General features: G+C 44.3%; 1 protein-coding gene across 2 annotated transcripts; it reads left to right on the forward strand.

Moving 5' to 3' along the window:
- Positions 1 to 19,042: 19,042 nt before the first annotated feature.
- LOC147451843 (O-fucosyltransferase family protein) lies at positions 19,043 to 59,655 on the forward strand. Of its 2 annotated transcripts, none has more exons than XM_086517713.1 (11): positions 19,043 to 19,370; positions 19,446 to 19,496; positions 55,815 to 55,905; positions 55,973 to 56,049; positions 56,162 to 56,250; positions 56,355 to 56,474; positions 56,673 to 56,789; positions 56,869 to 57,012; positions 57,093 to 57,216; positions 58,566 to 58,757; positions 58,835 to 59,655. In XM_086517713.1, the coding sequence occupies exons 1-11, from the start codon at positions 19,107 to 19,109 to the stop codon at positions 59,192 to 59,194; spliced, it is 1,629 nt and encodes a 542-aa protein (XP_086373839.1). In that variant the 5' UTR covers positions 19,043 to 19,106; the 3' UTR covers positions 59,195 to 59,655. The 2 variants fall into 2 exon arrangements, with proteins under 2 accessions (XP_086373839.1, XP_086373840.1); XM_086517714.1 differs by having other exon boundaries at positions 19,153 to 19,251.
- Positions 59,656 to 64,415: the final 4,760 nt, after the last annotated feature.

Genomic DNA, 64,415 nt, shown 5'->3' on the forward strand with positions numbered 1-64,415 from the left:
CTCCGATTCTTTCACCGAATCGCTGCTACCTGGGTCTGAGGACTCTGAGTCTGCAGTCTCCGACTCCGAACTATCACTGCCACTTCCCTGAGACTTACGATGAGGTTTCTTTCGCTCTTTTTTCTTTGATTTATTTGGGGAGTCCGTATCCTCCAAAGCTTCTCCTGCTACAACAACCCTTGCAATTACATTATCCAGTGGAGTAGTCACCTTATCCAATGTTCCCATAGCAGTTCTGAGATCCGTATTGAGTCCTCACAGAAAATAATCATTCAACACCTCGGCTACTGGCGGTTGTGCCTAAGGTACCCGCTGCAAAAGCATCCGGAATTTTGCAGCATAATCCTCCACTGGCAACGACTTTTGATGCAGCGTCCGAAGCTTTTCCAAATGTTGAGGGACCATATTTTTCATTCTGAATCGTTGCAAGAACGCTCTGGACCCTTCGTCATATGTCTGAAAGTGATCATCAGGTATTCTGACAACCATTTGGCAGCTTTCGCTGAAAGTGTAGATTCAAACACTGATTGTTGATGAAGAGGAATCACCGCCCCAGGATGATTCAATCCATACACTTTATTAAATTGTCGCAAATGTGCATCAGGGTCTTCCTTTGAAGGACCTCGAAAACAGCTATACTTAATCTGAGGTTGTGCCATCATCCCTTGCTCAACTATACCCCCTCCTGGAAAAAGCTGACAAACGCTAGGAGGTGGGGACAATGGCGGTGAAACCCCAGGACTGCTTACCGGAGACGGTGGTGGAGCAACATGAGTGGGTGAGGGTGAACGCACGGCAGGAGGACATGACTGACTACATGGAGTACGCCGCGCACGTCAAATACGCCTACCACGCACCAGACTTGGCGATGGAGACACGTGTTACTTAGCCTGCGGTGTAGAGAAAACAAATTCATCTGAACCGCCTCTCCTCCACCGTCTCCCCACAATTGGAACCACAGGGTCAGGAGGACCCTTCGACCTAGTGCGCATGCATGTTCACCGCTGGTCGCCCATCGCGCATCATGGTCGCCAGATGTAATGCCTATTGCCCGCAGAGGAGCAATAAGCATTATGGGAATGAATACTCTCACACTGCCTTACATTATATGAACATCAAAACACATGAAGTCGGAATAGAAGACAAGTTACAGAAACAGAACACCGTCTTCTTCATTGATATGCAACCAAACACAGAGTACAAGAGGGAAAATATATTGATAACCTGAATATTAGAGATATCCCCAAAGACTGATATGCCCCCCCATATACAATCGCTGCTCCAGCACAGATCGAGAACGGTGCAAAACCCCGTCCTGTCCCATGATATTCTATGAAGAACTGTCCCAAAGCTGCATGACTCCTAGTCCGCAATGTCCAGACATCTGCAAGACCGTGAGACCACAATGTGCGGCTTATGCCGTAACATTGGACCCCTCTCCATCTAGCCAATCACATGCAACATGCAGTCAAGTACATGGGTAGTCTTTTGACAAGTGTCCTCCTTACCCCTTAGAGAGAGAGAGAGAGCTTGAAAATATCTAGATATTTTTTTGGATGGAACTAGAATCTCATTGGACCCCTCTTTAGCCCAACCAATAGCATTCAAGCACACCATGTGGTTAAGCTTAGGGAGAGTTTGACATGTCCCATGTGCCCTTTGAGAAAAAGAGTGCCCTTTGGGCGAGTGGAAGGTTAGGTCAAAGATTCCCCTAACTTTGGGACTTTCATGCATAGGAAGCTTCCCAAGCACCTTCCTCATTAAGTTTGTAGGGTCTCTTTTTGTCTCAAGCACCTTACCCCCCATGCATGGGAAGCTTCTCAAGCACCTTCCTCATTAAGTATGACAAGTACCTCAAGTACCTTAGTCATCAAGCATGACAAGCACCTTAGGTGGAGTTCCTACCTCAAGCTCAGCCCTAGCTTGTTGTCTAAGGTCAAAGGCAAGTTTAGGTTGGGTTCCCACCTCAACCTCAGCCCTAGCTTGCCTAAGGTCAAAGACAAGTTTAGGTCGGGTTCCCTCAGCCCTAGCTTGCCTAAGGTCAAAGGCAAGTTTAGGTCGGGTTCCTACCTCAAGCTCAGTCCCTAGCTTGCCTAAGGTCAAAGGCCTTTTAACATAACCATTGGAGGTCTTTAATGAAGCCAACCCTAAGGTCTTTTAAGCTCCATTAGTTAACCTTGCTCTTTGACAGACCATCTCTTATTTGAGCCCCTTTACCATTGGCCCCGTGTTGAGATAGATCCGTAAGCACGTGTCTATATTCTAACCCTTGTTCCCGTTCATTATCCCACATTAAATGATCAGTTTAATATGAGAAAATCATTTGGGTTGGCTAGATATTAGATTTAATGACATCCTTGCTTCTCATCAAAACTAAATAATAGAAAAGTGATGTAGCTTTCTCGTGTTCATCCATCAACAGATGCAAGTGAGGATTCTATCCTTTCTTAGGATTTTTTTGGCTTAGTTGTTGTTCACCTTTGACATATCAGATTTTCATCACTCTATGGAATAGATAGCACATAATTTCTTTTATACTTGTATTAGAATGAGGCCTCATTCCTACAACAATGTACAAAAATAATTCTAAGATTGAGTTGTTTTGGTGCCACCTTTGGTCACTTGTCTAAAGCTAGCTGTCTTTTGAACTGCTATATTCATTTATGTTTATTTATTAGAAAACATCTACTCACACATCCTACACACAAGGCTTTCCTAGTTTTCAGGGAAATCCGGGATGTTGACTTTAGAGATTTGGTTTAAATTATTGGGCTAAGTTGGACCCACTTTCTATAATTCTTGTTTAGGTTGGTTTGTGTTAGGTTGTCCTTCTTAGACGATAATTCTAGATACCTGCTCACGGCTATCATAGTCTTTTTGACCTTGCCGATTTAAGGGTTGTAGGTTTATCCAACAATACTAGCCCTTATGTTATTATGAACTTTCATGATCACACGCATTATAAAATGATTGCCCACATGAGCGTCATTCAGGATCTGGAGAAGCATGCAAGAATTTTAGAGCAAATTAGTCTTTACTTAAAAGACCATCCCCTGAAAAAAGCCCTTACCCCTAGAACTGGACCCTTTTTGGTTCAAAAAGCCAAAAGCTTTGTAACTTCCTACCCCAAGTAGTTTCTTTCTAACACATCATTTTGTTTGGTACAAGCCCTTGCTCTTTCTCAAGGCCTGAAATTAACTTCGGAACCACTTTCTGTAGCAACTTTCCTCGTCCTGAAATGTATTAGCATCTTGGAGGCTTTATAACTTATTTATGAATTGGCTCTAGCTTTGAATAAAAAATCCTCTATCTTGCACATGATTTCTTTCAATGATTGGGTCAAGATCTTGGCAACTTAAGATAAGGACATCAAGGATGGTATAGCTATGATTTCCCAATACATTGCACAATTGCCTATACTCTTGTTACAATACAACCAAGACATGGCTCAGCTCTCTTCTTCTAGGGCTAAACTATTTAACTTTCTTAAGAAATTATGCGGCCTTAACCCAATTTTTATTAGTACCCCTACTACACCCACTATCCCTCAATCTGGCCCGGGGGATTCACTATGTTTTTCCGTACGATACAACGTGAGTGTACAAGAGGGGGGTTTTTTAATTTTGTACATAAGCGTATACAGTAGGGGTAGCCCCTCATTATTTCATACTCATATTGTATACATAAGGGAGGGGCGGGGGGCCAGGGGGGAGCTACATAGGGAGTACAGACAACTACCTGGGCCACCTTAAATACAATGGTTGTTTTGACGGAGAGAGAGAGAGAGAGAGAGAGAGAGAGAGAGAGAGCATCAGGTAAGTTGTGCTATGTGACTCCGAGTGTTAAGAAAAAGTGTGCCTCAGCTTAGTCTTGAGCCATTTGAAAATTCAAAACCGTCGGTCAAAGGGAGGGGGAGAAGGAGAAAATCGGTTTGAAAAATCAAGAAGATAGAGTTAAATAACTTCAAATTGCAAATAATGCTGGCTATTTTGGAAACTTTACCCTTGGAACCTACCTTGAAGTACTTTGTGTGTTGCGAAATTATTTTTTTGAAACTTCAAAACACTACCTACCAATGGACCAGGAGTCCCAACGATAGTTTTTGACACCCTTCTGCCCTTCAAACAGTTGTCAACCTTGCGTAGGAAGGGTTGACTCATGAAGAACCCTGCACTTGCAGGGATCAAATTGAAGTTTCCCTTCGATTGCGAAGGAAGAAAATTTGTCAAATTTGTCACTAGAAGGATTGGTCATCCAATTTCCCTTCAAAAACCGATTCAAAGTTCATAAGAGCTAGAAATTAGTGATGGTTTATAGCTTTATGATAAGTTTGAGCTTGTAAACCACTTACAATTTTGGGTGATAGTGTTGTATTAACTCAATAACGAATGTACATTAAGTCTTAAGCCGCATGTGTGACATCATAGGTTCTCTTTCAAAGACTCCAAGAGCCAAAGCTTCTCCTCTTTGTGTTCTGGAGCAAATATGCCCCTTACTTTGTTTGCAAAATGAAAATCCCAAGTTGAAATGTAGCACAACGAGGATGAAGAGAGTGAAGAAGATGGTACTATGGGGGGAAGGACAAGGAAGTGGATAGATTGAGAAGGTGTCATAAGCTCCTTGCTTCACAGCCTTAGATAGAACAAGTCAGATTACTATAGGATAAGCACTATCCATGGTAGGCCAACAAGACACTTGCTAGTGTGCGAGAAGCTTTGCACAAGAATAGTAAGGAATCTTTGGTTGGAATGTGGCTCACTAGGGTCCAATCAGTTTGTTAAATAGTCATGGTAGACTTGTTTTCATCTCTACTCCAAAGAAGTTGTAGTTTGTTAATGATTTGTTTAAGAAGTTGTAGTTTGTTAATGATTTGTTTTTTCATCGCTAAGCCCAAAGAAAAGTCTTTTAATCTTGAAGATATGCCTTTTCTTCCCTACTAGGGGGTCTTTCCACACTCAATTGGATGTAATCTATCCACAGTCCTCGTCCTCTTTAGCTAGGTCTTTTTGTTTAAGCAAAATCCTCAAGGCTCACACTCATGCACCTAGTCAATATCGACCTCAGGACCTTAATCACAAGGTTATATGTCACGTGCTTCTAAATTGTCATGTTACTAGATGTCATATGCTTTTATAGCTACACCATCTTTCTGAAGAACCCCTCAAAATCTTTCGTGCATAGCATATTGTTTCCATGCATTTTTGTGTATGCATAAATATATTGTCCCATTATTGGGCATATGCATTAGACACTCTTTTTGCTTCCACCTATGCACCTTTAGTGGACTACAACAGGCAACAAACCAATGTCATGATAACCAACAAGTCGTGTAGTGGGGTCACTACTGAGCGACTAGGAAGCATGGGGACTGCCCAATGTTGGTGCAACCAAAGTTGGTCCGAGCTAGGAAGTGGTCTATGCCAAGCAAAGGTTGTAGGCAGTAGGGAGCTGACATGTGTCCCTTATTCCCTTTGTGTGAAGGGCTTGCAAGAAAGTGTGTGTGTGTGTGTGTGTTTCTCTCTCATCCCTTACTAAAAGGGCTCGCCCACTCCTATGGAGGAGCTTGCAATGACTTTTTGCACACTACAAAGCATCCAATATTCCCTAGGGTTGGACCATTGGACATAAACTTTGAATTTTGGAACCTTAGCATTTTGGAACCTTAGCATTTTGGAAGTCTTAATGGGCTGAACCCTAAGGTCTTTGGATCCCATTGTTGCACATTGCTCTTTTGCAGATGGCCCCCCCTTTGGATCCCTATTTTCCCTCCTTTGGATCCCTGTTGTGGCCGGTCTGCCAGCTTAACCAATATTCTAGCTTTTTCTCCCCTAGTACTTCCCCATATTAAATGATCAGTTTAACATGAGACAAGCCCTTCTTTCTTGGGTTTCCTGTCACTCTTCAACAACACGATTAGGAATCGACACGTCCAAGAGGACTTGGGTTACGTGCGACTGCAACAAGCAAAAAAAAATCTTGTGGTTCTTTCCTTGAGTGATACAGAACATTGCCAAAGCTCTGATACCAATGTAAGGTGCAGTGGATGTGAATGTTGAACTTTGCTGAAGATGAGTGCTCCAAACTATGCTCAAGGGTTCCTTTTATTTACGAAAGGGAGAGCCTTCCGCTCCTTTAGTGAGAGAGTGAAAATGATCACAAACAAAGTGGCAAACACTGTGAATGAAGGTGCTGAGACTGTGAGATAGAGAGGAAGAATACGACACCAGAATGTTGTCAAACCCTCCTTCGAAGGCCCTACTCTGTATGGCGAGAGCGGTCTACTATTGATTGCACAAATCTCTACAATGCAATGGACTTGCCGACGATGTCGACAATGATGAGAATGACGACGGGCTGAAATTTGAAAACGCTAAGGGCTGAAATTTGCAAATATTTATCTGCTGACTTTTGACTCTATGTTGATGACGACGATGCACTAAAAACGCAGATGCTGAAATCTGCATTTTTTGGGCTGAATCTGCAAACTTCAGCTGATCTAACCGTGCAGCGAGGATCTACTGCGGGAAGGTGAGCTCTGCGAGGTTCAAGACTTGTTCTGTGGTGTCTATAGGCTGAAAACTGAAAACACTAATGCAGATGGGGAATATGTTGTGGTGAATCTGCAAAACGCTAGGTTGGCATGCTGATCCAAAAACGATAGGCTGATTTGGGGTCCTGTTGCAAAAACTCTAGGTGATCTGTTGAGTGCTACTGTCGCCAGGTTGATCTGCAAGTTGCAAAACACTGGGCTGATCTGCACTTGAGAAAAATGCAGGTTCTATTGACTGAAAACTCTAGGTTGACTGCCGGGGGGGATCTTGCCGAGAACGTGCACTATTGAACACAAGCTTCCTGCTACCTCTTCTGCCACAAAGTGCTAGCGCTAGGTTTTCTTATATACTTGCTTGTCAAATTGCCCTACCCGGTTTCCCAACAAAAGTCACTTAATAATAATAAGTGAAAATTGGCAAAATAGGAAAAATAGGTCTATGCACTGTAAAAAAATGCTCCTGATGGATTCTAAGTGTAATCTTATGATCGTGCTATGTGCAACCAGAGGATATGCATCTGCTCTAAGTGATAGGACATGCACGGTCTGCGAACAGACTCACAAAAGTGCCAGAACACTTCCTAAGCTAGGCTAACTGAACTGAACTAAACTGAAACCATGTCATGAAGTAGCTTGTCCACGTACACATAGGGTTAGATGTGCACGTGACATTTGTATCAGTGCTCTCTAGCACGCAATTGCTATTGTCAAGATCACAAGCCTTGTTGACCATCCTATGCTATAAACACCCCGTATGCTACCACCACCGTCGCTCTAGCACCTTCCACAACAATCACCCATTCATCCTTGACTCTCGCTCTTGATGAGCCACTGCCACCAACCTTATCTTGTCACCTGCACCAGTCGACGAGAAATCCTTTGTGGTGGCTTGGGGCCAGCTTGTGTGTGTGTGTGTGTGTGTGTGTGTGTGTGTGTGTGTGTGTGTGTGAGAGAGAGAGAGAGAGAGAGAGAGAGAGAGAGAGAGAGAGAGATGTAGTTCATCATATGAGAAGCATCGTCTCCCTTTCCCCGATCTTCTCTTCTCACATGCAAGATGCCTTTGATTGCACAAAGCATGTGTGCAAAAACTAGGTTTGTCACACAACATCAATTGCTACTACATTGAAAAGCTACCTCCTTCCTTGCTTTGCGCAATCATAGGGTGGTAATGCTTCAGCTTTCCCTCACTTGGCACACCCCCCCCCCCACTATTCACATGCCAGATTTTTGTTTGTATGTAATGTACCATCTAGCGAGCTTTTCGGCTATGGCTTAACACATCTTAAGGCTTCAATCCTTTTTCATCTTTCTTGTAGGTTTAAAAAGATTCTCAATCAAAATTAATTACCTACCAACTTTCTTTAATTATAAAATACACTTCCATCTTTTTTTTTTAATAAAGGTAGATGAAGTTTAAGTGTTAATTGATCCAAAAGAAATGGCATCGTTAGCACCATATTTGGGCAACAACGAGACCTCATCCATTTGGGCCTTACGCTAGGTGTTAGCAAGGAAATGGCATGCAAGGATTTTTGGCGGTGTGATGTGCAGGGACACCCGTTTCACAATTGGAAATGCATGATTGGTGAAGGCAAAGGAAAGTAGCGAACAATACAATAGTGTGTAACTAGCCTAAGACATGTGTCATGCATGAGGTGGAAACATGGCGTGTAGAAGGCATCTACACCAATCACCACCTAAGAATTTGCCTCGGGCAAGGTTATTCAAGGTCTACCCCTCGATGCAAAGAGGGAGATAGCGAATATGAGTTGGAGCTCCAGTGCAGCATATTAATCGCCAAGTTTGGTAGACATAGATCGAAGGGGTAGCTCTGATTGGCAAAGGCCTTGTTTGTTTGAACGTGTCTGACAGAGGCCTAGGGCCATTGGCACACTAGGGCAGGTGCCCCACTGAGCTTTTTACATGTGGCCACCCAAGTCGTTGCCCCTTACTTTCAATGAATCAAAGTTAGCCAAATTGTAAGGCTCCCAGGTTTTGTGTTCGCTACTAGAGCTCAAGCCATGTTTGCCCATTCCTACCATGCCTTTTGTAGATGGCCTTCATGAGTGAAAAGGTCAAAGGGTTGAGGCCTCCCCTCTGACACTCACGATACCTACCTAACTAACACCCCCATGCCAAAGGGGATTGATGGCTTGGATTCTTATAGACTCTTCAATCACTCGATTCTCTAGGGAGGGAAACCTCGAGCCAAAGGGGATCTACGGCTGAGAATCCTTGTTGAACTTCAACAGTTTGATTTTTGAGGGAGGGACAACCCCAGCCAAAGAGGATCTACGGCTTGGTATCCTCATTAAACTTCAAGCGTTCAATCTTGAGGGAGGAAAGGAATGCCATGCTATGAAGGCTCGACCTCACAGTCAAGAGTTTATAAACCAAATGCCCTACCATTACACTAACACACAATTGATCTCGAGGGGAAAATGCAAGTATGTACAATAAAAATTTGGATCCTCTTACTGCCATAATTCACACATGGTTTGCACAAAGCTCACTCAATTCACAGCACTTGCAAAGCTCACAATGCATTTACATCTAGTTTACAACATATTTCTTTCACTGATGCCCTTGCGCATTGCCTACAATGGGCGGTCGCCAAACCCTGTTGTCGACCTGAGGCATGATGGTTGCAGCGGCACCTCGCTAGGTTGGGAGGCCCGTTTGGAGGCCCTCTATCTAGAGGTCTTGCTTTGGGTTGGCTCTTTGAGTAGTATTTTTTGTCGGCGTTGCTGCCTGTGTGGTAAGGGGTCGGCATGTGGATTGGAGAGTCGGGACAAGGTTTGCTCTAGGAGGTGGGCATCCGATATTCCTTCCCTCTCTAGGGGCACTTGGTGATGCAGATATGGCAAAAAAAACTTGTTGGGGGAGACCTTCTCTCACACCTCCCTTTTTGGGAGGAAACAAAGGTCAGAGATGGTGGAGGCCAGTCGACAAGGACCATGTCTGTGTGACAGGGGCCTGCTCATTGGTGGCACCGGACGGCGGTGTATGGTGTTGCATGGTAGATTGGTTGGTTGTGGCGGTTCTGTTCTCGTTCAATAGAGTCTCAGAGTCCTTTTTTTATGGTGGTTGGCTCTTTAGGAGAGCCTCTGGGATCTATGATTTGTGGCTTGAGGATCTGCTCGAGTTATGGTGCTTCATCAGCGAGTGTGGCAAGGGGGATCTATACAATGTTTTGGCTCTTCATGGTGGGATTGGCTGGCAATAGCGTGGTGGTGTTATGATGCGGTTGGTCATCATCTCTCTGGTGTGGTGGTCGCATAGTTCACTTGAGTTATTTGTTTCTGTACAACATATTTTGAAGCTATTCATGGGCATGTTGTTGACATGTGATAGGGGCGGTGGCATGATGGCACCCTTGAATTGGCTTCTGATGATGGGGACGTGGGCCCCACCCTTTTGGATTTATGGTATGTAGTATTGTTGGGCTGTGTATCGGGGTTGGCCTCCCCTTTTCCGGCCTGTTTCGATTTGGTTTGGGGTTATCATCCTGTGGGACATTTTGTATCTTGGGTTGGATTGGTTCTAATTTTATCTTGGGTGAATATTATGTAGTCTTAGGGATTGTGGTTGCTCCTTGGCAGGTTATGTGCAAGGAGGGTGAATATTATGTAGTCTTAGGGATTGTGGTTGCTCCTTGGCACGGTATGTGCAGGGAGCTGTAATTGTTTTTTTTTTTGTGTTTATTGCATTCACTCACACAATGTGAGTTTGGAAAATAAATAAATGTATATATATATAAAAGACACTTCCATCTTTAAAAATAAAAAAGGTAGACGAAGTTTAGGTGCTAATTGGTCCAAAAGAAATGGCATCATTCGCCCCATATTTGGGCAGCAACGAGACCTCGTTCAAATCACGATCATTTGGGCCTTAAGTTGGCTGTTAGCAAGGAAATGGCATGCAAGGATGTTTGGCGGTGTGATGTGCAAGGACACCCATTTCACAACTAGAAATGCATGATAGGTGAAGGAAAAGGAAAGTAGCAAGCAATGCAATAGTGTGTAACTAGCCTAAGGCCTGTGTCACACATGAGGTGGAAATGTGGTAGAAGGCATCTGAACCAATCACGCCTTGAGAATTTGCCCTTGGCCAAGGGTATTGGAGGGCTACCCCTTTATGCAAAGAGGGAGATAGCAAATGTGAGCCAAAGCTCGAGTGCAACATATTCACCACCAAGTATGATAGACATAGATCCAAGAGGCAGCATTGATTGGCAAAGATCAGCATATGCCTTGTTCATTTGAAGGTGTCTAACAGAGGCCTAGGGCTTGTGTCACATTGGGGCACGTGCCACACTGAGCTTTTTGCTTGTGGCCACCCAAGTCATTGTCCCTAACTTTCAACGAGTCAATTTAGCCAACTTGTAAGGCTCTCAGATTTTGCATTTTTCACTACTAGAGCTCAATCCCTATTATGCCCATTCCTGCCATGCCTTTTGTAGATGGCCTTTGTGGGTGAAAAGGTCAAGGGGTCGAGTCCGCCCCTCTGACACGCGCGACACCTAACTAACTAACACCCCCACTCCAAAGGGGATTGACAACTTGGAATCCTCATTAGCAAGGGAAACCACGAGCCAAAGGGGATCTATGGCTCATTATCCTTGTTGAACTTCCACTCTTTTAATGTTGAGGGAGGGACATCCCCGACCAAAGCGGATCTACGGTTTGGTATCCTCATTAAACTTCAATTGTTCAATCTTGAAGAAGGAAAAGAATGCCATGCTATGAAGGCTCGACCTCACGGTCAAGAGTTTATAAACCAAATGCCCTACCATTACACTAACACAAATTGATCTCGAGGGAGAAATGCAAGTACGTACAATAAAATTTTGGATCCCCTTACTGCCATAATTCACACATGGTTTGCATAAAGCTCGCTCAATTCACAACACTTGCAAAGTTCATAACGCGTTTACAACATATTTCACACATTGATTGTGAGGGGTAGTACACAAAATTTAGTTGCTCGCAAAGTTTACATGCACTTCACAATTTTACCGATGGCCAAGATTTCACCGAAAATGCACGTTTCATTATGGCCCATTGATCCCCTCTCGTAAGATCCATGTCAATTAGTTTTGAGGCTAAATACTTCTCTATTTTGTGTATGTGCACATATGGGGGGCCATGCCGCTATCTAGCACAAGGTGTCCTTGAGGCGATCAATGGCCCTAGATTAGTGGGTGATTTGGACATTCCAATCCTCCCAAAGGGGGAAAAATGGCACCCGTGGTTCAGCCCAATGTGAATGCGCAAAGTGTGCGTGCACAATGTAGGATGGGGAAGAGGAGAGATGACACAAGGAGTGGGTGGAGTGACCTCTGTGCAGAAGTAAGCGAGAGTTCTCCTTATTTCTTGTATATGTACAATCAATAAAGATAAAGTGTGGGATGTTGGATTCAATGTTCGACCTGGGGTAAGACACACCGCCTTTACCCCAACAACCTCCCACTTAAAGGCAAATATGTGATATGTGTGGGATGTCGGATTCAATGTTCGACCTAGGGTAAGACACATCGCCTTTACCCCAACAACCTCCCACTTAAAGGCAAATATGTGATAAGTGTGTGCTATTAGCTAAACTACTATTACATACAAGAAAATAGGTGAGACACTCTCTCAACCTATGACCATTGGCTTGCTCACTCGATCTATATGCAATCATATCGACTCTACTAGAGCCTACATGCAAATCACACAGACAACTTTGTATGGTATGCATGGCTCCTTAATGCATCATGCTAGTGTTAGTCATCATGTGAATGACAATCCCTGGTGCAAATGCTCCCAATTATAGCTGCTAGGTCAGGACTCCACACTAGTAGATCGTACATGAGACGCTAGAACATTGACAAAATCTGTGGAAACCTAGTTGTACTAGACTCCTCAGTGCTATGTGCATGCATTGCATCATCAGGACTACTCATCATGTATGGGTGTGTCATCATCAACACTAGGATGGCTACATCCCTCTCATCCATAAACAAAACTATGTGTCCTAGCATCAACTCATCAACCTCTAGCATGAGCATATCAAAGAGTTGTATGTCCATATGTCTCTAGGGAGCAGACCTGCTCTACCTCTATTTGCATAGACTTTGATGACACCTATTATGTCTCATTGGAGCAGCCTTGCTCTACCTTTACCTTTGCAAAGTCCACTGACATGTCCTACATAGCTACATGCTCATTCTCATGAGCATGGTGGAGCTCACTAGCAAAGGAGACATGTTTGGTCTCTTGCTCAATGCATGCCTACAACAAAATCAAGACTCTGTCATCTCATACCTCACATACATGCATAGGATATACCATGCCACTCCATGCTCCCTTGGCAATTAGTAATGATCAGTAATGCATTTGGAACAACTGCTCTCTAAGGAGTATCTGACACCTACAATCTGTTAACTGGCTCACTGAGATCAAACGTTGTCTCAATAGAGGAGCTTATTGCACATGTCATAGCATATATCATGCGCCTCTAGGTAATGAAACCAAATATATTGCACCTACAATGTCAAACACCGAACCATCAACCAAGTGCACACGACCAAAGCTCCCACTAGAGAAAGTGATAAACCTCTCACAATGTGGTGTGATGTGGAATATTGCACCCTCATCTAGCAACCAACGTGAAGAAGTGCCACCTCTCAAAGAAACGTAAGTAAGAGGAACACTACAGGTAAATGTCACATCATCAGCATGGGCATATGAAGCCACCTCTCTAGCATGCATCAAAATCACATCTACATCTTGCATGCATCATTACCGCTACCTCATACATCAAAAGCAACAATGCCTAATGCGCCTTGTGTGACCACAATGCCAACAATACAAGTATCATCATGAAGGAGAACTTCGTCTCTCATGAGTCATGTTTGTAGACTCTGAAACGTCACACATATCTACTAGATGGATGCCAAGAAACTAAAGCTACGGTGAGAAATCCTGGCAAAAATTTGACAGAGTCTCCCTTGTAAACTAAGCAACATCTAACTATGCCAAATATCCAACAAAGTGGGAAGATCACTCGACCACCACATCAATTTGATGCTCACATATGCATAATGTAGCTCTATCAAAGCAATGCACAATAAGTAGCAATGTCCAAGTAGAATCTGCGCACAAATAATTCAAGGATAAACAATTCCCAAAAGAGCATAAAGCGCATAACCATATGCATTAGTAAAGAGTAAACACGATGCTCAATACACATCCCACCAAAATTGTATGCACAATCTGACAACTACAAGTAACCTATAACCTCTGACTACATGTAAGCCATAGCCACTATGAGCATACATAAATCTCACTCTTGCAAGAGTGGATATAAAAACACCAATCTATGTCCGAAACTGGCAAACCTATCAAAGTGAGAGTCAAAACTTGATCACTATCAATGTAGGAGTAAATCTCTACCATCAAAGCATTAGAGAGTAAGCCATAGATATGTAGAAAGCATGGTGGGAATCTAGGGGAAACAGACAGAGTTCCCCTTGAAGGTTAAGCAAAATCTTAAAAAATCTCATAAAAAACACATAGACCATAAACGCACACTCAGTGTCTCAATAGCAAATCCACATATGGTATACATAAACCGCAAAAATCCTTGCAATCTAGCTCACTCATAAATGAGTAGTTCTATGAAGAATTGTGCATGGCTAGAATCCTTGTAAACCTGTGAATCTACCATTTGTGAGCTGTTCTTCTTGCTTCTACAAGGCCTCCATGTGTGTGTGTTGCAAAGAGCAATGCTCCACACACACCCAACGATGCTATATCCAAGCTCTCTCTCTCTCTCTCTCCCCCCCCCCCCCCCCCCCCGATCCAAAAGGCTTGTGTGGTGGTAATGTGAATGCCTGCATATGCAAACAAAAACCTCTGCTCTGTCTTTCTAGCTCTCCTTCTTTGTAGCGCTACTGTTCTAAACTCAACATTGTTTGCTTTTCATTTATTTTTTTACTGTTGCGTTAGTGAAGGTTTCAAAGCTAAAAAATCGTGTTATTGAAGGCTCCTCCCCAACACTGCAGAATGAGTCCATGTCGCCCTACTTTCCAGTGCTACAATAGCATTGTCAAAATATATCAATGCTATTTTCCCCCTTCTCTCTCTCTCTCTCTCTCTCTCTCTCTCTCTCTCTCTCTCTCTCTCTCTCTCTCTCTCTCCCCCCCCCCCCCCCCAAGCTCTCTCGACTCACTGCACTCTTTCCAAGCTTAAGTTTCCCGAGCTTTCCAAGCTTTCTCGATTCACCTGCAGTAGTCGATTCTCTATAGATCCTGAACCTTGTGAGCTCCCAAGCCTTTTCGAGCTTTGTGAGACCTTAGGCTCCTACTAAGCCCATTGCACACAAAATAGAAATTAGGGCAATCGCCGTGCTGGGTTGCACTCCAAGAGCTCCACGTTGTCTTCGATCCGCTCTAGATCTACACGCTCCACACTCTTTCCGCTCCACTCCAGATCTACCAAGTTTTGCTGCCATCACTCGCATGCAAAGTGTCGCATTGAAGCTCCCCACTCTGCCAAATCAAGCAAGACATCTCCTTTCGAGGTGTCGGGATTCGCTCCTGGTATGGACTCTCTCATCACGCAAGAGTGCCTAGATGTTTTGTTCATTGTTCAACAAGCGTCCTTCCGCAGGAAATTGTAGTCTCTCCTCTTTCAGGATGTGATATGCTTTCGGGCATTCGATGGTTTTGTGAGCATAACCCTCTCATTGATTGGGCGGAAAATACGTTCACTTTCAATGCCAAAAGTGACTCTCCCATTGTCGTTCGTGGAGAGCAAGTTGTTCATTCTTCATCTGTCATTTCTAATGTGCAGGTGAAGATTGAAAGGAATCAGGAGAAGGAGACTCTCTCAGTCTTGTCTTCTCCAAAGCATGACACACATGATTTGCATGATATAGATGTGATTACTCACAAGCATGATGATTTGTAGGATAAAGATGTAATTGTTCACAAGGATAATGGTTTAGTTAATACTTTGTCTAGTGAAGCTAACTTCATTACAGATTCGATCAATCATGAAGAACCGATCTTGGCTCTAGAGTCAAGGTCCCGATAACCCCCACAGGAAGTATTGTGTATGCGCATGATTAGTCAGTACGCATTGTTCGAGTGTTTCATTCGTGGTGCTTTCCTGTATTTTAGTCACCGTCCTTATGTGATGCCTTTTCACAGGCATGCCATATTGCACGATGAACATGATTCACTCATGAATGAGCACGGATGTATGTAGATTACTCATGAAAAGATGAAATGTTTGTACCCAAGGAATTCACATTCCATGTCTCTTCCTTGGCATGACACAGTATTCGAAAGAGCACAAGAAGGATTGAGCATCACACATTGGCATTTCCATTGTGATTTTCCACAATTGATTGATTTAGATCAAAAAGCCAAGATTCGATTCCATTGTTTGCGTGTGTTTGATGAACGGTTTGGCACTCCGTCTATATGTTCATCTAATTGCATACACAGTTTTTTAAGAAGACTAATTTTTCCACTCACTTTACATGGAATGGCTATGTTCATGTTTTTGTGTTGGAAGTGGTTTCAGGAATTTTCATCCTCGAAGATTCTTGAAGAAGGTAGACGCATGACTATAGACGAAGTTGAAGCATTGAAGGAGCCGCATATGTCTTTGTGTCGCTTTCAGCGCGGCCCAAAGAAGTAAGCGTTGCAGACCTTTATGAAGTTCAAGTATCGCATGACCCATGCATCAGAGTGGGTCGGCGTAGAGTCCTTTCCAAGATTCCAGACCCTGTTGGCGATCTCCCTCGATGCTATACAGTTCGGTACCAATACCTCACTTTGAAAAGGAGGGGATGTCACGTTCACATCTAGCCGTACGTGTACGTGGACAAGCTACTTCATGACAAGGGTTCAATTAGCCTAGCTTAGCAAGTGTTATGGTACTTTTGTGAGTCTATTCACAGACCGTGCATGTCTAGGCACTTAGAGTAGATGCATATCCTCTAGTTGCACACAACATGATCATCAGATTACAATCAGAACCCATCAGGAGCATTTTTACAGTGCATAGACCTATTTTCTCTATTTTAGCCATTTTTCACTTATTATTATTAAGTGACTTTTGTTGGGAAACTGGGTAGAGCAATTTGACAAGCAAGTATATAAGAAAACCTAGCGCTAGCACTTTTTGGCAGAAGAGGCAGCAGGAACCTTGTGTTCAACAGTGCACCTTCTTGGCAAGACCCCCTTGGCAGTCAACCTGGCGTTTTCATTCAATAGAACCAGCATTTTTCTCAAGTGCAGATCATCCGAGCGTTTTGTAACTTGCAGATCAACCTAGCGACAACAACACTCAATAGATCACCTAGCATTTTTGCAGCAGGACCCAAAACCAGCCTAGCATTTTTGGATCAGCATGACAACCTAGCGTTTTGCAGATTCATCGCGACAGATTCCCCACTTGCATTAGCGTTTTCAATTTTCAACATATAGACACTGCATAACAAGTCCCGAACCTCGCAAAGCTCACCTTCTTGCAACAGATCCTCGTCGCACGGTTAGATCAGCCGAAGTTTGCAAATTCAGCCCGAAAAACGCAGATTTCAGCATCTGCGTTTTCAGCGCATCGTCGTCGCATTGTCTTCATCACCGTCGTCACCGACATAGAGTCAAAATTCAGCAGATAAAGATTTGCAGATTTCAATCCTTAGCATTTTCATATTTCAGCCCGTCTCGTCATCGTCCTCATTGTCATCGACATCGTCGGCAAGTTCATTTCATTGTAGAGATTTGTGCAATCAATAGTAGACCGCTCTCGCCATAGAGAGTGGGGCCTTCGGAGGAGGGTTGACAACATTCTGGTGTCGTATTCTTCCTCTCTATCTCTCAGTCTCAGCACCTTCAATCATAGTGTTTGCCACTTTGTTTTGTGATCATTTGCACTCTCTCACTAAAGGAACGGAAGGCTCTCCCTTCCGTAAATAAAAGGAACCCTTAAGCATAGTTCGGAGCACTCATCTTGAGTAAAGTTCAACATTCACATCGGCTGCACCTTACAATAGTAGCAACAAAGCCGCCTTCATCAATGGAAAGAAGGCATGGGAGCATCCTTTGAGAGGTGAAGTTAATTTTTATGTAACAACCATCACCTAAGACCATGCTTTGGAGGGGTGTCCATTTGCAAATGGGGATGTTTAGTATTTGAGTCTATGGAGTACCCAAGCCACGTTGGGTAGTGTTGCAACGGTCACCCATCTGTCTAAAGTCAGGCATGTTGGCATGGACTCTAGGTGGCGACTTGCTATTCGATAAGCAAAAGGTTGAGCACCTAAGAGCATGGACAATGAAAAATCTCTGCTCACGATGAAACTAATAGGCTATACCCCTCTTGTTGAATGTAGATAGGCTAAGAGGGCTCCCCCATAGGCCTGCTAACGACGCCTTTGGGGGCCCTTTTGAAGCATTATAGTAGCCCATAGCATTTTCTCAAAAGTTGAAGCGCAGTTGCGAGGTTGTTGCAAAAGATTCGGAAGATGGGCTTGCAATTTCGCTAGGGGGTACTCAAAGTACCCACCAATCTGAGAAACGCCTTTTCACAGGCCGTGGAAGGCTACGTTTTGAATCTTCCACCATTTCTTTCCAAAAATTAGAAACGTAGACTGCATGGTGTAGGTAAGGCTTCCGTTCGGCATGGGGTATGGGGCTCTCATGCAAAATACATAGGGGCCTCCACGTGCTGCATGGCCCTCCAATGTAGAGGGCCTATGGGGGAGCCCTCCGGCTAGTTAAACATCAACGGGCAGGCACTCACATTCATTTTGGGGTGGGCGGGCCTCAACACTAAAGGGCACGGAGCGTTAATGAGGGGCAAGCGGTTGGATCAACGGGTTGGAAGAAGCGCACGGATCTCGAGATGAATGAAAGATGAAAAAAATAGGCGCTCGTCGCAGGCATCCGAACTCGAACCCTCGCTACCGTCGTGAGAGCCCAATGCACTAACCGCTACGCCCACGACGCGTTCATTGACATATGGGCAACCCATGAAATGATAAATAAACTTGGACAGGCTCCCTACTTGTCCAAGTTTACTTTTTCGTGTTCTACTTTACTCTGGCCATCTTACGACTGCACGCGTCCCGATCTTCGTGCCCTAGTTTCGTTGCCGTAGATCCCACCGCTTGGGCTTTATTAAATTGCATGTGCCCTTTAGTGCTGAGGATGGGCGGGTGAGCTTTACACACCTATCAGCCCAAATCTCAGTAGAAAGGATTTCAGCAAATGCTGCGTAGCCTATTGGTTGTGCCTGATTTATGATGCTGTCACGACGTGAGCTCCATCCCTGCCCATCGTTGGGCTGTCCCTCATCTTGGACGCTCCTCTTTTTGTGCAGGTCGCCACCTGGAATCCACGCTTGGGCAGGCGGTGTGTAACCGCCCTAAACACGTTTGCTTAATATTCACTTTGTAAAAGACGCCCGCCCACCCCAAAAAGAGGGTGCGTGCCTGCCCAATGGTGTGTAACCAGCCTTACCAGTAGAGTAGCGAAGCAGAGGAGTGTGCGTTGATGGCGGAGATGAGACATCCCGGCAGACAGCAGCAGCAGCATTTGCAACAGGAGGCCCCGCTTGTCGAGAAGCGCGAGCGCGCCGCTTTCTCACCTCTGCATTCCTCCCCCTCCTCGTCTGCTCCGAGTACTCCTCTTTTATCAGGTAACTCGGAGGACCGCCTTCCATCGCATAAATCCCTCTTCCGTCGAGCCATTTTCGCCTCCCTTGCCATCACGATTCTCCTCGGAGCCTTCTTTCTACCTTCTCTCTGGGATCTTATCGTAAGAGTTTCACTGTCTCTAGGCATTTTTACCAGGATCAATTTATGACCTTCTTCTGCTTTGTTTTATGCGCAGAACCCTCCATTCCTGTGTCAGAAAGATGGAATTGCTCTGCGTTGCCCACTGGTATGTTTGCTGTTTTTTCATCCCACATTTACATCACGTGTTTCTGTTATGAATGAATGGAAGTAAAGGTGGGCAAGCTAGCAACACCGAACTTCATCAACCTTCTTTTCATTCATATGAGACACAACCTTGTCTCTATGAGGAAAGTCGCCACCGTTGCTTGAAGTCGTGTCTTTTGGAGCTCGGTTCAAGCTTGCGTGATATGGTAGATGTTTTGCACACTAACAAAGATGAGATTCTTGATATTGCTGGTGATTGCTTTGATGCACTATTTATTGCCAAGCCGACAATCCATGCTATTTCACAAGTTAGAGAGAAGATTTGGTCTCATATTCAACCGAGCTCAAGCTTTTGGTCTTTAGGGTTTTAGGCTCCACGGTTTGTGCTCCGTAAGTTCTTCAAGTTGGTTGGTTCAGTTTCTCTTGTCTACTCGGCCAGTTCTCTTCCAGGTGGTCATGCCACATTATCACTTTGTGACATTTTCCCTTCTTGAAAGAATTGTAATCGCCCTTGATTACACTTGCAAAAATAGCCAAAGGGACATAAATTTTTAAAGTAGATAATGACTCTTATGTATTTATGCACTAGACTCCACCAATCGAGCACTTCTACAAAGACATCAGTCACTGATCAATCACATTTTTGTCGACGGTCTCAAAGACAAATCTTGATTCTTGTAACCATTTAGGAGTCTCATCCAGAGCAATCACATCCAGAGCACACTGACCTTTTCACGGATGTCTTGATCTACTAAATCTTGCTACAATCAAATTCATATGCTTTCACATTTCAATCAAGCAAATCATGGCCATGACGATTGTTATGTCTCGCTTACAAGAGAGGAGATCTAGCTTAGACGCTATCGGGATGGGCGTTCAGAGTCCGAGCGAACAGTGTGAACTCGGTCAGTGTGACCGGCTATTATTATAAAATGGAGGCAAAGGAGTTATCGACTCTCACTGGTGCCAGTGGTTAGCCCGTGAGGTTAGGAGTGCGTGAGGTCACCTCGATGAGGCGAGATTGGGTGGTATGGGACACTCGGTCTAATAGGTGCATGCCTAGTCCTTGGACGCTGTCCCAGCACGAGAGAGCCGTCGGATGGTGGCTATGGTCAGGTGGTTTGTCCGACGTGTATCTGTAAGCGGTGTGTATAGCCGGGAGATCCACTCCGGGTATATTTGTTTCATGGTATCAGAGTCGGCTTGGCTACTTAATGGATCGTGTGCACACCTATAGATTGGTTCAAGTCTGATAATCTTTGTTTCATGCAATTCTTGATGAAATGGTTGCTTAACTAATTGTATTTCTTCTTATGAGTGTATTCTAGTGAAAGTTAATGTGTTTTTGACTGATTTTTGATAAAATTCAGCAATCTAAAGACTAACAAGGGGGAATGCTGATAATTAGAGAGTTATTTGTTAATTTGTTGATTTACAATTAAATTCAGCACACATAACCTTTTGTGTTCTCTGTATTCTTCCTCTGTGGAAAGTGTAGAGAGAAGAAGAAAGAGAAAGAGTTGGTTCACCTTCCCTATCGCCTCCAGTGTGGAGGAGAGAGAGAGAGAGAGAGAGAGAGAGAGAGAGAGAGAGAGAGAGAGAGAGAGAGAGAGAGAGAGAGAGAGAGAGAGAGAGAGTTACCTCTCTGTGTGCGCTTGTTTGAGTCTGCATAGGACGATAGGGGGGAGAGAGAGAGAGAACTTTGGCTTCCAGCGTGGGTTCTTTTTTTTCCAACGTGGCACTCAACTGACAGCCCGTCGTGTGTTTGACACGCACGAGCATAAGCAATTTTTTTCCCCCAAGTTGACATCCGTGCGCTCTCTCCCTACCTCCACGAGATATCGGTACGGCAGAGCAGTGCTTAATTTTTTTAGACTTGCGTTGGAGTTTTTACGCTACCACTTATTTTATTAAGTGGCCTTTTATTAAACATGGCCAAGTGACTTTTAAGTGTGGGCACTTTAATTTTTTTAAGGGATCAGTATGAAACTTGCATGTTATTAAAACACTTGCAGGTTATTAAAAAGACTTATAGAGACTCAAAAGTTTGTAGAGAAATTAATTTCTTAGCTTCCTACTCCTCTCTCTCACCTGCTCGCGTTCCCGCGCTTCGGCCATTATTTGCTCGCCTCTGGACGCTCACACAGACACATAGAGCTTCTTAGAGTTCAACTTTTCGCAACCGAAAAGTGCAAAAAAAGCCTATTTTTGCATGAAATTTCCAGGTTTTCACCGAATTTCGCTATGGATTTCTTCGCATCGGATGCGTAGCGTGATGACGCGCGAAGTAATATTCAAAATTCAAATTTCGTTCACGCATGCTCTTTACACATAGATTACATGCACTTCCAAAGCTTCGACCAAGGAACGTTCATACGAACATTTGCGTGACCTCTCTTGAAGGGGTTGTACAGGGGTTTAACGCACGGTTTACCGCTCTGGAAAATACAGCTCAGTTGACGATTGCGCGTATTTTCGAGGGCGAAACCAAACTCCGGCAGTTGCGGACGCAGGTTGCTGCTTTTGGGTGTTTACAGGGTGGTCCTACTACCACGATTCTGTGCAAAATCACTAATTTCTCAGGAGAAGAGAAAGAATGTACGGAATTGGCTGTAAATAATTGGCTTCGTCACTGGACCACGTAGTTTGATCTCCATGGGGAGCATGACGAACGGAGGCTTCAAACGATTCCTCTTTATCTGCGCAGTAAGGCGCTTACCTGGTGGCACGACATGATAGGGGGGTTGATTTTTGTGTGAAGTTCAAGAAAGACTTTGCCAAAATGGATGCTTTGAAAGCGTATGCAAAATTGCAGAGTCTTTTGATGAAGACTCTATCTTTTGATAAGTACACGATAGCTTTCAAGGAAGCGCTCACCTTCTGCAAGGTGGACTCTATTCATGCTGTGCACATGAACTTGCTTGGATTACATGAGTATTATTGTTGGACCTTAATTAAAGACAAAGCCCTGACCGACATCGAGGATGCAGTGGCAAAGGCCAAGACGTTCCTTTAATAAATGGAGCGAATTATGAGAAAAAAAGCAGCTCATACCATCAATCCGTCGAGGGCACTTCGAGGAAGTGACCTCGATTCCAACAAAGGTCCAAATCCCCGTTGAGGCCTTCTCAGGAGTAGAAGAAAGCAAAAAATGCTTCAGTTGCTGCTGATGCAGTGAAGAAGGGGGACTTGCTTCGGATATGGCGAGACATGTCACCAAATCAAAGATTGCCCCAAGAAGAAGACCAAGAAACCGTAGGGTCGTCCTTCGGCTCAAATTCACGAGATCTTAGGTAACTTTGATGTTATTCAATTTGAAATCCATCACTTAGTGCACAACATGCTCTAATTTACTTTTAGCACCAAAGTGTTTGATAAGAACGATCTTCTCCATTTCCCCGGAAAGATCAATGGACCATACTCTTTGATTATAGAAGATTACACAATTTTGTGGATGCAAAATTGGTGCAGAAATTGCGCCTGCAAACGCGGGACAATGACCACGAGTATCGCGTGAAGATGGCTCGTGGCGAGGATATGGATGTATGGAATCTAATTGTTCCAAATTTGTTGCTCGAGCTAGTTGATTACAAAGAGAACCTAGATTTCCACATCATGCGCTTAGACAAAGTAGATGTTATTTTAGAAATTTCATGGTTTTATGATAAACAAGACACGTTGTATATAGACTATGGACATCACTCTCTTGTTATTGTTAAACAGGACATGCCTCATGTATTTGTGTCGCTTTGTAAAAATGATGGTTTTGCAATATCAATTGTTACTGATTTAGAAATGTATAAGGATACAAAGTCTTTTGATGTTGACTTTTATTAATGTGTACCATCTGCTTGGTTTGATCCATTAGTGCTTGGTATCTGCTTGGTTTGATTCATTAGTGCTTGGTACTTCTATCAGTGAATTTCGTAAAAATGTTTTATGTTCTGTTGAACTTCGGAATTCCGATGAATCCAACCCGATGCGAGAAATTATGACTGATTTCAAGGATGTTTTTCCCGACGATCTACCTACTTGCTTGTCGCCTTCGAGAGGAGTAGATCATGCCATTGAGTTGATGGCTATTGAGTTGGTGGGTGGTAGTCAACCCTTCTCAAAGCAACCCTATTGGTTTAATAAAATCGAGGAGGATGCCGCTGAAAGATTATCTCGACAGGGGTTTTGTTCGACCAAGTAAATCCCCATGGGGAGCGCTAGTGTTACTTTCTCAAACGAAGGATAACACCGTGTGCTTTTGCGTGGATTTCAAGGGGTTGAATAAGCTCACTGTCAAGAATAAGTATCAGCTCCTGCGTATGGACGATTTGATAGATCGGCTCCTTGGGACATTGTATTTTACGAAGATAGACCTGTGATATCATCAGATACGGATCAAACTGGAAGATGTTCCCCAGGTTTCCATACGCGTTGTGGTCACTATGAATTTTTGGTCTTGCCTTTAGGTTTGACCAACGCTCCAGCTACGTTTCAGCAAATGATGAATGATCTGCTGAGACCGTTTCTATGCAACTTCATTGTTGTATTTCTTGATGACATCTTGATTTACAGCCGAAGTTTGTCTGCGCATTTGGCGCATATACGCGTTGTTCTTGAGGCACTGAGAATTGAGAAGCTTTATGCTAAGGCTTCTAAGTGTGAATTCTTCAAGAAAGAGCTTCTGTATTTGGGTCATATTATTACTCGCGATGGAATTCGCGCGACCATGAAAAGTTGGTTAAAGTGCGAAATTGGTCTATTTTGAAGAATGTGCGCCAAATAAAGTCCTTTTTAGGCTTTACAGGATTCTTTTGCAAATTTATCAAGGACTACTCTAAAGTTGTTGCGTCGCTTACGGAACTTCTAAAAGGAGGGGTGAAAGGACCGAAGACTTCGGGTCCTCATCGTAAAGGTAATCTCCCTATTGTCTGGAGTGAGTATCTCGATGAGAGCTTTCGGACACTAAAGCACTTGGTGACTACTGCGCCAATATTTTATATCGTGGATCCTAGCAAGCCATTTGTAGTTGAAATGGATGCTAGTGATTATGCAATTTGTGCGGTGTTATACTAGGATGGACGTCGTGTTTGTGTTTGAAAGTAAGAAACTTTCTGATGTTGAGATGCGTTATCAAACGTATGAGAAGGAGCTTTACGCCTAGTCCGCGCCTTGAGAAAGTGACGACACTACTTGTATGGCTCTACGTTTGTTGCATGGACATATCATCACTCCTTGCGCTATGTCTGTGATCAGGGTGATCTCAGAGGCCGGACGATGGGTTGAACTTATGCAAGAGTTTGACTTTGAGATCCGTTAGAGAAAAGGATCCAGCAATCGAGTTGTCGATGCACTCAGCGGGATTCTTGAAGTTAATGCCTTGTCTATGGCTGAAATCTCTCTCTCTCTCTCTCTCTCTCTCTCTCTCTCTCTCTCTCTCTCTCTCTCTCCAAGGGCTATGTCATTCCGATAGCTATTTTGGTAAGATATGGAACGAGGTCGAAGTGGGGCACGACTTGTGTACAGGCTTTGGCGGTCCGGAGACCCAAGTGAGTCATGCTGGAGAGACGAGACAACGACAATATCCCATTAGAGGTGGATTATTGTTCAGAAATGGAAAGGTCTGCGTGCCGGAAATTGATGAGGTTTGATAAAGGATTTTGTTCAAACTTCAAATGCCACGATGTTCCTAGCGTTGAGCACCCAGGCATGCAGAGAACTCTGGCTTTGGTGAAGCGATATTTCTATTGGCCAAGGATGCGCTCTTACATAGAGAGCTATGTGAAGAGATGCACTTAGTGTCAGATTAATAAGGCAGAGAGCCTTAAGAAAGCTGGCCTGCTACATCCATTGGCAACCCAACCATGGACTTCATTGTTGGTTTGCCAAATACTAGTCGGGGCAATGACTCCATTTAGGTTGTGGTCGATATACTCACAAAAATGGCAAAATTTATACCAACGAAGTCGACAGTAAAAAGCCATGAGTTGGCAGTTTTATTTGTTGATCAGCTTTACAAGCTGTATGGTTTGCGAGAGGATATTGTGAATGATCGAGATACTAAGTTCATTGGGCGATTTTGATGAGTTGTGTTTGCTTATCTTCAAACGAAGTTGAGTATGTCGTCTTCTCACCATCTTGAGTCCGACGGACAAACTGAGAGGATGAATCAAACGTTAGAGGACATGTTGAGAGCTTATGTCTCTCATAGACAGTCTGATCGGAAAAAGTATCTTAAACAAGTGGAGTTTGCCTATAATAGTAGCAAGCATTCTGCTGCTCAATTTAGCCCATTCATGCCGATGTATGGATTTGAGCCTAAATCCCTGATTGCTATTGGCTTAGAGAAAGTCAAGGAACTTCAAGCTCTTGATTTCTTGAATGAAATGCAAGAAATGCTCGAGTTGGCTAAGGATAGTATAAGAACGGCTCGTGATCGAGTCACTACTTATGCTAATCAAGAGAGATCTCCAAGGAATTTAGAGGTGGGACAATGGGTCTATCTGAAGATACCCAAGGATTCCAAGACTATGCGAACGAGAAAGCATTCTAAGCTTTTAGCTAGATATTGTGGTCCGTTCTTGATCACAAAGAAAATTGGTCAAGTTGCTTATAAACTGGCTCTTCCTTCGGATGTTAGTGTACATCCAGTGTTTCATGTCAACCGCCTTAAAGAAAAAATAGGCGAAGCCGACGTTGTTGTGCCTATCGAGGAAAATGTATGACAAGATATGCAAAATGAATATATTCCTCGAGAACCAGAGGCTGCTTTAGATCATCATACCCGTCATTCGCGCCAAAAAGCTTACAAATGAGTACTTAATTAAATGGAAGGGTCAATTTGAAAGGTTTGCTACTCGAGAGTCAGTTAGAGCTTTGAAAGCTCAGTATCCCCACTTCATTGATGAGGACATCAATGGTTCTTAAGGGGGGAAGTATGCTTACAGGAGAGGGGATCTAGCCTAGACGCCGTCGGGATTGGCGTCCAATGTCCAAGCTGATGAAGTGTGAACCTGGCCATTGTGGCCGGCCATTATTATAAATGGGAGGCAAAGGCCTCATTTGTAGTTATTGACTCTCACTGGCAGAGTGCTAGTGGTTAGCCCATGAGGCTAGGAGCGCGCGAGGTCACCTCGAAGAGGTGAGGCCAGGGTGGTATGGGACGCTCGGTCTTACAGTTGCATGCTTGCATCCTCGGACGCTAGCCCCAACACGAGAGAGCTGTCGGATGGTGGCTATGGTCGGGTGGTTCTTCCGACGCGTGTCTGTAGGCGGTCTGTGTAGCTGGGAGATCCACTCTGCGTAATCGTTTCAACCATCCCCACAAGACAGTACATCCACATGGCATGCAATTTACAAATCACACACTTAGTTCACGCTGAACATTTGTGTTTCAATCATTCAATCTAGCTATCTCATTCCGTCCAGAACTCTTGATCCACCTAGATCATCTCATCCTTCCGAAACTCTTGATGCACTTGCAACAGTGTCCAGTCATCTCATCCAGATAGACATCTTGATGCACTAGATTTTCATTCACTGAGCATCACATCTAGATCTCACCGATCTCTGAGAGATGTCGAGATGCACCAAGTTCAAATCACATTTATTCTTCATTGACTTAGCCGTCACATCCAGATCTCATTGATCTCTAACTGATGCCTAGATTCACTAAGTTCAAATCATTCATCAAACAAAGTGTTGCAGACATTTCATCTTTCTTTACATGTCTCTAACAATACACATATGAAAGAGCATATATTTCAGCCAAGGCCTCATTTGTAGTTATCGACCCTCATTGGTAGAGTGCCAGTGGCTAGCCCGTGAGGCTAGGAGTGCGCGAGGTCACCTCGAGGAGGTGAGGCCGAGTGGTATGGGACGCTCGGTCTTAAAGGTGCCCGGTTACGTCCTCAGACGCTGGCCCCAACACGAGGAACTGCCGGATGTGGTATGGGACGCTCGGTCTTAAAGGTGCCCGGTTACGTCCTCGGACGCTGGCCCCAACACGAGGGAGCTGCCGGATAGTGACTATGGTCGGGTGGTTCGTTCGACGCGTGTATGTAGGCAGTCTGTGTAGCTGGGAGATCCACTCCGCACATTTGTTTCAACCATCCCCACAAGAGAGTACATCCACATGGCATGCAATTGACAAATCACACACTTGGTTCTCACTGAACATTTGTGTTTCAATCATTCAATCTAGCCATCTCATTCCGTCTAGAAGTCTTGATGCACCTAGATCATCACATCCTTGCGGAACTCTTGATGCATTTGCAACAGTATCCGATCATCTTATCCAGATAGACATCTTGATGCACTAGATTTTCATTCACTGAGCATCACATCCAGATCTCACCGATCTCTAAGAGATGTTGGGATGCACCAAGTTCAAATCACATTCATTCCTCATTGACTTAGCCATCACATCGTGATCTCATTGATCTCTAATAGATGTCATTCATCAAACAAGATGTTACATACATTTCAACTTTCTCTACATGTCTCTAACAATACCTCTAACAATACACACATGAAAGAGCATATGTTTCAGCTCAATCAAGGAAATTTCCAATTCAGTGCACACAGTTCATAAAGTCATTCCGCATACTGTTAGCCTGTCAATACCCTAAAATCTCTGAGAGATATTAGTGACTTTATTCAATCTATGCAATCTGTGACAAAGGAGTGGAGTGGCTCCCCTCTTGTGCAGTCCGCATCGCACCAGATTCAACCTTGCAGGTTCATTGGTAACTTTTGGCATAGAAACTGCTAATAGCCCAAAAGCTTCAAGGGACAGCTCTTTTTAAGAGAATTTGTGAGGTTCTCTTCCTCCATTTGCTTTGCATCGAGGGCCAAAAGGTATCCTTGACCAAATTATCGGGTGGACCTAACTTACCTTTCTGTTCTATTTGTGTGTCCTTTGACCTATTGGAACTTGGTAGCCTTGCTAGCCTCCTTGTCCTTGGCACCACTATCTGGATCTGGGGAATTCTCTGATCTACGAGCTGATTCCTTTTCCTTTCTTTCCCTTGCGTCTTGGGACTTGTGGGTAGCTTCGCTAGCCTCCCCTCAGCCCTGTCCATTGACTCATCATTCTCAATCATCGGAACCTTGAGATGCACTATCATCTGATCCCCTTTCTTCTTCGGAATCCTTTGATGAACTTGCATCTGGTTGCTTTATTTCGTTGAAACCCTCGGATGTGCTACCATCTGATTCTCTTACTACTCTAGAACCTTGTGATGAGCTGTCATCCAGTTCCCCTTTTTCATTCTCTTCACTGGCAGACTCTTGCCTTGTTGAGGTGAATACTATCATGTCCGTAGGGTAAGTCAATGAGCCAGCATTCCAAATCCTTGCTTGGCATGTCCCATAAGTCTTTGAATAGAGTCAGACTTTTGGTTTAGATAGTACTCTCGAATCTCTCATGGCAAACCACAACAAAACCGCTCAATGTGGTCTCTCAAAGTAATCTTCCGAAATGAATACACTGACAAATAAGTATCCCAAAGCCTCTGGCAGTAGGCATCCAATGTATCTTTCTTAGTCATTTTCAAGTGATGCAAAGCCGTGATGACATCTCTTTCATATTTGTTTGATATCCAAGTTGACGTAAAAATTTTTCTTGAATTTTACCCACGTTGCAGGTGCTTCTCTGCGTAACAACAGAGTAGACCACCATGTCTGTGCATTTTCTTTTAAGAAAGATGTCGCCCTTCGCACCTTGGAGTGTTCTGTGAACCAACCTCCAGAGGTTGTACAAACTCAAGGGCTCGATGGGTGTCCCGGTAGCCTGAAAACGTCTCAAACCTGACGGCGTGACCCCTTCCTTGAACTTCTTGGTCTTCTTGCTTATCTGCTTACTATCAGAAGAGGAGAAGCTCCCCCCCTCTGAACTGCTAGATGGCCTTGCATGCCTTCTAGACTTCTTCAGAAATTTGCTTTTCTTGCTGTTTCTCCACTTTCTCAGCCTTTTCTCATCCTCTTTGGAACTAGAGGACGACGAACTGTGGGAACTTTCTGAAGACGAAGAAAATTTGAGTCATCCTTGAAACGAGCACGCTTCTTGGATCTACTTGCCACCTCAAAACTCGACTGCCGGCCACAAATAACTCGGGAAATCCACCGATTTTCTCTTCTTGTGAGAGTGCTTCAAGCCTTTCATTATTTGGTTCATCTTCTTTTCAAGAGCTTTGTCAAGCTCTTTCCGTGAGTACAACTTCCGCTTTCCTGCACTCGTTTGTCATTTTAGCTTTCTACCTGATCTGAGAGGAGAATAAATGGCCTCTCGCCATCTCACGTGAATCTCATCCATCGGATAAGTCTTTATATACTTACATATTTCAGGTTCGGGGAGTACTTCATTAGTCTTTTCACACACGTGTCAACCTGCAGTTGACGTTTGTACTCCGCTTTGGTAAACATTCTCACTGAAAATTTGCCCAATTCTTCATTGTTTTCTTTGGTTCACGTGTCGGGTTTGAACCTTTCTTGCCTTCCCACTGAGAGGTGTTTTCTTTGTCCGATTCTCCACGAGAACCCATGTGTACTCTTGGGTTCTTTATGGCTTATGCCCCTTGAGACAAAGCGATGAAGGCGGGAGCGCGCCTGATGCGCGATGGACGAAGGGTGAGAGTGGCTAATAAGTCCAGGGTTGGGACCGAGGATCCTTCAAAAAAACTTAGCTCGTTTGTCAGATTCTCCTCGAAAATCAATGTGTGCTACATAAGGGATTGGATCTTTCGTAGAAGAAGAATCTTTTAAGCTTTGGTACCACTATTACAGGCTTGGACACTCCAAGCGAGAAATCATTAGCAACACATGAACAAAAACTTCAAAAATCATTGAACTTTAATAGAGCGAGAGAGAGAGGTGACACGGCACGGCGAAGTTCTGCGCCCAGAAGCACCGGCCTCAAAGACTAGTGCCCCTTCCGTTATTGATCACAATACAACTCTTGAGGGTCCTCTGCTCTCTGACTCTATGTCCAGATGCTTTGCAGAGTGAGAGGCCCAAGGACTCTTTTAAACTTACAAGGGATGCCCAAAACAGAGCCCAAAAGCAATCAGGTTCAAAAGCACTTTCCTCCGAAAAAAAGCTAGCAGTGGGCTCTCCAAAAGCAGCCAACAAAATTTGTGGAAATCTGTATAGCATGCCATGTGGCACCAACAACACAAAACGCGGGAAAATCCGTACTGTCCTGCCATGTCATCGTACAGACTGCCACGTCAGCATGTCAGTGCATTTTACGGAAATCCTCCTCGTAGTTCAAGCTTTTGGTCTTTAGGGTTTTAGGCCCTACGGCTTGTGCTTTGTAAGTTCTTCAAGGTGGTCAGTTCAGTTTCTCTTGTCTACTCGACCATTTGGTCATGCCATGTCATCACTTTGTGACAACAGGCTCTTTGGACGCTGTGGTATTTAAAGGCGACCAAGTCATTAGGCATACATTATGCGGCTCGAGATACAGACTCCCAGATCATTTTGCGAGGATGGAGTGATTCAGATTGGGGTGGAGATCCAGATGGATGACGGTTGACTAGAGGTTACACCTTTTCTTTTGGCTCAGGAGCAACTTCATGGAGCAGCAAGAAATAACCTACAATTGCCTTATCTCCCACAGAGGCAGAATATCGAGCTGTTTGCAGTGCTACATGTGAGTCAATGTGGATTCGGAGGCTACTTTTGGAGATGGGATTTTCCCTAGCAGACGACCATCATGTACTCTGACAACCAGAGTGTAGCCATTGTGAGGAACCCGATGTTCCATGTCTGGACCAAGCATATAGATACAATATTATTTTGTTCGTGAGAAGACCAAGGATGGCTCTATCTGACTAGAGTACATCCCGACTTCGGCGACTTCGGATAACCCTGCTAACATCTTCACCAGACCTCTTCCACAGGCGACATTATCCTCTCATGCCAGCTCCCTTGGACTTGTTTCCCATCTAGGAGCTGAGAGGGAGTGTTAGAGTTCAGTCTCCTGTCCGGTGGTAGCTCTAGTATCTCCCAAGAGCAGATTAGGGAGTGGGGAACTGTTTTGTGGCCATGTCTGGCCGTATCTGAGATAGACGCACTTGTTCTCGACGATGCACTCCACGTTGTTGGTCATTCGATAGGTTGGCATGAGGCGGGATGTGAAACCGGCCCGTAGGGCGGTAGACGTTAGCTTTCACCCGATCTTTAACACTTGACTTTACGACACAAAGCAATGACTTAAAAGGAACCTGTAACTGAGACTGGAATTACACTTCAAAACAAAAGCACGGCTAGGAAGCTAGAATGCTCCCAAGCAGACAGCAACACCTGTAGGCCCCAAAGGTTGGCACCCCTTTCGGTATTTCTTTATTCTTCAACAGAGGGAATGAAACCTGTGATTTCCTACAAGCTGTCCCGCACAATCTGGGCTGAATTCCATCTGTTCTGGCCCGATTTCGGCAGCATAACTGTACTAGGACGCTTCACAGTCAGTATCTCCACGCAATAGATGACTTTTCCGACGCATATGGTCACTTTGCAAAACCTGGCGAGAATCTGCAGCACGCTGAATTCTCTGTTTTCTGCCCTGAAAATGCGCCAGATCACCTGTATAGCGGCCCCTTCACGTCCCCGAACCTCATGGGCGTATTAGGGACCGTTTAGGGCCGAAACCCTAAACCTGCAAAAATACACAGCAGGCTGTGATTCCCTGTTTCGGGCTCCGTTTCGCGTGCTGGTCGCATCTGTAGCAAGTCCTCGAGCTCCCGCACCTGTGGGGCTACTTGCCCTTTGAATCGGACGAGATTTCGCACGTGAAACCTCTCCGAATTCACTTGTACCTGCGGGGGATTAGCCACTAGCTAATCCAGTACCTGTGCAAGAGCCCCTTGCCTCAGCAATCGTGCATGAACCCACACAACTGTACATTGGTCAAATGAGAAGCCCACCTAAGGGGCATAACATAACTTCTCGTAGAGGAGAGAGAGAGCAATGTGTAGCGTGCAGGGCATCACTCCTGGCACCGCACTGTACATAAGAGGGAAAGGAAGCACTCCATAGCTCTTAACCTGTGACAGACTTCAAAAATGAGCCTCCCAGCTATAAATTCAGCGCTACCTTCTCTTGCATGAGGAAAGTGCACAGAAATGTGCCACTTGGCACAAATACACGCATTTTCCCGTTTCGGGGTTGCCGCCTAAAAATCTCCCGACCAGTTGCCTAGTTGAGTTCGTGGCAGAGTAATAAAATGTTCCCCTTGACATTCCAGAGCTAATAACGCGAACACTTTTTCTGGTCCAAAAATAGCAGTTCCCTAAATTTTAGGAGATGCTTCCATGGCACTCACACGGGTCGTCTAACCATCAATCACCACTGGAACCACATCAAAAAATGCAATGTCGGCCAGCTATCAGGTGATTTACACTCGTAGCCCCACCGTGGCTAACCTTAGTCCATTTGCCCAACCTCAGTGCTCACTGGCCATCTGGCCTAGACTCTCACTGTCCGCCTCACACCATTCAACTCAGGCATTGGCATTTCCAGAGGGGTGCTTTAAAACAAGTCTAATAAAATTCCCCCAAAAAGAAATCAACAAGTAAAGTTGCCACAGACTCGTGACATACCCCCCTCTTGAAATCACGAACGTCCTCTTTTGCATGAATATCAATCCATTAGTGTGTACAACACTTCGTGGACACTGTATCAAGACTGTCAACCTTTTCGTGTGTACACACCTGGTTAACATGGGACGAGACATACATGCTCATAGTTAACACTCTATTCAACACTTGTTTACTCATGTATGGTCTACCTGTGAGACTGTTCCATTGACATAGTGGATAGCTTTCACACTGTGCCACTGGCTTTCATAGAGTCAATATCTATTAGTACACTTCGAATCCTTTCAAGCATAATAAACAAGCAGTTTAAAAATGCGTCAACATGTACTCATTAGAAGCAATTACTATACTCTTGACAACTGACAAGACATACTTACTTCTATAACACTGAACAAACTTTTAAACAAAACTTTTATTCCCCAAGGGCAATTGCCAAGCAGGGTACACTTCTATTGCACTAAATCCATAGATACATGAGAAGTGCTAGCTCCTAGATCACCCCCCTCTAGCGCAGGTCTCTTTCCTTTTGACCTTTGCTCTTCTTGAGCTGGAGAATACGTAGGTGGTAAACCAAAGGCTTCAAGGTATAGCTGCAATACATCTGGTGACTCTAACAGTTCGCTCTCTTCCATCCACTTTGCATCCATAGGTGGATAGTTCTTGAACTTCACCAAATATCGCCTTGTAACCTTGTGTCACCAGCGTGTGACTACTATCTATCCTTTTTGTTGATTTCTTTCTTATTATCTATTTACTTTCACTTTTTGGAAACACCCCTCGGGAAATCTAACTGCCCTGCATTGCATAGCTAGTGTGGAACTGTCCAGAGGGAGTCCAGGCTTGAGGGCAAGAGAGCACTAAGGTTGGACAAAGACTATGGTTAGCCAAAGTGGGGTCATTGACTAGCCAAAGTGGAATCCTTTGCTACAGAGGCTACATTTCAATTCTGGGTGTGGCCACAGTGTACAAAGAGGGTCGGATGACCTAGAAAGATACAATGGCAGCATCTCCTAAATTTTAGGGAACTGCTATTTTGGGACTTGAAAATGTGTTGACGTCATTACCTCCGGAATGACAAGGGGAACATTTTCTTACTCTGCCGTGAAGTCAACTGGGCAACCGGTTGGGATATTTTTAGACGGCAACCCCGAAACGGGAAAATGCTTATAAATGTGCCAAGTGGCACCTTCTGGTGCACTTGCCTCATGCAACAAGAGTTGGCGCTGAATTTAGGGGGAGAGCCTCATTTTCAGTTTTGTCACAGGTTAAGAGCTATGGAGTGCTTGCTTTCCCTCTTATGCACAATGCGGTGCCAGGAGTGATGCCCTGCATGCTACGCACTACCCTCTCTCTCCCCTTTGGCAGTATGTTATGCCCCTCTAGTGGGCTCTTCATTTGACCAATGTACAGTTGTGTGGGTTCATGCGCGATTGCCAAGGCAAGAGCCTCTTGCACAGGTACTGGATTAGCTAGCGGCTAATCCCCCCGCAGGTACAAGTGAATTCGGAGAGGTTTCACGCCAGAAATCTCGTCCGATTCAAAGGGCAAGTAGCCCTACAGGTGCGGGAGCTCGAGGACTTGCTACGGATGCGACCGGCACGCGAAACGGAGCCCGAAACAGTGAATTACAGCCTGCTGTGTATTTTTGCAGGTTTAGGGTTTTGGCCCTAAACGGACCCTAATACCCCCAGGAGGTTCGGGGACGCAAGGGGACCGCTGTACAGGTGATCTGGCGCATTTTCGGGGCTGAAAACAGAGAATTCAGCGTGCTGCAGATTCTCGCCAGGTTTTGCAAAGTACCCGTATGCGTCGGGAAAGTCATTTAATGCGTGGGAATATTGACCGTGAAGGGTTCTAGTACAGTTATGTTGCCGAAATCAGGCCAGAACAGTCAAAATTCAGCCAAGGTTGTGCGGGGCAGCTTGGAAAGAACCACAACGTTTATTCCCTCTTTTAAACAATAAAGAAATACCGAAAGGGGCGCCTAAGTTAGGGGCCAATCTGGTGTCGGTCTTCCCATACAGGTGCATTCTAGCATCTGTATCCCATTCCCCTCTCTTGTGTCACTATAGCGCAGGTATAATAGACGACTAATAATGGGTGAAAGCTAAATCAAGGTTTGAAGTAAAGTCTACCGCCCTTTTTGGATTGAACAGGCCGGTTTCATGCCTTTGACTTTTCTTTCCTTGTGTGCCATGATCTGTTACGGGACCAACATTTCATCAAGCTCTTCAACTTCTGGTTGCTCTTCAATTGGCATATGCTCTGGCACATCACCAATAAATGGTGTGAGAAGACTCACGTGAAAGGCATTGTGAATCTTCTCAGGCAATTTCAGCCTCTAACTGACGTCACTGATCTTCTCTGTTACTTGAAAAGGCCCATAGCAACGCATACTAAGCTTTGTAAAGAGACTTTCTTTACCTTTTCGCTTCTTTAAACGTGCGTTGTCAAACTGCAAGAGTACCCAATCACCAAGTGAAAACAGCAATTCACGACGATGGAGATTAGCAGCTTTCTTTTGCTTTGCCTGTGTCCTTTCAAGGGCATGCTTTATCTTCTGGTACGTTTCATCCGTATTCTGTACATATTGATGTGCCTGAAAGATTTTTTCCTTGGTATGCAAAATAGGAGGAACTTTCACATGACCTTCGAAAATTTCAAAAGGTGCTTTGTCTGTTGAAGAATGCACTGTGTTATTGTACGCATATTCAACCAACGGCAAATACTGCTCCCACTTCGCCTTGTGCTCTGACACATAGCACTTAAGCAAATCCAAGACAATAGAATTTGCCTCTTCTGAGTGCCCATCTGTCTGTGGATGAAACGACGATGAGAACTTAAGCGTAGCGCCCATATTGAATATTCTCAAATATGCCTCTCCAGAATAGATTTGTCATCCGTGGATTACGGTCACTGACAATCGACTGTGGCATACCATGGTACTTAAAGATATTGTACATAAAGAGACATGCCATTTGATCTAGTTTTATCTTCTTTCTAACAGGAATGAAATGAGCTTGCTTGCTGAATCTGCAAATAATGGTCCAGATTCCATCATTCCCTGTCTGTGTTCTGGGAAGATCAAAGATAAAATCCATAGCTATGCTTTCCCATGGTTTATCTGGAATTGGCAATGGTTGTAACAGCCTTGGTGCCTTTTGCCTGTCAAACTTGACCTTTTGGCAAATCACGCATGCTCTCACAAAGGCATCCACATCTCTCCTCAAGGTAGGCCAATAAAAGAATGTCTCAACCTCTTTCACTGTAGCATCTATACCACGATGCCCTGCATACGGTGGGACATGACTCTCTACCATGACCTTATGTCGCAATGGCTTAGTGACAGAGAGTCTACCATGCATCATCATAAAACCATCTCTGAGGAGGTAGTGCCCATGACGTTGTCCTTCGTTCGAAGATCCTTGCAAAATCTTCGTCACTCGCATACTGTTCCTTCATGTCATCAAGCTCATGATGATAAGGAATTGACACAGTTGAAATTTGTGGCTTGATAACGCATCAGCCACAACATTCTTCTTGCCTTCCACATGCACAATCTGGAAGTGAAACATGGAAAGAATGTTTGCCCATCGCATATGCTTCTTCGATAGCTATGACTGTGTCAAAAAGTATCGCAAGGTCTGATGATCCGTTTGGACAACAAAATCAGCACCTAGCAGGTAGTGTTTCCAACTTAAGAGCGCATGAATCACAACAAGTAACTCTTTTATAGATCTGCATGGTCATCTTTGGCCCTTGCAAGATTTGCTCTCATAGGCTACTACCCTACCATCTTGCATTAGCACTGCACCAATGCTACTGCCACAAGCATCACATTGGACCACAAATGGCTTCTTGAGATTTGACAAAACAATGACTGGATCTGAAGTCATCTTTTCCTAAGAGATTAAAAGCTAAAATCTCTTTCTGGGTCCATCTGAAAGTGACCTCTTTCTTTTGCAAAGCATGTGAAGGTGAAGCAATCTCTGTAAAGTTGCGAATGAATCTTCTGTAGTAAAAACATAGCTCTAAGAAGCTACAGACATCGTGCACAGTCCTTAAAGCTGGCCATGTCTTGATTGCTTCCACCTTCGCACGATCCATTCAGACACCATCCTTTGACACAATGTGTCCGAGGAAGTGGATCTCTTCCAAGAAGAACTCTCTTTTCTTGCATTGATGAGCAATCTGGTCCTGTGCAACTCTTCGAACACAATGGTCAAGTGATGCCTATGCTCCTCATCATTCTTCGAGTAGACTATCATGTCATCAAAGAATGTGCCAACAAAGTTCTGATATGGACGGAAGATCCTATCCATCATCCTATTGAACGTAGCAGGAGCATTCGTAAGACCAAATGGCATTACTAAGAACTCATAGAGACCAAATATCGTTCTAAACGCAGTCTTGTGCACATCCGTGGGCCTAATTCGAATCTGATGATACCCACTTTTAAGGTTGATCCTGTTGAAAATCGCCGCACCCTCTAGACGGTCAAGAATATCATCAATTCTTGGAATAGGAAACCTATTCTTGATGGTATTCTTATTCAACGCATGGTAGTCAATACACATGCTCCACGAGCCATCCTTTTTCTGTACTAAGAGCACTGGAGAGCAATAGGGTGACGAGCTAGGCTGAATCAGCCCTTTCTCTAAGAGCTCCTCCACTTGGCTCATAATCTCTTTCCGCTGCGCCTCACTAACCCTATACGATGGCCTATTTGGTGGGCTACAACCTGGCACCAAATCAATCGCATGATCCTCATGCCTCTCCTGCGGTAGTTGAGACGGTAATGAATCAGAAAAACAACCATTAAACTTTTACAAAAATGCTAACCTGTCTTTATCTAACATAGATAAATTTGACTGGCAACTATCTGAAACATCACTTGCAAAAACCAAGTACGCAAAAAGATGATTCTTTATTACAGAAGTGATAGCAGAAGCAGATACAATAGGGACTGACTCTCCTTTTAGCTTTACATCCAAGATGTGAGTTTTGCCCCTATGCTGTACAATGATCTTTTTGTTGTAGGCATCCAAGACTCCATGCACCCGGAACATCCACGGGATCCCCAACAAGACATCACATCGCGAAGCCCTTTAGGCAGCCCACGACAATACTTTTCTATGTGCTCTGTCAATGGCACAAATTTGTAGGAGGTTACTGAGAGTAACGCTTTACAAAACCTCCTATTGTACTCCAGCAAGCTCTTGCATGTAGCCGAAGTAAGCTGGTGCCAATCTGTCATGACATCGACTTCAAATTCATCTGACAGCCAAGCAGATGCAAACATTTGCTTGAAGTAAACCCAAGTGGCGGGTGCCTGTCCTTGCATTAACAAAGTCGTCCATCATGGAAGCGCATTGTCCTTTAAGAAAGTGGCAGCTTTTCTTACTTCAGAGACCTCCGTAAAATTCCCTCCTGCATAAGTTGTATCAAACTGTTGGAGGAAAGTGAGAGCCTTTGCTTTATCCTCGAAACCACTAAAGGTGCTGAACTTCACAGCTGCACCACCTTCTTTGTATGGTTTTGGCTTTTCTATTGGCCCAAATTGTCATAGGGAAGCGTCTGCAACATGGGCACTGTAGTAGGGACCATCTGTGCCCCTTGGTCATTGAGATTCTGCCTCAAAGGTGCCATATCCGACTGCTGTCCAAAAACCAGCCATGCCAAAATTGACCTGTGGCACCCCAAACTGGCCCTGATTGCTCTGAAAGCCTTGCTGCATGCCAATGTTACCATACATGGGGTTTGGCGTCATGCCATGCATTCCCCCAAACACTATTCCAGGCATGTACTGCTGGTTTCCAGGCGCATAACCAGCCATACTTTGAAACACGGATCCACCCCCGAAATACCCAGGATGCTACCGTGGGTGGTGGAAAAACCTGATGCATTGCCTGGAGATTGGTTCCCTGTCCATTCAATGCAATATTTTGACCCTGAAAGGTGGCGGGCTGATCTGGCAAAACCTGTGGAGTAGGGATCCTCGCCACGTGTTCATGGACAGGAGGGACTTGTCTAGGAGCCTGGCGTGACTCCGCAACATGTGAATGCTCCCTATCTTGCTCAGTCGCATGGGGGACCTGGGCTTGAGCCTCAACGGGCTCTGTACGCTGAGGGCATTCCCTTGCCTGCTGTGACTTAATGGTGCTTGCAGATAATCCATAAACCTGGGATTCTACACCCCTGGTCATTGAGATTCTGCCTCAAAGGTGCCATATCTGGCTGCTGTTCAGAAAACCAGCCATGCCAAAATTGACCTGTGGCACCCCAAACTGGCCCTGATTGCTCTGAAAGCCTTGCTGCATGCCAATGTTACCATACATGGGGTTTGGTGTCATGCCATGCATACCCCCAAACACTATTCCAGGCATGTACTGCTGGTTTCCAGGCGCATAACCAGCCATACTTTGGAACACGGATCCACCCCCGAAATACCAAGGATGTGTGGTGGAAAAACCTGATGCATTGCCTGGAGATTGGCTCCCTGTCCATTCAATGCAACATTTTGACCCTGAAAGATGGCGGGCTGAACTGGCAAAACCTGTGGATTAGGGATCCTCGCCACGTGTTCATGGACAGGAGGGACTTGTCTAGGAGCCTGGCGTGACTTCGCAACATGTGAATGCTCCCTATCTTGCTCAGTCGCATGGGGGACCTGGGCGTGAGCCTCAACGGACTCTGTACGTTGAGGGCATTCCCTTGCCTGCTGTGACTTTAATGGTGCTTGCAGATAATCCATAAACCTGGGATTCTGCACCGAGTGAAGACATTCACAGCAGCAACTAATTGTGTCTTGAACGCATCCTCTTCAACGTGCCCAATCATAAACCCTTGAACCTGTTCTCACTGTGCATTCACACGAACAAAAGGCGTAGACGTTGGCGGTCGTGAACTCTCGCCAACTTCATGCTGTAAAGGAATAGCTTGTCTACCTTGGGAAGAGGAACCCTCTTCTCTAGCATTGTCTGTCCTGTCAGCCATAGTGTAATTCCAAGTTCCCGTGCTTTGTGTCTTCGCCGCAAATAACCAAGGCTCACTTCTTAAGGAAAAAGTGATCTTGTCCCGGCGTCGGAACCATGAAACCGGCCCGTAGGGCGGTAGACGTTAGCTTTCACCCGATCTTTAACACTTGATTTTACGACACAAAGCAAGGACTTAAAAGGAACCTGTAATAACTGAAACTGGAATTACACTTCAAAACAAAAGCACGGCCAGGAAGCTAGAATGCTCCCAAGCAGATAGCAACACCTGTAGGCCCCAAAGGTTGGTGCCCCTTTCGGTATTTCTTTATTCTTTAAGAGAGGGAATAAAACCTCTTTATTCTTTAAGAGAGGGAATAAAACCTGTGATTTCCTACAAGCTGTCCTGCACAATCTGGGCTGAATTCCATTTGTTCTGGCCCGTTTTTGGCAGCATAACTGTACTAGGACGTGTCACGTGACACATCCCAACCCTATGTGTCCGTGGACAAGCTACAGCATGATCAGGGTTCAGTCAGTCTAGATTAGAAGTGATCTGGCACTTTTGTGAGTCTATTCGTAGACCGTGCATGCCGAGTCACTTAGTGTAGATGCATATCCTCTGGTTGCACACAGCATGATCATCAATATTCCCATCAGAATCCATTAGATTCAGTCAGGGGAATTTTCCAATGCATTTAGCCTATTTTCCCTGTTTTTGGTATTTTTAACTTATTATTTTTAAGTGACTTTCCAACAAAAGTAGGTAGGGCAATTTTGCTAAGTTTGTATATAAGCAAACTAGAGTTAGCACTAAATGGCAGAAGAGGCAGCAGGAGCACATGCTCAACATGCACCTTCTCAGCAGAACCCCAGCAGTACCCCCTTGGCGTTTTTGGTTCCCCCATCCTCGCCATAGACAGTCAGCCTAGCGTTTTGGTTTCCCATCAACATCTCAGCTAGCGCTTCAGCAAGCAGCAGAAGGACATAGCGTTTTTGACATCAGCACCATCGCCAGCAGATCCAACTTCTCTAGCGTTTTTGCAGAACCTGCCTTCCTAGCCTTTTTGGTTATCTCAGCCCTGGCGTTTTTGAAGGAGCAGCCCAGCCTTGCAGACCCTAGCATTGGCGATCCGAAGCAGTAGCAGACCCGCCAGTTTCAGCCCCTAGAGAGATAGCCCAGCGTTTTTGGTTTTCAGCCATAAATGCGTCAGATGGTCAGCGTTTTCAGCAGCAGATTCAGCCCTAGTTGGTTGCAGATAGACCCCCATTTTCAGCCCTCGAAAACGCAGCCAAAACAGTCATTTTCAGCCACCCGAAACAGCCCAAAGATTAGCAGAAATTCAGCAGATAGAAGACCACAGATTTCAGCCCTAAAGTCGTCATCGTCATCACCGTCGTCGTCATCAACATAGTCCCAAGTTGCATCAGTCCATTGCATCCGCATTGTACCACTTTGTTCATAAGTAGACCACTCTCGCCGACGAGAGTGGGGCCTTCGGAGGAGGGTTTTACGTCTCTGGTGTCGTATCTCTCTTCTCTTTCTATCTCTCAGTCTCATACACTTGCACGCACATTGTCCATTCACTTTGTTTGTGATCATAGCACTTTCCATCAAGAACGGAAGGCTCTCCCTTCCATAAGAACTAAAAGGAACCTTGAGCACAGTTCGGAGCACTCATCTTGAGCAAAGTGCAAACATTCATTCCGCTGCGCCGAACATTGGTATCAGAGCTTTGGCAGTGTTCTGTGTCACTCAAGGAAAGAACCACAAGAATCACAAGAATTTTTTTGCTTGTTGCGGTCGCACGAAACCCAAGTTTGCTTGGGCGTGTCGATTCCTAATCGTGTTTTGAAGAGTGACAGGAATCCCAAGAAAGAAGGGCTTGTCCAACCTCCCCTTGTGTCTCTTTTCACTCATTGAGAGCGGATCGTGTACTTAGCGGCCGGCCAATCGACGTGAGGTGGGAAAAAGCAAACCTTGGTGTGAGCGCAAGGCCGCCAAGGGGTGCGTCCGCAGAAAGGAGTAGAACTAGGGTGAAGAGAAGATCCTTCTCAAACGCGGTTTGCAAGCAAAAGAAAACCTCAAGAACCCAAGACCCCCAAGAACCCAAGTTCCTCGAGAACTTAAGAACCCAAGACCACACGAACCCACAAGAACTCACGACTTCAGAATGATCATCACTCGAAGCGGAATGGATACTTCGCTTGGAGGTGATAAGCATGAGAGAGGCGAAGAAGAATTTTCCCCACCAGGAGGTTTTTCCGACCCTTCCCCATCTACGACACCGATTGCACTAACTCGAATGGAGGAGTTGGAGCTGTTGTTTATGGAACAGAATTTACAACGCGAAGCAAGAAATGCAGCAAGAATGGCAGAAATGAAACGCAGGCATGCAGAAGACAAAGCAGAAAGAGAAGCAGAAAGAAAGGCCTACGAAGAAAAGATGGCAGCCATAGAACGTAGATACTAAGAAAGAATGGCAGCCATAGCGCGTGAGAGCGAGCAGGCACGCTTGGAAGAAAAAGAAAGACAAGCAGAGAACAAAGCAAGACAAGTAGAATTTGATCGCGAGACCAAAGCCAGAAGGGAAGAAGGGAAGAGTTCTTGCAACTCTTTTCTCAAGTTCAGGCACAAATGGAAGAGATTCGGGAAAAGGAGACTCTCTCAGTCTCTTCTTCTCCAAAGCATGATACATCGGCTTTGCATGATTGTGTGAAGCATGATGATGATTTGAATGACAATGAAAAGCATGATGATTTGGATGCCAATGATTTGCATAACGATTTGGATGACAATGACAAGCATGATGATTTGCATGATCAAGATGTGATTTCTCACGAGCATGATGATTTGCATGATGAAGATGTGATTGTTCACAAGGATGATGTATTAGTGGATGCTTTTTCTAGTGAAGCTAACCTCGTTGTAGATTCGATCAATCACGAAGAACCGATCCTGGCTTTCGAGTCGAGGTCCAAAGAACCCTCACAAGACGATTCTATCATTCAGGAAGAATCGATCTTGGCTCTCGGGCCTAGGTCCAAAGAGCCCTTACAGGAAGTATTATGTGTTCGTATGATTGACAGGTACGTATTGTTCGAGTGTTTCATTCGTGACCGTTTCTTGTATTTTAGTTAGCGTCGTTATGTGATCCCTTTTTCTAGGCATGACATATTGTACGTTGAGCACGTTTCACTCATGAATGAGCATGAATGTATGCGGATTTTTCATGAAAAGCTGAAAAGTATGTATGTAAGGAAGTCACATTCCATGTCTCTTCCTTGGCATGACAAGTACTCGAAAGAGCACATGAAAGTATGAGCACCAAGCGTGGGTATTTCCGTTGTGAATTGCCACAGTTGATTGTTCTAGATCAAAAGAGAAAGATTCGATCTCATTGTTTGCATATGTTTGGTGAACGGTTTGTCACTCAGTCTCTAGGTTCATCTACATTGCATACACAATCTTTAGAGAAGACAAGATTTTTTCCACTCACCTTACATGGAATAGGTATATTCATGGTTTTGTGTTGGAACTGGTTTCAGGAATTTTTAGCCTCGGAGATTCTTGAAGAAGAAAGAAACATGACTCTAGACGAAGTTGAAGCATTGAAGAAGACTCAGAAGACTTTGTGTCGCTTTCGGCGCGGCCCAAAGAAGCAAGCGTTGCAGACCTTTATGAAGTTCAAGTACCGCATGACCCACACATTAGAGTAGGCCGGCGAAGAGTCCCTTCCAGGATTTTGGATGCTATTGGCGATCTCCCTTGACGCCATATACTTCGGTACCAGTACCTCACTTTGAAAAGGAGGGGATGTCACGTGACACATCCGAACCCTATGTGTCCGTGGACAAGCTACAACATGATTAGGGTTCAGTCAGTCCAGTCATTCCAGTCACTCTAGATTAGAACTGATCTGGCACTTTTGTGAGTCTATTCGTAGACCGTACATGCCCAATCACTTAGTGTAAATGCATATCCTCTGGTTGCACACAGCATGATCATCAATATTCCCATCAGAATCCATTAGATTCAGTCAAGGGAATTTTCCAATGCATTTAGTCTGTTTTTCCTATTTTTGGTATTTTTAACTTATTATGTTTAAGTGACTTTCCAACAAAAGTAGGTAGGGCAATTTTGCTAAGTTTGTATATAAGCAAACTAGAGTTAGCACTAAATGGCAGAAGAGGCAGCAGGAGCACATGCTCAACAGGCACCTTCTCAGCAGAACCCCAGCAGTACCCCCTAGGCATTTTTGGTTCCCCCATCCTCGCGTAGACAGTCAGCCAAGCGTTTTGGTTTCCCATCAACATCTCAACTAGCGCTTCAGCAAGCAGCAGAAGGACATAGCGTTTTTGACATCAGCACCATCGCCAACAGATCCAGCTTCTCTAGCGTTTTTGCAAAACCAGCCTTTCTAGTGTTTTTGGTTATCTCAGCCCTAGCGTTTTTGAAGGAGCAGCCCAGCCTTGCAGACCCCAGCATTGGCGATCCCAATCAGTAGCTGACCCGCCAGTTTCAGCCCCTAGAGAGGTAGCCCAGCGTTTTTGGTTTTCAGCCATAAATGCGTCAGATGGTCAGCGTTTTCAAGCCTATTGGACAGCAGCAGATTCAGCCCTAGCTGGTTGCAGATAGACCCCCATTTTCAGCCCTCGAAAACGCAGCCAAAACAGTCATTTTCAGCCACCTGAAACAGCCCAAAGATTAGCAGAAATTCAGTAGATAGAAGACCACAGATTCAGATTTCAGCCCTAAAGTCGTCGTCGTCATTGGCATAGTCCCAAGTTGCATCAGTCCAGTGCATCCGCATTGTACCACTTTGTGCAATCATAAGTAGACCACTCTCGCCGACGAGAGTGGGGCCTTCGTAGGAGGGTTTTACAATATCTCTGGTGTCGTATCTCTCTTCTCTCTCTATCTCTGAGTCTCATACACTTGCATGCACATTGTCCATTCACTGTGTTTGTGATCATAGCACTTTCCATTAAGAACGGAAGGCTCTCCCTTCCATAAGAACTAAAAGGAACCTTGAGCACAGTTCGGAGCCCTCATCTTGAGCAAAGCGCAAATATTCATTCCGCTGCACCTAACAGGACGCTTCACAGGCAGTATCCCCACGCAATAGACGACTTTTCGGGCTCATACGATCACTTTGCAAAACCTGGCAAGAATCTGCAGCATGTTGAATTCTCTGTTTTCTGTCCCAAAAATGTGCTAGATCACCTCTACAGCGGCCCTTCGCGTCCCCGAACATCATGGGGGTATCAGGGACCGTTTAGGGCCGAAACCCTAAACCTGCAAAAATACACAGCAGGTTGTGATTCCCTGTTTCGGGCTCCGTTTCGCGTGCCGGTCGCATCCGTAGCAAGTCCTCGAGCTCCCGCACCTGTAGGGCTACTTGCCCTTTGAATCGGACGAGATTTCGCACGCGAAACCTCTCTGAATTCACTTGTACCTGCGGGGGATTAGCCACTAGGTAATCCAGTACCTGTGCAAGAGCCTCTTGCCTCGGCAATCGCGCATGAACCCACACAACTGTACATTGGTCAAATGAGAAGCCCACTTGAGGGGCATAACATAACTGCTCGTAGAGGGGAGAGAGAGCAGTGCGTAGCGTGCAGGGCATCACTCCTGGCACCGCACTGTACATAAGAGGAAAAGGAAGCACTCCATAGCTCTTAACCTGTGATAGAGACTTCAAAAATGAGCCTTCCAGCTATAAATTCAGCGCTATCTTCTCTTGCATGAGGAAAGTGCACAGAAATGTGCCACTTGGCACAAATACACACATTTTCCCGTTTTGGGATTGTCGCCTAAAAATCTCCCAACCCGTTGCCCAGTTGACTTTGTGGCAGAGTAATAAAATGTTCCCCTTGACATTCCAGAGCTAATGACGCAAACATTTTTTCTGGTCCAAAAATAGCAGTTCTCGAAATTTTAGGAGATGCTTCCATGGCACTCACACGGGTCGTCTGACCATCAATCACCATTGGAACCACTCAATGTCGGCCAGCTATCAGGTGATTTACACTCGTAGCCCCACCGTGGCTAACCTTAGTCCATTTCCCCAACCTCAGTGCTCACTGGCCGTCCGGCCTAGACTCTCACTGTCCGCCTCACACCATGCAACTCGGGCATTGGCATTTCCAGAGGGGTGCTTTAAAACAAGTCAAATAAATTTCCCCAAAAAGAAATCAACAAGTAAAGTTGCCACAAACTCGTGATAGGATGCCTGCTCCTAGGGTTTCCTGTGGTCAGAGTCTCGAGTGTTTTACTATTTCGCTACTAAATATGTGTGTCAGGTCACTTTGACCGAGTTTACATATTTATTACCATATATTAGCCATTTATTAGGATTGTGGGGTTTTGTAGTAGGTATGCCTATATATGCAACCCCTCCCCTTGTACTTTTGGCATGTGTTGTGATCATTGCAGAGCTTTTAACGTTTGGGCACACACTCTCTCTCTCTCTCTCTAGCGTTTTTTCATTGCTAGCGTTTTGTGTGTGCGGCTTCACCTCTCTCTAGCGTTTTTCTGTCCACCGTCGATCTCTCTCTCTCTCTCTCTCTCTCCAACGTTTTCTTTAGCGATCTCTCTCCCCTACTAGTGGTCCCTCTCCCTTGCCATGTGCAAGCCTCTCCGTGTGGCATTGCCTGCGGTGAGTTCCCGTGCTCGTTCGATGGGCGGTACGTGCTAGGAGCTTGACGATGAGGAGATCCATGGCGATAGATCTGAGATCTATCGGCCGCCTGGTACGGAGAGGAGATGTACTTGCTCTCAGAATAGGCACCATTTGGGTGTTTTAGGGGACTTTCAAGTAATAGAATCAGCCTCTTTTATTTTTTAAAAAGAGAGAGAGAGAGAGAGAGAGAGAGAGAGAGAGAGAGAGAGAGAGAGAGAGAGAGAGAGAGAGAGAGAGAGAGAGTTCCAACCGCATTTTGTAGAGATTGGCAATAGTGTGGATGTGAGCGTGGTGCTCCATCCAATGGCGTATACATCCCCGCCCTTAATTGATTCTACATCTTATGTGAAGAATCCTCCTTGGTTCATTTCTCTCCCTTCTATACCTGGAGGTGACATACAAATAGAGTATTTGTCACGTGCACATCTAACCCTATGTACATGTGGACAAGCTACTTCATGACAGGGGTTTAGTTAACTTAGTTTAGGAAGTGTTCTGGCACTTTTGTGAGTCTGTTCCCAGACCGTGCATGTCGAGGCACTTAGAGTAGATGCATATCCTCTGGTTGCACACAACATGATCATCAACATTACCATCAAAATCCATCTGGAGCATTTTACAGTGCACTGAACCTATTTTCCCTATTTTAGCCATTTTTCACTTATTATTAATAAGTGACTTTGTAGGGAAACTGGGTAGGGCAAAACGACTAAGGAACTATATAAGAAAAGCTAGCGCTAACACTTTCTGGTAGAAGAGGCAGCAGATACCACTTGAAGTGCACCTTCTCAACAAGATGGCAAGAGGACCTAGCGTTTTCAGCCACCAAAGATCTAGCCAATGTTTTTCATCAGGTGCAGATTAGCCCCAGCATTTTGCAGTTGCAGATCAGCCTAGCGACAACAGAATCCCTAGCATTTTTGCAGCAGATATCATTTTCAGCCTAGCGTTTTTGGAGTTGCAGATCAGCCGTAGCGTTTGCAGTTCCTTGACGACATAACCATTATTAGCTTCAACGTTTTCAGTTTTAAGCATATAGACACTGCAGAGCAGCCCCAAACCTCGCAGATCTCACCTTCCCGCAGCACATCCTCGCCGCACGGTCAGATCATCCAGCGTTTGCAGATTGAGCCCGCTATTCGCAGATTTCAGTATCTGCGTTTTCAGCGCGTCGTCGTTGCATTGTCGTCACCAACATAGAGTCAGAATTCAGCAAATACAAGATTTGCAGATTTCAGCCCTTAGCGTTTTCAGATTTCAGCCCGTCTTGTCGCTGTCCTCATCGTCGTCGACATCATCGGCAAGACCATTGCATTGTGGAGATTTGTGCAATCAATAGTAGACCGCTCTCGCCATAGAGAGTGGGGCCTTCGGAGGAGGGTTTGACAACATTTTGGTGTTGTATTCTTCTCTCTCTATCTCTCAGTCTCAACACCTTCATTCACAGTGTCTTCCACTTTGTTTGTGATCATTTGCACTCTCTCACTAAAGGAACGAAGAGCTCTCCCTTCCGTAAGTAAAAGGAACCCTTGAGCACAGTTCAGAGCACTCATCTTGAGCAAAGTTCAACATTCACTTCCGTTGCACCTTCCATTGGTATCAGAGCTTTGGCAGTGTTCTGTATCACTCAAGAAAAGAAGCATAAGTTTTTTTTTTGCTTGTTGTAGTTGCACGTAACCCAATTGTGTTTTGGAAGAGTGACATGAACCCAAGAACGAAGGGCTTGTCCGCCTCCCTTTGTTTCTCTTTTCACTCATTGAGAGGGAACCGTGCACTTAGCGGTCGGCCAATCGACGTGAGGTGAGAAAAAAAACCCTTGGTTTGAGCGCAAGGCCGCCAAGAGGTGCGCCCGCGGGAAAGAGAAGAGCTCGGGTAAGAGAAGATCTTTCTCTAACACAGATTGCAAGCTAAAGAAGAACCTCACGAACTCAAGACCCTCAAGAACCTCAAGAACTCAAGAACCCAAGCACCACAAGAACCCAAGTTCCTCGTGAACTTAAGAACCCAAGACTTCAGTGTATGGCTCTCACCCGAAGCGGAATGGATACTTCGCATGGAGGTGATCAACATGGAAGTGGCAAAGAAGAATTTTCCCCACTAGGAGGTTTTTCCGACCCTCCCCCCCTCCCCATCTACGCCAAGGATTGTACCTAATCCTGTGGAGGCTTTGGTCAAGATGATGATGGACATGATGTTACAACAAGAAGCGCAATGCGCTGCCTTGGAGTGCGAGCGCGAAGAAAGAAAGGCATCCTTGGATTGCGAACGCGAAGAAAGACAGACATCCTTGGATTGCGAGCGTGAATAAGCGCGTTTGGCGTCCGAGGAAAGAAAAGTAGAATTGGATCGCGAGCGCGAAGAAAGAAAAGCAGAAAGAAAGGCCGACTTGGAGCGTGAGCGCGTGCAAGTGCGCTTGGCGGCTGAAGAGAAAAGGGCAACCTTGGAGCGTGAGCGCGAGCAAGCGTGCTTGGCGGCCGAAGAGAAAAGGGTAGCCTTGGAGCGTGAGCGTGAGCAAGCGCGCTTGGCAGTCGGAGAAAGAAAGGCAGCTATTGAGCTTGAGCGTAAGTAAACACCGAAGCCCAACGAGTAGCGGTCGAACACAGACGAGCGGCCTTGGAGTTAGAGCGTGAAGCGCAGAGAGACAAACGCATGCAAGAGTTGGTCCTACAGGTACTCACCTCGAAACCTGAGCCGGCCAAAGATGTTGATGGTTCCTCAAGTGGCGCAAGCAAAGATTTAGACTCCAACAACCCCGTCACCGAGAAGTTGATATTTAGTAAGTATGACGGTAAGATGGATGCTAGTGGTATTCATTCTTGGTTGCATCAATTTAATACCATTATTTGGTACCATGCATGGCAAGAGACACAATAGGCCGTGCACCTAGAGGAAACCTACGGAGACGCGCCCGTTTCCTTCAATTGAGCTGACTTCCAAAACAAGCTCAAGGCAGGTTTATGCCTCCTCAGTACCTAGCGCGGTTGAAAGAAGATTGGTGCAATCTCAAGCAGAATGGTATGCCAGTTATGTGTTTTTCTAACCGTGTTTTGCAACTCGGCACCAAATTACGGAAATCGGATGATGAGCGCAAAGAGGCTTTTCTTTTTGGGTTGGACGAATATATCATGTTTGATGTAGAAGTCTTCGACCCCACGGATCTCAACAAGGCGGTAGCAATTGCTCTCTCCCAAGAGATGAAGTACAACAAGGGGAAGCCTAAGGAGAACAAGTCGTCTCAAAGTACCTCTTAGACTTCTTAGAACCCTCAGAATGGTAAGAACGGTAAGAACGGTAACTCTTCTAGCCAATCTTCCTCCAATCCTTCGGAAAAGAACTCACAAAATGAATCTAAGGGTAAAGTTAAAACACTTGCTAAACCTAAGCTAACCTTTGAGGAAAAAGCCGCAAAAGGAATTATAGGAGGATACATAATGGCAGAAGAACAAGTCATTTAAGAAAGGTCGTTGCTATCAGTGTCACGTCAAGGGTCACATTAAAGCGGCTCGTCCTAAGACAGTCCCACCTAAAGAACCTAAGGCACCCGCAACAACCAGAAGCACTTTAATGAACCAAACTGAATCTTCTCATGTCTCTGACACACACATTGATGAGTCTCTCATGAAGTGTTATGGTCATGTGAAGGGTCAGCGGTTGTCATATTGTTTGATCTAGACAGTATGTATGATGTGATTAGTGCCTCTCTTGTAAAGAGAGCCCGCCTAGAGGTTAGTCAGACATCTCCTCTCGAGGTGTTTGGCTTCGCTCATGGTATGGACTCTCTCATCACGCAAGAGTGCCTTGATGTGTTGTTTACAGTTCAACAAGTTGCTTTCCGTAGGAAATTTGTCGTGTCTCCTCTCTCAGGATGTGATATGCTTTTGGACATTAGACGGTTTCGTGAGCATAACCCTCTCATTGATTGGGAGGACAATACCTCACATTAAATGCTAGAGTGACTCTCCCATGGTCATTCGTGCTGAGGAGGGTCTGCATTCTTTGCCTCTCATTTCTTATGTGCAGGTAAAGCGTGAATTACGATGAGGAGCACAAGTGGCATTCATCTATGCCTCTCCAGTCACCCAGAGCATTCAGACTCCAGACAGGTATTCAACTTTGTTTACCAAGTTTAAGCATCTCTTTTTGTAGGATGATCTTCCACCCCGTCTCCCACCCGAGTGGTCGGAAGACCATCGCATCGAGCTTACCGAGTCGGCACAGCCCGTCAGTAAGGCTCCCTATCGTTTGAACAAGACACATGAAGAAGAGTTAGAGCGGCAATTGATAGAGTTGGTGGCTAGAGTGTAAGTCCTTTTGCTGCTCCTATTTTGTTTGTCCGCAAGAAAGATGGTTCGTCTTGTTTGTGTGTTGATTACAATGCATTGAACAAGATGACGGTCATGAACAAGTTTCCGATGCCTCGCATTGAGTATATCCTTGATAGGCTCAATGGGGCAAAGGTCTTCAGTAAGGTCAATCTCAAGCGTGGATACCATCAGGTAAGGGTGTTCAAAGGGGACATCTTCGAGACCGCTTTTCGCACAGAGCGAGGGCAATGGGAGTATGTGGTTATGTCTTTTGGCTTGACAGGTGCCGTGGGTACATTTAACCGTCTCATGGTCGACCGTTTTGGCGATATGGTTGGTGTATGTGTGTTCATCTTTCTTGATAATATTCTTATTTTTTTTGCATCGTGGAAAAAACATGAAAAGGATGTAGAAAGGGTACTAACCCGTTTGGATGAGTGTCAGTTGTACATTGCAGCTAAGAAATCTGAGTTTTTTCTCACAGAAGCTACTTATCTGGGTTATATCATTTCTGCAGAAGGCGTCAAGCTAGACCCTGCGAGGGTGGAACAGATACGTAATTGGGATTGCTCAAAACTGTATAGGATGTGCGTTCTTTTCTTTGTTTATGTCAAGCATATAGTTCGTACATAGAGAATTTTGCACGTATTGCCGCACCTATGACAGATGTTTTGAAAGGGGTAAAGACTCGCCGACAATGCGTGGATTTACCCGAGGCAGCCATTGAGGCTTTCGTAGCTCTCACTCCTTGCGTCTTGGGATGACCCCTCTGAGGTATGGACGGAAGCGAGCATGTCGCCATAGGCGTTGTGCTTCAGCAGCATGGTGATCCAGTAGCTTTCCTTAGTCGGAAGCTTTATAGTGCAGAAAAGAACTATTCAGTTTATGATAAAGAACTTTTGTCTGTCATTCACTCTCTTAAGCATTGGAAGCATTTTCTTTATGGTAAGAGAGTTTACAGTTCGCACAGATCACCAAGCCCTCAAGTGGCTCCAGTCTATGCCTAGTGCACATTGGAGTGATCGCCAAGCACGGTGGTCACAATTTTTTGAGCAATTTGGAGGTTTGAGTGAGTATGTGCCTGGAAAAGCTAACCCTGTTGCAGATGTGTTAAGTCGCAAAGGACAGATCATGGCTCTTGAGTCAAGATCTACAGTTTCTCTTGAGGGTGTGTCTTTTTGACAACATGAAGAACCAGTATGCGGATTCTGAGTTTGGTAAGCAATGGTTGCAGGCTCTTGCTTCCCAAGGGCCAAGCAACTATCTCATTCGTGATGGTTTGTTGTATTTTTGTCAACGTCTATGTGTGTTACTCTCTCTCAAGACAACCATATTGCATGATGCACATGACTCTCTCACGGGTTGACACATGGGAATGAACACTACTCTGGAAAAAATAGAAAGATTTTTTTATTGGCCTAAAATGCGAAAAGATGTGTTTCGTTATATCACATAGTCCACTATTTGTCAAAAGGTAAAAGCTCCTCGGGGTAAGCAACAAGGCCTCTTACTTCCGCTGCCTATTCCCGATGGACCTTTTCAAGATATTTCGATGGATTTGTGACTAACCTTCCACTTAGTTTGCATTCAAGGAACACTCATTGTTTGACAATTGTTGATCGTTTCAACAAGTTTTGCATGTTGATTCCTTGTAAGGCCACAGTCACCGCACAAGATGTAGCACGGTTGTTCATTAAGCATTGGTACCCCCTTTGTGGTTTATCAAAATCAATTGTTTCAGATAGAGATGTTAAGTTCACGTTCCATTTTTGGCACGCACTCTTTGAAAATTTTGGCACTAAGTTGAATTTTTCATGGGTTTTTTATCCGCAGTCAGATGGTCAGACAGAGATTTACAATTAGTTGGCTTTTGATGTTGTAAAGTCATATGTGCATGATCAACAGTCTCATTGGGAGCTCTATCTCCCATTGGTTCAAGCTATTTTGAATGACTCTTTTTCCTCTGCCATTGGTGGAACTCCGTATGAGGCAGCTTTTGGCCGTCCGTTCCAATCACTTTTGACTCGCTCGGTCAATCAAATGCGTGATGCCAATGCTGAAAGTTAGACGTTGGATGAGATTTCTGAGTATGTGAAGCTTCGGCTAAGCAAGGTTCAAGAGTCTTACTCACGACAGGCTAATAAGCATCGTCAGGATGTTTCGATCAAAGAAGGGGATTGGGTGTATTTAAGAATCATGAAGCAACGTCTTAAGCAAGTTGGAAAGAAGTGTCCAAAGTTGTCTTTCAGAATCTATGGTCCATTTCTTGTCATTAAAAATATAAATGAGGTCTCAATGAAATTGTAATTGCCAAACTCATGGTCAATGCACAATGTTTTCCATGATTCTTGGTTGAAAGTGTTTCTGGGAACACCTCGAAAAGACATTTCCAAAGAAGAAGAACCGGAGATCATCGATGAAGCTAAAGTCATGAAGCCGGAGCAAGTGTTGTTGCATCGGTTTTTCCATGGTTCATAGAAGCAAGTGAGACAGTACTTCTTAAAGTTCAAGGATCAAGGCACCCACGAGGTAGTGTGGGTTGATGAAGAGTTTTTCAAAGATTATCCCGAATGGTTGGTAGCCTACAAGGAAGCCATGCAGATTGGTACCAGTACCTCACTTTAAAAAGGAGGGGATGTCACATACACATCTAACCCTATGTGCATGTGAATAAGCTATTTCATGACTATAATTCGGTTAGCTTAGCTTAGGAAGTGTTCTGGCACTTTTGTGAGTCTGTTCGTAGAACGTGCATGTCCAGACACTTAGAGTAGATGCATATCCTCTGATTGCACACAGCATGATCATCAACATTACCATCAGAATCCATCAGGAGCATTTTACAGTGCACAGAACCAATTTTCCCTATTTTAGTCATTTTTCACTTATTATTAATAACTGACTTTGTTAGGAAACTGTGTAGGGCAAAATGATTAAGGAACTATATAAGAAAAGCTAGCGCTAGCACTTTTTGGCAGAAGAGGCAGTAAATACCACCTGAAGTGCACCTTCTCAGCAAGACGGCAAGAGGACCAAGCGTTTTCAGCCACCAAAGATCCGGGCAGCGTTTTTCATCAAGTGCAGATCAGCCCCAACGTTTTGCAGTTGCAGATCAGCCTGGCTACAGCAGAATCCCTAGTGTTTTTGCAGCTGGTATCATTTTTAGCCTAGCGTTTTTGGAGTTGCAGATCAGCCCTAGCGTTTGCAATTCCTTGACGACATAACCATCATTAGCTTCAGCGTTTTCAGTTTTCAGCATATAGACACCGCTAAGCAGCCCCAAAACTCGCAGATCTCACCTTCCCGCATCAGATCCTCGCGGCACGGTCAGGTCAGCCAGTGTTTGCAGATTCAGCCCGCTATTCGCAGATTTCAGCATCTGGGTTTTCAGCGCGTCGTCGTCGCATCGTTGTCACTGCCGTCGTCACCGACATAGAGTCAGAATTCAGCAGATACAAGATTTGCAGATTTCAGCCCTTAGCGTTTTCAGATTCCAGCCTGTCTCGTCGCCATCCTCATCGTCGTCGACATCATCGGCAAGACCATTGCATTGTAGAGGTTTGTGCAATCAATAGTAGACGACCGCTCTCGCCATAGAGAGTGGGGCCTTCAGAGGAGGGTTTGACAACATTCTGGTGTCGTATTCTTCTCTCTCTATCTGTGAGTCTGAGCACCTTCATTCACAGTGTCTTCCACTTTGTTTGTGATCATTTGCACTCTCTCACTGAAGGAACGAAAGGCTCTCCCTTCCGTAAGTAAAAGGAACCCTTGAGCACAGTTCGGAGCACTCATCTTGAGCAAAGTTCAACATTCACTTCCGTTGCACCTTGCAATGTTTTTTATTCGATTACAAGGACACTGTTTCAAGAGTGGCAGAGCAGGTCAAATGGCAGCTTTGATGCTCTAGCAGAATAGAGCGTCCAGAGCAGAGAGAGCACAGTCTCTTAGGAAAGTGGACAGAGTTATCGCTGGTGCTAGGAGGCTAGAGGTCGAGAGAGCTAGGAGGAAAGAAGAAAAGAAGAGGAGGAGAAGGCTAAAGAGGCAAACAGAGGCTCCTCCAATAAGACAAGTTTATAGGCACAGGGATCCTCCACAGGATCCACCCCTTTATACTTGTTCTTCTTCAATAGAGATACCACGGGTCCATGTACCTCTCTTGAAGGGTTCCTAGGGATATTGTTGTACATTCATTCAGTTCAGATGAAGATGATATTCCTCTTGTTGTGCTTATCGTACTGTTTAAGGAGAAATTTCCCCTTGGATTACAGGAAAATGTACACATTGGAAGATCTGAGGTTCGTTTGAAAACCAAGAGTACTTTGTTCAAGAGGAAGAGGTAAAAGGAAGTACTCGCATGGTTACATAGAGGATTGACCTCTACAAGCTTGAACGTTAGATGAGGCTACAGATGGGCGAGGTGTGTGCGGGTTTGTTGAGGTTGGGTAGCCAAATTTTCCTGTTGGCGTGCGATGTGTCGTGGGATGGTGGTTCTTATCTAAGATGGTAGCTGTGGTTCGGTAGAGAGGCCAACTCCTAGCAGTCTTGGTGGCTCGGAGATCCCTAACACGGTGTGGCTTGGTGAAGCCTATATTACTGAAGCGTACCTTCGAGGTCTAAAAATATATAGTTTTGGTTGCTATGTCTCTCCCTCATGCATGCTTACTGCTTGTTTAAAGAATTCAAGCCCTTCTTTGTCACTGTATCTCACTCCTGTCATGATGGAAGCTTCTATTCAAATTTCACGATTGTCTTTGTTGTGTTGTTAGGTGCGAGAGCCACCTTCTCTTTGGGAAAATCCATTCTCAGCAACAACTTCTTGGAAGCCATGTGCTGATAGGAGAAATAGCCGGAGTGATTGTAAGTTTCAACGCTTTCGTAATCTTGATCAATCATTAAAATGACAGGTTTCATGGTATATTGACAGTTCCACTGGCTGAGAATGAAACAAATGGTTATATTGCGGTTCATGCAGAAGGAGGGCTCAATCAACAGCGGATAGCTGTGTGTTTTTAATGTTCTCCTTCACTGTTCCTTCTTGCAGTGTCAGTGCCTTTATGTTTGACAACTTACTTATGGTGTTATTTGTGGTCTTATGGGCTTAGCTGTGGTACAGATATGCAATGCTGTTGCTGTTGCAAGAATCATGAATGTGACACTGATTATTCCACTAATGAAGCAGGATCAAATCTGGAAAGATCAAACGTAAGGGGCATTTCGAAAATTTCTTAGTTTGAAGCAATGGAATTTCATTGCAAAGAATGAGCTGCCTATGATGACTCGGATAATCAAATTCCATTATTTTTCAGGCGATTTGAGGACATCTTTGATGTGGATCATTTTATAAATTATTTGAAGGATGATGTGCGGATTGTGAAAGAGATTCCTTCATGGTTTTCAGACAAGGGAGAACTATACACTAGTATCAGGTCAGTGTCATAGTTGATCTTCTTGTTCTATCATTGTCAAGAGGTGTAGGTGTAGGTGTAAGTGTGTGTGTGTGTCCTTTTATAAAGTATACAGGAGCGAGACTGATGATTAACAGTATATGCCTATCTTATCTATTAGGAATCTCTATTATTTTCTCATCATGTATATCTTTTAGATTAATGCTTTTGCTTTTTCAGGCGGACGGTTAAGAATATTCCTAAGTACGCATCTGCACAATTTTACTTGGAGAACGTTTTACCCAGGATTAAAGAAAAAAAAATCATGGCATTGAAGCCTTTTGTTGACAGGCTTGGGTACGGTCGTTTTCCAAAAGCTTTTGTAAGGCACATATTGCTGTTTTGTTTTGTGTAAGAATCTTTTTTATGTTACCAGGTATGATAATGTTCCTCAAGAAATAAATAGGCTTCGCTGTAAAGTTAATTATCATGCGCTGAAATTTCTACCAGAAGTTGAAGAGATGGCAGATTTTTTAGTTGCAAGGATGAGGAATCGTACCGGCATACTACACCCGTACATGTGAGTGACACAGCTTTGGCTTTCTAAAGGAGATATTAGAAGATGCTGTTGTCTTTCCTTGGTGCTGATACATACAGCAGGGCATTGCATTTGAGGTTTGAGAAAGGAATGGTGGGGCTCTCCTTCTGTGACTTTGTCGGGAACCGGCAGGAAAAGGTCATGATGGCTGCCTATCGTCAGAAGGAATGGCCTCGGAGATATAAGGTGAGTTTGTGGTTTGGCCAACTTTTACCTTTTTCCTTTGCACTTACTGTAGAGGTCTTTAACTAAGGGCTTGCCAATGCTTTGAGGAGCGCAGGCCATAAAGACAACTTTTGTGCCTTTCGTTTTATCCCAGACAAAGGGTTGTGGGCTTCAAGTCTTAAATTTTCAAAAAGTTTGGATTCAAAGCTCTAAAATTTGCATACAAACATACTCTGTTAGGTCTACATGTGCACTATCTCTTAATAGGCTTACCACTTACTGGTACTGGGCATTCAGAAAGTCTTTTCTGGGCCCTGTAACCTGTTGGGTGTTCTTTGAGGTCTGCCATGTATGGATATGGAATACAGCATAGCTTAGCCTTCTCTGTATCAAGAGTCGTATTATGTGTCCCCTTGTTGGGAGTGCTGGCCCGGTAGGTTACTACTGGAAATAATTTAACTCGTGATCCATGAAATTGGAGCTCCCTCGTTTAATTTAGGATGGGAAATTATCAGCTGAGTGGTCGGGCCACGTGGATAGCGCTAGCCTGTCTGACTTCCTTCTATTTGTCAGATACTGAAATGGACTAGGAGAGCTCTGCTAAGATTATACACCTTACTGCAGAGAGCTTCACAATGTGTGGAGTAGGGCATGGGAGGTTTTGGACAAAGCTGTGAGGCACATGCTTCAAATGATCATTCATTCAGTGAGGGATTACTCATCACCATATGTAGTAAGCACCTGGTTGGTGTGGAAAGACTTGGGGTGGCATATTATGAAGACTCTAGGCACGGCATTTGCTTTTGCATGATTTTATGTTTATAGGATCTTCGAGAGAGTGAATTCAGATATCGTGAAATGTGATATCGGATAAGATCAGTTGTGAATCTTTTTAAAAGCCCTATGCATTAAAGGGTACTTGTAGCCCAACTTTAGCATCCTTGCAAGAGAGCAGGACGTGGATGCAGGAAGAGAATGCCTTTCTAGCTGGTGTTCCTAGTTTGTGGTGCAGACCAGTTTTTAAAGAGGATTCAAGTAGCTACCATGCTCTGGGAGAGCCTCTGTGGACTATCTTCTGCATATGAGAGAAGGGTGGGAAAATTTCGAGAGATTCTTTCTAAGCATTTTACAGAGACTAGGTTCAACAGTGGCTCCTATCCAAGATTTACATTATCTCGATTTTCGCCCTGTCTGCATGTATTTCATAGTAGGAGTCTGTCCTTTTCAGGAAGAAATTTTGTGGCTGATTGTGGTCTTGACCTCATTACTCGCACTTTTATCTAAGAGGTTGTTAAGATTGAAAAGTTTGAATGTTTTTTATTTCGTCCAATGTGTTTGCATGCATGCTGATACCAGCTTTTTGTTTGCAGAATGGTTCACATCTATGGCATCAAGCTCTACAGAAGCGCAAGGAAGGAAGATGTCCACTAGAACCTGGGGAAGTTGCAGTCATTCTCATGGCAATGGGATATCCTAAGGAAACCCAAATTTATGTGGCGTCAGGACAAGTTTATGGAGGAGATAAGCGCATGGCACCCTTGCGAAATATGTTTCCAAATTTGGTTTGCATACTTGTCTCAAATAACCACTTTGGTATTACTAGCCCCATCACAGCATTAATGTTTTCTTATATAATCAGGTTACAAAAGAGGGATTGACGACAAAGGAGGAGCTGGCGCCCTTCCGAAAGCATGTAACAAGCTTGGCGGCTTTGGATTTTCTGGTGTGCTTGAAGTCGGATGTTTTTGTAATGACGCATGGTGGCAATTTTGCGAAGCTCATCATTGGAGCTCGAAGGTACATGGGGCACCGTCAGAAATCAATCAAGCCCAACAAAGGCCTCATTGCAAAGTACCTGGGAGACCCAACATTGGGATGGCCTGCTTTTGTGGAAGATGTGATTGTTACTCATGAAAGCAGGTCTGGACTGCCAGAAGCAACATTCCCGGCGTATGATATATATGAAAACCCTCTATCACATTGTATGTGCCGGACTTGATTTCTTAATGTGTTGTTTGAGGAGAGTAAATATTTGGCAGAGAGAGTTTGGAAGGTATTCGTGGGCAGGTTGAGCCATTTTGGTGATGCAGTGAAGATTATCTGTAATGGACGGTAGGAAGTGGGTTGAGCTCATGATGATATTTGCATTTCAGCATGTGTGACTCTGGCAGGCAAGAAGTGCAGATAAATGGGATTGAGCTGAGATTACATACAAGGATTGACAAGATCATTTGAAGCAGTGAAGCATTTTCAGGAATGACACATATATCCCAAATGGATGCTTTTGAAATGAGAAATACTGACGTGAAAACACCATGCGAGGCCTGCCATTTTAATCCCGTGCACTGTGCAGCAGAGTTATTCCGTTCATATGTAATCTTGTATAACTTGGCTTCTTGGGATAGTTTCCTACTGCATTAAAATTCTCTTGTGTGAATAACTAGTCTTGACTTCAACTCTCGTCGTCGGATTTTTCTTAAAGGCCTCTTGGGACAGTTTCCTACGATGTTAGAATTCTCTTCTTTTTAATTTGTAAATCTTGATGAAATTTACAAGTGGGAAACCTTCAGAGAGGAAAACCCATGAAAAATAAGAGATACAAAAAGTGGAGCACCATGAGGCTCCGAAGGCTGGAAAGATTCAAAGTAGATCCTATGCACCGCTTGGTCAAGCGAGAATTTGAAATAGGGAAAGGGGCCAACATTAGAGCCTTGAAACATTAATGGGTTCCTATGGTGCCAAAATCTGACAATATTGATAAATGCTTATGCATAAATTGCGGAGATTGGAGCACCCCTAAAAGCCAAAATTGTTTGGAAAAATGTCGGAAGGAAAATGCAGCCGAAGAGCAATCGACACTTGCCGAAGGGACTTGGAGCAACGACAACTCCACAATAAGTGTGGCATGGTCTCCTTGGCTTCATAGCATCTCAGGCAGTGAGAAGGTGCAATATGTTGTGCACGCAATAAGTTGACAACAGGTAGAGTTCCAGCTAAGCATGGCCACAAGAAAATACGCTCCTTCAGAGATACATGACTTTGCCAAATGCTAGACAACGTTCCTTGCTACCACAAGGACGACTTGGAGAGTGACCACAATTGATTACATGAGGTATAATCCACGCATCAAATTGTAGGACGACATAAACATTGCCAACTGAAATGTATTCTAGTATGGTAGTAGCAAGATTGCAATTAGAAAAGTGGAGTCCACATTCAAAGGAGGAATGGGTGGGTGATCGACAAGCATCCTTCGAATCTCTTGCCAAAGAGAACAGTGGAGAACCAATTGAAAGCCGGGCAGCGCATCAGACATGACCCATATCATCCACATGATGCACCTTACAAATAGAAAGTATGCTCGGCGAAGAGTGTTGAACCAAAGTCGAGGAGAATGCCTTGCTCCAAGGCAGACTCTCCAATCGAAGGGAGTTACCCAGAGGGGATTGTCTACCATGCCATGTCAAGTGAAGGCCTTCCTCTCAACAATGAGAGAAGTAAACGGACATCCTAGAATATGTTCTTCAAGCTTTCCAAAAATGAGGTCCCAATTCGTGGGTTGCCAGTGACCACAAAATGGCGTGGCAATATGTGCACATAAAATCTTGTATAGATGACATCTACAACCTTTCAAAAGACAATACAATGAAAATTCACCTACATAAATGTGTTTATCCTTATAACCTTTTTGAAACATAAAGAAATTGTTGGTAGCTTTAAGTTGCTGTATCCTTCCATTGAACTCGGTATTCTTTGATTGGTTAGCAAGCGACTTAGAGGTGATACATTTTTTTCTCGATGCATAACATTGGTATATCTTAAGTGTATAAGTGAAGGGTGAGTTTAGGACATGAAAAGACCATGAAAGTGGAAAGTCAAAGGAGTTTTTTGTGTCCATATAAAGAAGAGATGGTCGAGTACACATTCATACATGTGTGCTTTTCTTTTGCTTATTTTCCCTTTAGATGTTTTGGGCTACATAAGTAGTCCTTAGTAAAGGGTTGGATTTTGGGTGCATCTGTGGACCATTGGATAAAGCTTGCGGACTAGTGCCACACGACAAGCCAATGATGATAAACTTTTTTTTAGTTTTTATTTTAGGCCTTTGTGAGAGGGTGCTGACATTTGTGTACCTCTCTCTTTAAAGAGGGTCATTGAGTATTGTGGTAAACACTCCTCTTTAGCTTTGTTTTTTGTTTCCGATTTCTTACAATGCTTTAAGTGTTTTTCAATCATTATTTTTTATGCTTTTGGAATATACTGTATATTAAATATTTCATCACACTTTTTCTAAAAAAACATAATATATTCTTATGATACCACATGTTCTAAAATACTAACGTCACACAATGAAGCCTCTTATTATGAAATTCTTCTCAATAACCTTATGTAGGCCATAGTGAATCTTTACCTTGTCTTCTCTTTTTTAGAGTGTCCTTGCATATAGGTGGTGAATATATATTTTTGGAAGCGAGTATGTGCATGATTTTGAAGCTCATATAATGATGCCTATACTTAATTTATTTCTAAAGATTGTTAACAAGTAAGTACATCAAGGTATTTAGATGTACTGGTTCTATAGTTGTATTGTTAGTTCTCTTTCTTAGGTGAAGGTATAAGATGTAGCTTGTATGTGACCCGCACGTTGCTGCGGCTAATTAGAAGCAAGAATTAACTCTGTGATACTCGCCTCCTTCACCTTCCCCCAAGGTGGCAACATGAGCATACATTTTCTATGCATCGATAAGGTAGTGCCAAATATATTCTTGGATGCTTCATTATTAAATATAATCTTCTTCAAAGCTATGATAAGACAACTCTAGCTAACTATCAGCTGTGACATCTTGTATAGAAAAATGAAGAAGATGACATCTACAACCTCTCAAAATGCAATCCAACGAAAATCCACACACATCAATGTGTTTATCCTTATAACCTTTTTGAAACATAAATAAATTGTTGGTTGCTTTAAGTCACTGTATCCTTCCATTGATATAGATATTCTTTAATTGGTTAGCAAGCTACTTAGAGGTGATACATTTTTTTCTTGATGCATAAGTGAAGGGTGAGTTTAGGAAAAGAAAAGATCATGAAATTGAAAAGTCAAAGGACTTTTTTGTGTCCATATAAAGAAGAGATGGTCGAGTGCACGTTGATACATTTGTGTTTTTCTTTTGCTTACTTTCCCCCCGGGGGATTCACTCTATATACAAAACTGGACGTCAGCCTACGAGCGAACAACTTTGATAAAACCCCTATATACGACTCATATTAGGGAATATGACCCCCGTTTCTACGCTTATATGACAGTCAGCGAAAAAAACTATCATACCCCTATCTTACATATAAAATTTAGGTCTCACATGATTAGTCCAAGAGTGTGTATCATAGTGACTGGCAACGTACTAAGGAAACACTTCTATTGATAGCTAGATGTAGCCTCAATGTATCTTAGTTTGACTTTCAAGCTATGTGCCCGATCAACGTGCACTCTGGCTACTCATCCAATTCTGACCCATCCAAAGCTAGTGCAAATCAACCCTTGACCTTCTCCAAATCAGCCCTTATCTATGACCGACTTGATACAAAATTTGATATGTGACCTTATGAAAAACATCCCCAAAATTCATCCACCGACTTCTACTGCACATCGGTGACCAATCGTTATAAGTAATCAGCTCACGTTAGTTCTCTCCCCCCCCCATTAAATTTGATACCCCCTTCCCTTATTTTTAAGCTTGGGAGATAAATTATTGGGGGCCTGTCCCTAACTTTTACGCTTATCTAACTTGTAAAAGAAAAACCCCTCCCCTGCACTTACGTGGTGCGATGAGTTTTCCATGGTGAATCTCTCGGGACTTTCCCTTTAGAGTTTTCTTCTCTTCTAGAGTGTCCTTGCACTATATAGGTGGTGAATATATATTTTTTGAAGCCATTATGTGCATGAATTTGAAGCTCATATAAAGATGCCCATACTTAGTTTATTTCTAAATATTGTGAACAAGCAAGTACATCAAGGTATTTAGCTGTAATGGTTATGTAGTTGTATTGTTACTTCTCTTTCTTATGTGAAAGTATTTATATGTGACTCGTATGTGACCCGCATGTTGCTTCGGCTAATTAGAAGCAAGGATTAACTCTGTGATACTCGCCTCCCTCAACTTCCCCCAAGATGACAACATGTGTGAACATTTCTATGCATCGATAAGGTAGTGCCAAAAATATTCTTGTATGCCTCATTATTAAATAAGATCGTCTTCCAAAGCTATGATAAGAAAACTCTAGCAAACTATTGGAAAGGCTAGGGTTCGCGTGAGCTTGCTTAGAGAGATGGGGGTGGGGTGGGGAAAGGCCCCTGTTTACAGGGATGCTTCTGAGAGGAGGAGTCCTAGTTGGATGGCCCCTTCGCTCTCTGCTTGCCTCCCCCAACCCTGCATTTTTGAAAATATGGTGCCAAGGGGACCACTCACGGGTACGCGAGAAACTTTTATGCACTATTGACAGTGGTGTTGGCATGGAGCTGTGGACGAGGCTCCCTTCTGAGACCGCTTTTGAATGCCAAGCAACAAGCAAAGATGATGAAGTTCGTGGGCTACTCGTTTTCATCAAAATCTCGACAGTCGGATCGTCTGCAAATCTATCATGCAGGGTATGCTATTTTTTGAAGAAGGGTTGCAGATTTGGGTGCCTAATCCAGCTTGGTGTGAATCGAGTTGGCGAGTTTGGTTGGTTGATGTCTGTGTTATTTTGGTGGTGCGTCAATTGGGTGCTTTGTGAGCACCTTGGTGGTCTCCTTCTGGTTCATCAACTCACAGGTTTGGGCTCTTTTTGGATCTTTGACTTGCTTCAGCCCTCTTTTGACGGCATGGCGCACAAGTGGGGTGGAGGTGGCAGTTGCCCCTGTTTGGTGGCATCCCTATGCTCGATCCTCTCTCAGCGATAGAAGGCCTTGGGCCTCAGGTGATGGAGTCATACTCTCCCCTTCTACGGGCATAGTTTTTTGTTTCTTTATTTCTCCCCGTGATACGTTTGTGTAGTGTTGCTTTGGTCTTTGCTGGTTGTGCCGAGTGGCTCCCGTGATTAGCTGATGTATGGTTGCTGGTGGTGGGTTCATGGTGCCTTGGTGTAGGGTTGTTACTGGTTTAGGCAAAGTTATAATGGCTCCTTTGGAGTAGGTGTGGGTGGGTGCTAATCCTATGAGAGGGGATTGGCCCTTTGTG

This window comes from Adiantum capillus-veneris, chromosome 8, assembly GCF_014529385.1.
Source record: "Adiantum capillus-veneris isolate H3 chromosome 8, ASM1452938v2, whole genome shotgun sequence".
In the NCBI taxonomy this organism is placed as follows: Eukaryota; Viridiplantae; Streptophyta; class Polypodiopsida; order Polypodiales; family Pteridaceae; genus Adiantum; species Adiantum capillus-veneris.

Excerpts from the sequence above, each read along its gene's own strand:
- LOC147451843 (XM_086517713.1), top strand. The coding sequence starts at position 19,107 with ATGGCGGAGATGAGACATCCCGGCAGACAGCAGCAGCAGCATTTGCAA. Across the intron at positions 56,251-56,354 it reads CAAATCTGGAAAGATCAAAC|GCGATTTGAGGACATCTTTG; the intron begins GTAAGGGGCATT and ends ATTATTTTTCAG. Across the intron at positions 56,790-56,868 it reads CCTTTTGTTGACAGGCTTGG|GTATGATAATGTTCCTCAAG; the intron begins GTACGGTCGTTT and ends TTATGTTACCAG.